The following is a 60948-nucleotide window of genomic DNA, read 5'->3' as shown; positions in this document are numbered from 1 at the left end:
TAAATCTTAAAACCATGATCAACTTAAATAATTGTAGTAGATACACTGAGATATTTATTCTTTAATTTCCTTCAGGACTTAGATATTTTTAAGCTGAATCATTTTTCTGTTTTGAAGCTAAACTCTATATATTGACGTTTGAGGAGTGTGAAATCACAATACTTCAGAATGTTACCAACTTTTCAGAAGAACGCGACCTGGGTTTGACCCTATGTGCTTAGTAGCCCATTAGGCCCTCTGTGCTTTGATATACTCTCATGGCAAAAGTTTCCTGGTCTTACTCAGAGATCAGAAAAATTCTTTTCTGTGTCAAACTTTACAATGAAGTGAAAGTAGAGAAAGCAATGGTTCACTCAGAACTTTCTATTCAGGGCTTTTTCTTTTCTTAAAAACTGAAAGCTGAGAATGAAAAATTTCAAATATAGGTAACAGCAAGTAACATAAAGTATACCTATGTACTCACCAATAAGGTCTAACAAATGTGAATATTTTTGCCTAAAAAATAAAAATATTGTAGAGACATTGAAAATATTCCTATGTATCTCCCTCCATCTCATTTCTCTCTCTCTCCCTATACCACAGGGTAACCTCTGTCCTCAAGTTGATACATAGCCTTTCTTCCATCTGTGGTTTTTCGTATAGCTCTACAAACAATATGTGTTTTGCGTTGAGTGCTTTAGAACTGTACAGAAATAGTATCACTTTACATGAACATTCTGCAACTTGCTTTTTTTAATTGGGGTAAAATTTAATGAAAAGCACAGATCTTAACTGTACAGTTGATGTCCTTTGATAAATGTGTATACCCACATAACCACTCCTCCAATGGGAACACAAAACATTTCCAGCACCCCCAGAAAATTCCCTTCCAGTCTATCCCCACCTCTAGAGATGACTATTTGATTTCTGGCACCACAGATTAATACGACTGTCCTTCAACAGTCACATGATGTCTTTGTCAAACATCAATTGACCACAGTGTGTGAGTCTGTTTTTGGACTCTATTTTGTTTCCTTGCTCTGTTTGTCCTAGTGACAATACCACACTAGGTCCATTAATGTAGCTTTATAATAAGTCACGAAATCGCAAACTGTGAGTCTTTCAACACTTTCCATTTCAAGAGAGTGTTAGCTATTTTTAGGTCCCTTGCATTTCGATAAAATTTAAAATCAACTTGCTAATTTTGATAAGAAGAAACTTCTGGGGTTTTGATTAAGACTACATCGAATCCATGGAGCAATTTGGGAGAGTACTGACATTAACAACATTTATTTCAAATCTTTTGAATAAATGTCCAGAAGTGGGATTTCTGGATCATCTGGTAGTTCTATTTTTAATTTTTTTTGAGGAGCCCCATACAGTTTCCCATAGCGGCTGCACCATTTTGCACTCCTGCCAGCAGTGTGCAAGGGTCCCAGTTTCTCCACGTCCTCACCAGCACTTGTTGCCTTTTTTTCTGTAAAGACCATCCTAATAGGTGTGAGGTGATATTTCACTGTGATTTTGGTTTACTTTTTCCTGATGAATAGGGACATTCAGTCATTAGTCTTGAATTCAATGATCTTTTTTCATATACTGATCGGACATAGGTATGTCTTCTTTGGAGAAATGTCTATTCAAGTCCTTAGCCCATTTTAAAATGAGACTATTTTTTTTTTCCTGTCAAGTTGTAGGAGTTTCTTATATATTTTAAAGATTAACCCTTTACCAGATAAATGGTTTGCAAATATTTTCCCCCTTTCCATAGGTTGTCTTTTTACTCGGTTGATTGTTTCCTTTGCTGTGCAGGTTTTTAGTTTGATGTAATCTCAGTTGTTTATTTTGTCTTTTGCTGCCTGTGCTTCTGATGTCATTGCCAAAATCAATGTCCTGATGTTTCTCCCCTTTGTTTCCTTCTAGGAGTTTTACAGCTTCAGATCTGGGTATTTATCCAAAAGACTTGAAACTGGGGTCCTGAGGAGATACAAACACTTCCCAGTTCATTACAGCACTATTCACAGTATCCAAGGTAAGGAAACAGCCTAAATGTCCTTTGTCAGATGAATGGATAAAGAAAATGTGGTATATATATACAACAAAATATTACCTCATCTTAATAAAGAAGGAAATTCTGATATACGTGACAATATGAATGAAACTTGACATTTTGCTAAGTGAAAGAGGCCTGTCACAGAAAGACAAATACTCCATGGTTCCATCTATATGAGGTATCTAAAATAGTGAATCTCATAGAATCAAAGAGTGGAACGATGGTTACTAGTGGTGAGGGTTTGGGGGATGTGAGTTACTAACCAGTAAGCATAAAGTTTTGATGTATAAATGTATAACATTATATCTAGTCAAAAATAATGTATTGTACACTTAAAAATTTGTTGAGAGAGTAGATCTCCTTTTAAGTGTTGTTAACACATTAAAATAAAATCTAAAAAAAGAAGAATATGGAAAGAAAATGATAACAACACAAATGAGTCTCCCAATCCATGAACAAGATCCTCCTCCATTTATTTTATTTTTCTGTAATTTCCCTCGGGACTATTTTTGTTGTTTTCAGTGTAGAGGTCATGACTGTTGTTTGTTAAATCTATTCCTATGAATTTTATGTGTTTCAAGGTGACATACACAAACACAATTGACTTTTTTTTTGAAACGGAGTCTCATTCTGTCATCCAGGCTGGAGTGCAGTGGCGTGACCTCCACCTCCTGGGTTCAAACAATTCTCCTGCCTCAGCCTCCTGAGTAGCTGGGATTACAGGTGCATGCCACCATGCCTGGCTAATTTTTGTATTTATAGTAGAGATGGGGTTTCACCATGTTGGCCAGGCTGGTCTCTAACTTCTGATCTCAGGTGATCCACCCACCTAGGCCTCCCAAAGTGCTGGGATTACAGGTGTGAGCCACCGTACCCGGCCACACAATTGACGTTTGTATACTGAGTTTGTATTCTTTGGCTTTTCTAAATTGACTTATTAGTTCTTGAAGTTGTTTTGTACACTTATCAGGATTTTCTGCAAAAATAATCCTGTCAACTGATAATAAAAGTTGCTTTACGTCATTCTTTCCAATCCATATGGCTTTTATTTCTTTTCTTCTTCCTTTTGCATTAGCTAGAGCTTCTAGTACACTGTTGAAGGGAAATGGTGAAAATGAATGTCCTTGCTTTGTTCTCAATTTTAGAAGTGAAGTATTCAACCATTGAGTATGATGTTGGCTCTAAGTATTCATAGGAGGCCTACGTCAAATTCATACACATCAAATATCAAATTGGGGAAGTAAGTCAAATCAAAATCATTCTATTTTTAGTGTACTTCAAGTTGTTACCATGAATTGATTTTGAATTTTGTCAAATGCTTTATTTTAATAATTTAGCAAGTTATACTATTTTCAAATGTTAAACTTATTTTTCATTTCAGGTATAAATTCCACTTAGTCACAGTATATCATACATATTGTTGGATTTGCTTTGCTTTTTTATTTTTAAAGGGTTTTTATATCTATCTTTATGAAGGATATTGGTCTATAATGTTTTCTAGTAATGTTCAGTTATTTTCAGTTTGGGTCTCTCATAAATAGTCCTGCTGTAAACATTTTTGAGTATTTCTTGTGGTGCAATGTGTACAGCTTGAAGTTGGGCATGTACCTTGCAGTGAAGTTTCTGGGTCACAGGGTATGAGCATGTTCAACTTTAGTGACTACTGCCAAAGTGGATGTGCCAATTCACATTCCTACCTTCAGGGACAGCTGTGCCCCTCAGAGTGTGGACTGTGAGCTATTTGCTATTAGATTGCAATGAGGTAAGTCCAGAAATTAAGCGTGAGCATTTAGAAACTTTTATAGAAATCTGATGTTGCTTTGACATCAAATATTGCTTTGACATGGGCTCTTCTCGTCCAGCAGTGCATTGGCCAGTTTAGATGCTGTCACACTTGCATTATGAGGTGGGTGTGGGAGGAGCTTCACATGCAATGGGGACCATGTGTTTTGGTCTGCAATGGAAATTTAAAAGGAAAGAAAGGCTGGTCTCTCACCATGTAGCACTGGAGAAGCCTTCGTGCATGAGAATTCTGGTGGTTCCACATCCTTGCTCACATTCAGTAATTTTCATGTTAGCCCTTCTGGTTGGTGTGCAGCTGGATGGCATTGTGACTACAGTTTGTAGTTCCCCAATGACTAAGGAAGTTGCCCGCCTTTTCATATGTGTATTGGTTTCAAATGTGTATCTGCATATTTCTAGGTGTGAAGTACTTCCAATTTTCAAAGTATATGTGTTAAGTTTTCCTAAAACATTTACCCTGGATACTGTTCCCCCGCCCTCCTCCCATATTTCCATGATGAAGCAGGTGGGCAAAATATGGAGACGACAAAAACCTGATTCACAAGTGTCATTCACCTGACTTTATTCATGTAGTCAATATTTATGAGCGTCTGGCACGCGCCAAGCACAGTGTGTGGAAACAGGGATGCAGAAATGAATAGAATAGAAATGTTCTTGTCCACTAGGGATTTATACTCCAGTTGTGGAGAAGATAGATAGTGCGCTGATACCTTTGGATGGTAGTAAGTGCCATGAAAAAATAGGATAACAAGAGAGTAACTAGGATGGGAACATTCTTTGGTTAGAATGGCGAAAGAAGGTTTTCTGAAGTCATTATATTTAAGCCTGCATCAAAAAAATGAGAAGCAGGTGGCCATATAACAGGTCAGAAAGAGAATTCCAGGAAGCAGGAATGTCAAGTGCAAAGGCCCTGAGGTAGAAGCAAAGTGGTCTGAGGATTAATTAGAGAACACTCCTTTACTTTGGTGAAAACTGACACAATGGACGCCATAGACACCTAGTGCGGTGGATACTGGTGGTGCTGCTCCCAGATGCAGGGACCCCCTTAGGTTCTGATGCACCCCTCCTTCACCGTTAATGTGGGTTGACTGCCCAGGCTTGTGACTAGAACTAACCCTTGAGAGACTGTCTGTAGGTGGGTTACTGGATCCACTGTGCCCACACAGGCTGTGATCAGGAAGTACCTGAGGGGCTGCACTCTCTCTCCTACCACCCAGCAGCCCTAATCTGGTAGATGGAGGATGTAGGGGTATGAAACCCCAGCCCCTGTGACAGCAGCTGGGGTGAGGCAGAAGGATAGGGGCTGGAGACAGGCAGCCTAAGACCCACCAGCCTCTGACTTCTTGGAATTGGACTGAAAAGAAAACTCCACCTCTCCGTGCCCGTGTGACAGGGGGCCAGAGGCCCCTCCCTCTACAAAAATCCCCTCTCGGGAAATGCCTCTGATTGGTCAGAGGCCAAGCCTTCACTTCAGCCTGATTGGTCACAGGCCAACCCTTCATTTGCAGAAGGTGTAACCAGTTGGAGGCCTCCATTGGAGGCCTCTAAAGGGTACCTAGGGGTGTTACCAAATTCTTCTAGTTTAATAAAAACCCTAAAGAACATTGCAGTTGGGGCTCTGGAGCCGCCTGATGGATCCTGCTCCCACTTTGTGGAGTGTACTTTCGCTCAATACATTTGTGATTTTGTTGCTTCATTCTTTTGCTGCTTTGTGCATTTTGTTTAATTATTTGTTCAGTGTGCTGAGAACCTGAATGACTCAGTCAAGACCTTCTATCTGGTAACAGGGGCAAACTCAGGGTGTCATTCAGGTTCAGAGAGCCATGGGGATCACACTGAGGCTGAGATTTAGCCAGAAATCATACCCTTGGTTGTCCTTTTCTATTTTCCTTCCGAGTTTTTTTTTTTTTTCTGAAAGCACTTCCTTAATAAATCAGTTGTCCCTGAACTCTTAACTTACGGTCTGCTTTTAAGACTTAAAAAAGTCTGCAGTCTTAGGACTTAACAGCCCTGCTATAGGTTTCTACAATTGTTTTTCTTTTTCTTTTAATGATTTAGTTTTTTCTGTGGTACTAGGTAAGAGCATCAGGCACACTTGGGTTGGAATGCCAACTGCCATTCAGTCACAGCCACCCTTAGGAAGGTCACCTACTCTCTCTGGGCCTCAGTTTCCTCAATTACAAAAGTGGGACAGAAGACACATAATTGCCAGATTCACCAAAGTTGAAAAAAAAGAAAAAAAAAAAAAGTGGGACAAAGACAGTGCCACCTTTATGGCTGCTCTGAAGATTAAATGAAAGAAGATAGGCAACATACTTAACAGAAAGATGGGAAACCAGTGAACACTCGGATTTACCTATGACTATTAAACCTTTCTAAACTTCATCAGAGAGTTCAAAAAAATGTTGTCAAGTCTTGGGATATATATCTGTTGCATTCCTTTAAAAATGTATGGTATCACTGGAATTTGGCTGGGGGCAGAGGAGAGAGGAGGAAGAGAAACAGCCATTCTAGGTAGTTGCAAGGTACCATTCATGTGCACCTTCTCATTTAATCCTGACAAGCACCCAGTTAGAATAGAAGGTTCCATTATAATTATTAAAGATAAGAACCTAACACTCAAAGAGGCTGTTATCTGAGGAGACATGGTGTTGAAGAGGTTAAAATATGCCATTCCAGCGTATTGACTAAGTTCGACACTTTAAAAACAGCAGGTGCAACAAGATGACTTTGACCTTCCTGCTGTTTCTTAAAAGCAGAGGGTGGAATTCCTATATGAAAGATGCCCTCCCTAGATGATGCAACATTTTTATATAGTCAAAGTTGAAACTGGGAGAATTCTGTACAGATCTGGTTAAAAATAACTCTCATCTTTTAAGCCTCTCCACATACTTCAGTGGCTTCTTCACAACGAACTCTTCTCTGTCCAATCCACTACATAAGTAACTGACTTCAGCTACTTCTTTGGGGCCTTCATTTCTTTATGAGGCTCCTGTGCTGCGTGAAGTTTGTATTAAGTTTTTCTTCTCTTAATCTATCTTATGTGGATTAAATTCTTGGACCCAGATGGGACGCTAAGAGGATGGAGGCAGACTTTTCCCACCCCTACCGTGTGTATGTATCAGGGTTCCAAGCCAGGTTGTCTGGACAGAGGAACCCAGTTCCCTTGAGCTGAGGGACGGTCTTTGCTTTTAGGCCCTTGCCCTGCAGAAGCGGCTCGGTGTTGCTCTTATTCTGGGGGAAGGTCCAGTCCCAGCTGAAATGACTCCCGCCACACCCAGCTACCAGATAATGAAGCTCCTTCCCAGGGTCACAACTCCAAGAATGAGGAACGCCTTGTCCTCAGGCCAGTGGCGCAATTGAGCCTCTCTGGGGTCATATCACAGTCACCATAACTGCACTGTCTCCACTCTAATGGGGCTCCCAGAGCAGAGACCTTACCTGCCGCCGCTCTGGCCCACCAGGATCCTCTCACTTTTAAGTCAGGTGCCGTTTCAGGAAGAAGCTTGGTGGTCCCACATCTATAGGCAAAGCAGATCCCAGAGCAGAGAGAGCTGACCGCCTGCCCTGTGGGGTGTACAACCCCAGGTGCAGATAACAGACAGGGAAGGAGGGAGGAGCTTAGCTGAAAACCCCTCCTGACCCTTTTCCAATAGGCACTCAGGGGTAGCAAAACATCCAGGAACTTTGAGTTCTGGGTCAGCTGGGACAGCTGTAGGAACAGCGTTCTGTTCGTGCCTTCTCTGAGTTTTCTATTAGGTGCCACCAAACACATTCCTACCCAAAGGAACCATTATGTAGGACCTTACTAAAAAGGTTAAAATATGCATTCTGGCATGGTAACTGTTTAAGTGAAAGGCACTTGAAAAACAGCAGGTGCAAGATCACTCTCCCCATGCCAGAAGGAAAGACAGCATCCTTATCCTTAGGACTAGAAGCTGCCACCTGAAGAATACTGCACAGACCTTGTTAGAGTCACTCTAATCTTTTTAGTCACATTTTCAAAGTTTATTCTTATCTGTTCAATCCAGTATTTAAGTAGTGGACGCCAACTGCTTGCTCGGGTCTGCCCGCCCTCCCTCCCTCCCTTCTTCCCTTCCTTCCTTCCTTCTTTGCTCGGGCATGCAATTTCTTTCTTTCTTTTTCTTTCTTTCTTGCTTGCTTGCTTGCTTTCTTTGCTCAGGTCTTTCTTTCTTTCTTTCTTTCTTTCTTTCTTTTTTTTTTTTTTGACGGAGTCTCGTTTCTTTTTCTTTTTCTTTTTCTTTTTGACAGAGTCTTGCTCTGTAGCCCAGGCTGGAGTGCAATGGAGCAATCTCGGCTCACTACCACCTCCGCCTCCCGGGTTCAAGCGATTCTTCTGCCTCCCGAGTAGGTGGGATTACAGGCGCGCGCTACCACGCCCGGCTAATTTTTTGTATTTTTTGGTAGAGATGGGGTTTCACCATGTTGACCCGGCTGGTCTCGAACTCCTGACCTCGCGATCCGCCCGCCTCGGCCTCCCAAAGTGCTGGGATTACAGGCGTGAGCCACCGCGCCTGGCCGGTTTCTTTATGAGGGCTCCCATGCCGCGTGAAACTTGCAGTGTGCTTTCCTCCTATTCATCTATCTTGTGTCAATTTAATTCTCGGACCCAGCCGGGACCCCTAGAGGATGGAGGTGGAGTTCTGCCCTTACACTGAAAACACAAATTTCCAAAACAGGGACACTCTTCAAAACTTTGAAAGAGACCTTTTAGGTCCTAGGGCAATTGAATCTCGTTTTCTTTTTTTTTTTTTTTTTTTTTTTGAGGCGGAGTCTCGCTCTGTCGCCAGGACTGGAGTGCAGTGGCCGGATCTCAGCTCACTGCAAGCTCCGTCTCCCAGGTTTACGCCATTCTCCTGCCTCAGCCTCCCGAGTAGCTGGGACTACAGGCGCCCGCCACCTCGCCCGGCTAGTTTTTGTATTTTTAGTAGAGACGGGGTTTCACCGTGTTAGCCAGGATGGTCTCGATCTCCTGACCTCGTGATCCGCCCGTCTCGGCCTCCCAAAGTGCTGGCCCTGCTTGCTTACCCTCTCGTTTTCCCCCAGGACTGTTTTCTGACACAGAGTGGGAGGCCCAAGGAGACAGCAAAGTTCAGGCCCCAAGCACCCAGCTCCTCCTCCCAGGGTGCGAGCCTGCCCAGGGTTCCCGACCCTCCCCATTCCTCGCCGGCGCTTGGTCCGCCCCTCCCCGTCTGGAAGCCTCCTGCAGCCCCGCCCGGCGGAACTAGGGGACGGGTGGGGAACGTCGAAGGGCAAGGGCGGTGACCCCGGGGCCCGAATCCTCTCAGGCTCCTGGGTCGGGTGCCCGGCCGTGCGTGAGTGCGGAACAAGTATGGGCGCGGGGCCGTGCGTGGGTGCGGGGCTGGGTGCGGGCCCTGGGTGGGCGCGGGGCCGGGGCTGGCGGGGCAGGGCGTGGGGCTGTAGCAGGGCACGGGGCCGTGTGTGGCTGCAGGGCTGGGTTCAGACCGTGGGTAGGCGCGGGGCCGGCGCTGGCGGGGCAGGGCGCAGGCTGCTGCAAGGCGGCCTTGTGGATTCTGGCCCCGGAGCGAGGGCGGGCCCCGGACGCACGAAGTGGGTTCTCCTTTTAAAAAAAAAACTGCGTTGCGTTTTCCTTCCTCCACGTTAGCAACTGCATCCTGTCAGGGGCCCCCCGTCCATGTGGCCTTTCTTCCAGCGACAGCACACTTAGCTCAGAACAGAGTCACACCCACTCTGTGTTTCCACCGGGCGCGCCGGCTCTGCAATGCGGAGCGCGTTCTTTGAAGGACAGGCCCTGGAGTCACCGCCACAGCCACAGAAAGCGGAAACCGAGCCTCTGTCCAGAGGGGATCCCAGTACATTTCCAGCAGGTTCAGACACAGGGTCCCCCACAAGAATGAAACAGGACGGAAAAAGTCAGGACACGTATGCTGTGGAGGGTCGAGGTCTCGCCTAGATCTTGGGTGTGGGTAGTCGTAGCCGCTCGCAGTTTTCCTTTCCAGCATCTCTGGGAAGCCTGGAGATGTGCTTGGGGCTGATGTGACACGAAGAGTGATTGCGACGCTCTGCAGAGGCGGTGGCGGGACGCTGCGCTCGGGCTGGGAAAGGCCGGCCCCAGGGCGACCCCTCCGGAGGCCCCCGGAGAGCAGGTGTGCGCCTCGCCTCCCTCTGGGCAGCCAGTTCAGGAGAAAAATGTGAAGCTTTTATCTAAACAAAATATTTCTTTTGTTAAGGGCTTTCTCCACAATGCGACTTTCTAGCCACGTGAGACTTTGACCTCCCAGTCCCCCAGATTCAGCGCTGGGACCGAGCGTCTGCTGTTATTTTTAGTAGAAGTATAAAAAGAATCTCTAGAAGTTTTAGCTCTGGAGAAGGCGTGAATACAGCTGGTGCCTTCACACACTCCACTTGAGCCGCTCTTAAAGAACCCCAGGAGATGAGAAAGCAATACGAAAGCCAAAGCATTGCACATGAGGACGGGCTGGCGGGTGGCCTTTGGGTCCCTGTCTTATGGGTGATTTTTGTAAATGGGGCATTAGAGATGAGTGTCGCCTGGATTACATTTTTAGGTTGAATTCCTCCCATGGGTGGAACTTTAGGAATACGCTTCCAAATAAGAATGTAGATTTCAATAATTGTAGTAAAGTGTTTGCCAAACTCATCTCAGAAAAAGATATTATCGAAAGGCATTTATTATCTCCTTAATGCGTGTCTGGCACTGGGCAGACACTGTAGAATACTATCTTGATTAGAGTCTCAAGGATTTTGTGCCTGAAGTTCTTTACAAATAAAAATATTCAAGTATAATCTATTATAAAGACTCTTTTTCCCCACTTTGGGGATATACGGTGTGGTATCGACTCATTGGGCATACCAAAACTGTTACTTCTGTTTTGGAGGAATTAGCAAAGAAAACCCAGGCTTAGCAAATCAACACTGAAGTTCAGAAGTTCAGAGTAATTTGTCTTGGGAACAAAGTCTTCCCTAGAGCGAAGAGGCATTCACAGGAACTCTTGGTGTTAATGGGATTGTTCAAGATATACCTGAGACCAGATAAATATTTGATGATTTTGCCAAGCACTAGAGTTTCTTTACAGTTTTTCTTTGGCTGACGTTTTCCCCCATGGGGTTCGGACTTTGTGGCTTCATCAGATTTTGCAAATGAAAGAAGGCTGGGGTTTCCCAAGAGTGCGCTTGTGCAGGAAACAACAGACTAGTGAGGTTTACAAGAGGGGTGTGTTCTGTGTATGTGTGTGTGTGTGTCTGCCTGTGGGATGGGGGTGGCACGGGGGAGAGAGAGATGTGGGTTACAAAGCTGCCATCTAGAGGCTAGAGGCTCTTTTCTGCAGTGTATATAATGCAAGTCTGCAGCCAGCAGAGCTCACAGTTGTTGCAAACTGCTCAGCACTAAGGGAGCCAGCGCACAGCACAGCCAGGAAGGCGAGCGAGCTCAGCCAGCCGAGCCAGCCCAGAGGTAAGGAAACAGTGCTCGGGCAGCAGCTCTGCTTGGAAAGAAGGCATGGCTTCTGCTTTTAAGCCAAGGGGTCTTTTTCAAAGGACTTCTTTAAAATCGCTGAGATAGGTGCTTTTGAGTCTGCGGGTCTGGTTCTAAAAACCCAGGCTACACGTAGCTGCATTGCAAAGTGCTTTTGCTAATTCGGAGGGCTTCACCTTTCGCTTCAGAAAGCAAAGGGCAGTTTTCTTAAGTCACTTGCAGAAGGAAATTTCCTTGTGTATTTAGGAATCTGGTATTTATTTGCTGTGTGGCTATTTAAGCTCCACTAAGCAGGGGAACTTTGCAAGAACACAGACTATCCATTCTTCCTGACCAATTTGGCATGGGGATTAGCTTGGCACCCACTGTTTACCTGTTTTGCTTCTAGTATATCAGTTTGGAAACAGATAAAATTGGCAGTAAATACGTAATTCCAGAACGATGAACACTTTATGAAGAGGCATCCTTAATGGAGCAGAAAACTGCTGAGAATCTTTCTGAGTCCAAGATGTATTTGAATTCAGTACTTTGGGGGATTTACCAGAGTCTGTAAGTCCGGAAGCTATAAACGTGAATGTTACATACAGCCTGGTCTTCTCTTCTCTTGATGGCATGCTTGCTAATCTAATTTGAGTACTGTTCTCTTAGAAGGTGTTAAGTCCAACTTCAATTGTTGGGAGTGGGGTGGGGGGGGGAAGCACACACACAAATCTACTATTTTGCAATTTAAATGTACTCTTCAGGTAAAATGTGGATTTTGTTCAATTTTGTTGGCATGTGCAAAGATTTAAGGAGTGACTGGAGAACTTTGGAGTGAGGTCAGGAATGGGTGGTTAGCCAAGGCTTGTAACTTCCGGGGAGAATGAGAAGTTGTAAAAATCAGACTGGCTGTCTCTCTTTCTCTCTTCCTCTTTCTGTCTTTCTTTCTTTCCTTTTGCTCACAACAGGATTACTTAGTTTTTCAAAAGTGGGAGAGAGCTTCCTTAACTGGTTTACAGCCCTTTGAAGGTATTTGGTGCAGTGACATCCCCTGAAATTTCAGTCTGCAACGCCTCAACATGGTCACTTTGTTCTTTTCTTTTTTAAAGGCAGATGCTGCCTTTAGTGTCCCTTTATTTATTCCAGGAAAAATGTGGACATCAGCTAGGCACGCCTAGCAAAGAAAGTGGAGGCTGCTGGTTTCTGTGCTTTAACTTTCCATAGATTTTAAATGAATAAACTGCTCGTCCTTCTTTCATCAGAATATGAGCTTTCCCCAGATGGAAAGCCTTTTTCTAAAGCAAAGTTGCACATGGGAGCTCTAGCTTGGAAACAATTTGCTCTTTTTTCCCCAGTCTCTGCCATAAACACTTGAATGTGCATACAACTGCAGAGCTTAATGCCACAACCTCCAGGAGATTGGGGGGAGGGGGAAGCTGCCCAGGATGGGGGTGGGAAAGCAAAGGAAAATGGAGAAATGGCTGTAGTTTGCTGCCCATCAGCCTTTTTCTTGTAAGGGGCAGACATTGCAGTCGTCGTTTTAAAAAAGTTCCATAAAGTATGGCCAAGGCGGCATGCCTGTGCAACACACACAGGGTTTTGGGGGTGAGTTTCCTCCGTATTAACAGCGAGTCGTTGAAGCGTTGAGAAGGTATTATGATTTTTAATCAGGCCCAGAACAGGCCAAGTATAGGCTTTCTGAATGAAAAAAAACAAAAAACAAAAAAAAAAACCCCGAAAACAAAAAACCCTACTTAATCAGGGACAGTGGCTTTTTGTGTGATCATTTTAGGGAGACAGCTCCTGTTTTCAAGTCGATGTGAGGGAAATTGGTTGAAGTTACTCAAACCTGAGGCTGAAGGGCAGTCACTTTATAAACCTTAAGAGTAACCGAGGGGAAAGAAAAATACCTCAAAGATTGCAAAACTTTAGATTTCTCTCAGTGATTTTGTACAACATGAGGGGAATTTGGGGCCAGAAGGCATTTGTACCTTTAAACCAGGCAACCAAAGAACTTAGTTTTACTCTTAGAAGCAAGAATAGTATTAAAATGCCTTCAATTGCATTGCCTGTGTGTAGGCATAATTTAGAAAGAAACTAAAGATTGTGTCATGTCAAGTGTTATTAAAGTCCAGGAAAGAAAAGACAAAGCTCCAGGACACCTATTTTCCGTTGAAATAAAAGCGAGCAAGCCAGAAATAGACAGAGCAGGACAGGGAGGGGTGCGGGGGCTGTCCTTGATTTTGAATACTTGATGGTTTCCTGCAGGGAATATTTGATGCTTTTATCTACTAATTTGGAAGTGGGAAAAAAAGGCATTATTGCTTCGATATTAAAGTGATCAGGGAATTGCATAATTTTATGGTGATAATTTTAAAGAGCCGCAAGTAGTTTTGGAAGCAGACTGTGTTTTGTTCCAGGCACTGAAAAAGTGGAGGGGTGCTGAGACTATCTCAGGTGGCCTTGAACCGCTGTTGGCAAAAGGACAGATAACGAGCCCAGGGCAGCGTGGGGGACTTTGCGTTTTGAAGGCTGGGTCAGCCAGATAGGAAGCATATTTTGCTTTTCCTGCTATAACAGATATGTGGGCATCCTCCCTCAGTTGTATATGCAGAGCCTAAGTTTGCACAGCATCCTCCTTGGAAAGCCATTGTGTCTGGCTGAGGGCGGGGGGGTGAGGAGGCTCTCCTAGCCTGGCTGACCTCCCACTGCCTGGTCCTTGTCCTAAGCTGGGTGGGAATCAGGGCTCTGATTACAGTGGGCCAGCCCAGACGGCAGCCTTTGTGACGTGGGAATCTCTGGACCTGCTCTTGTGGGGATAGTTTTGCTTCCTTGTCGGGCAGCTGAGCACAATAGACCAGATCAGGTTTCTGGATGTGGGATTTATTTGATCCACCAAATCCTTAAAGTGGACGAGGATGCCCCACGTGTTCATGTGAAGTATGTCTAAGGACCCTGAGAAGAGGTGGACTGTATCTGAATCAGGGTATAGAGTTTTCTGTAGTTACTGTTGTTGTTGAGTTCTCAAGCCATTCAAAGCAGGTATGTACTTGCATAAAATAAGATCACTCAGGTCACTGGTGAATGTGCAGTTGAGACTGTTTTCCATTTGCTGGCAGCAGAGGTGCCAGACAGCTCTCCATTCTGCTGTCAGCCCTAGCGGATAGTCACAGAGAGTCCACCTGGGCCGAAGCTTCCGTGGGTTTCTCCCCTAGGTTACTTGGTTGGTTTCCCCATAGATTTGATGTAGCGTTGGTTAAAAACACACAGAGACACACACACGCCCACGCACACCCCACTCAGTGATGCGCAGTTGCCTGATGCTTCTTCAGAGGTAGTGTGGATTCTCCTGATCTAACTTTCAGGCTCAGCGTAAGCCGGGGCTGGCCTGGTGGAAGAGGTATCTGCTCAAAGAGACCAGAGCATTTGCTTTTGTAGCATGACTCCCGCTGGAAAGTCCCTGGAGATATTGGAAAGGGGAAGAGAACTCTGTTCTTAGCCACAAGCCTGCCATAACCCAGTCTTTTCACCTGGCCTGGCCTCAGTTGCTAGGTGTGCAAACAGTGAGGGCCACTGTCCCAGCTCTTGTCTGGGACAATACCAAGTTTCTTCATGAAATTCCTTTGTACGACACAGGTCTCACACTGCAGAAAGCCAGTGAAGGAGGAGAGGTCCTGCAGGGCCTAGAGGGCCAGAGGGCCCCTCGTTTGGGAGCTGGTCCTGGGGCCCCAGGCCTGGCCTGAGTTATCTTATCTGAGCCACTGTAGAGGAGTGACGTGTGTGTAGCAGCCTGGTCTGCACCCAGCTACCAGAGCACCCCACTGCAAAGCCGCCTGTGGGGTTCGTATCACCTCCATTCTCAAAGCTTCCTCTGCCCCAAAGCCATGGCCTTGCTCTAGACCTTCCTGGTTCCTGCATGGACAAGCCCAGGCCACATTCCTTGCCCACCCTTTAAGGCCCAACCCTTACCTCCATCTGCTCTTTGTGGAGAGTCCTTGCCTCAGCCAGGCTGGGTGACTTTACCCATGGCTGTGCCTTCCTGGAACATCCTTGATCACCACTACCTCCTTGAAGGCCCCATAAGCCACCAGAGTAGAAACCCCTCATCTTCCTGCTGCAGGGGCATGCACCACCTTGCTCATGCCTGGGAGCTGACGGGCCTGTGTGCCTTCCCAGCTAGCCGGTGGGGTCTCGGGGATTGCGGGGAGATGTTTCTAATCTGTTGTTCTCACATGCCCCAGAGCAGTGCCCCCTCGAACAAGAGGCTCAGTCCGCCAACACCAGCTCGGTGACAATTTCAGAAAAGTCTCTCCTGGACGCCCGTCTCCACTGCTGGCCATGGTCGCTGGTCTCGGTGGACCATGATTAACTGCTGGCTCATTGAGCACCGACTGTGTACAGCTGTAGCTGTATAGCTGTATAGCTGTAGCTACATAAAGTTACAGAAGACTTGGTGGGGGGTGCGGGGCTTGGTAGGAATGAGGTGGAGGGGCAAGAAACGTGAACAACGTCATGGTACAAAAGACATTTCAGAATAGAGATGTGTGGTGTGGGGCCAGGAGAAGGTGGGAGAATCGGAAGGGCAGAGAGCATCAGTGGGGAAGAGTCTGTGGTTGGAGACTGCAAACATATGTAAGGGAGTTTGGGGGAACACTGGTTGGGTGCCTGAACACATGGCATTCTCTGGAAGGAACTAACCAGCATGAGGACATGCTGATTGCATACTTAGCCACCACCCATGGAGGCTCTAAACCTGAGTGCCTCTAATTCTGGCTTCACCCTCAGCTTGCAGAGTTAGCCCAGGGAGACCATTTGGATGCAGCTGAATACCCCAGGCTGCTTGCTGCAGCACGGTCGTTGTCAAGGATACTTGGTTGATGAATAAAAAATCCCAGAAACGAGAGGTGAATCTCCGGGAAAAGTCCTGCAATTGACAAGAGGAACCCCATCTGGGCTGTGAGTGACAGAGGAGTCCCTTTGCAGGCCATAGGCTGGGAGGGATGGAGAGCTGGACAGGTGCTCGCCATCGCTGGCCATAGGAAAGTTCTCTCCCTGTCACTGCAACGTGCGACAGGGCCGCTGAAAAGGTGACCCCTGTACGAAGGAATGAATGAGATAAAACAGAGCAGGCGCTGGGAAAAAGGGAATGAAAGCTGACGTTCACTGCTTTTCGTTCTCCCTTGGGTCTCTGTGGTCCAGGAAAATGGAACATGAGCCTCGACTGTTTGCGGACCATTCCTCCCTTTATGAACATTTACATAATTCTTGATGTCAAATTTCAAATAACACAGGAGTTTATAGAGCAAAAACTACAAGTCTCCTTTTGTTCCCTCCTCCTACCCTCCCGGCCCCAAGTTTGATACTTACTACAGGTCTTTTTCTATGCCTTCGTGCACATATATTTACATATAAAAATACATAAATGTAATTTTTGTGTGTCTTTCTGCATAGCTGGGATTGTGCTGTGTGTGTGTGTGTCTGCGCATTGTCTTTCACTGAACAGCGTGCCGTAAACTCTCCCTGTGGATGAAGGGAGGCCTCCCTCTCACAGCTGTATTGTATTCCAGATGGAGACACCAGGCTTTACTGAGTCATGCCTCTGCTGAAAGACATTTATGTTGTCTCCAGTGTTTGCTCGTAAATAAATACTGCTTTAAAAGCATCTTGTGTACATTTGGAGACACATGAATATTTTGATGAGAGAAATGTGTGAATTTGTCTCATCACAGAACTGGAAAGAAACGTCTTTGTTCTGCACTCCCTCCCCTTCCTTCCGCCTGGAATCTTTTATGCAGAAACCTTAGAACCTGAGTGTCAGAAGTGGGTCTCCTTCCCCTGCCTGCCCTGGCGTGGGCACTGAGGCCATAGAAACCCAGTCAGTGGGCAGGTTTCATTCACACCCAGAAATGTTTCTTAGACCCTGGCCTCAAGCGGGAATAGAATTGCTGGTTGATTCCAGCAGAGGGTGACTGGTCTAAGTGGAATGTCTCCTTCAGACCCTGTGGCTATCGGCTGTCCCAGCTTCCCAGCGTAAACAGACCCGGCACAGGCTGAGAGGCATTCAGAATGTATACAAGGGCCCACGGGCTGGCCCATCTAGATCTGTGCGGAATGCAATCAGCGCCTTCTGTATGGGATGAGGTAATCCCCTGCTTTTGCTTGAGGGGACCTGTGATTTCTGTGTAGGGCCCTCTGGGGTTCATTAGAGGCCTCCCTCCCTCTCTCCACTTTCAGATTTTGCAGGGAGCTTTGTCACCAGGCCTTTGGGAACCAGGGGCCCTGGGTACACATTTCATAGTTTGCCCTATGAAGCTTTTGTTCCTATCAGGGATTCTGAGAGTGTCACTTGTTAAGGTCTAAGCAGGTAATTTAGGAAGATTCTTTGCTCCAGTGGCAGACGCACACCATCAGTGAATGGTGTTCAATGCAAGTGGGCCCTGCCCACCCTAAACGTCCTGCACGCAGGCTGGGGCGGCCAGAGCCTTTGTCGCAGACTACATTCCATGTTACATGGCAGTTCCCTGTTTTGAATAAGGGGATTGATTGTCTTTGTCAAATAATAATCTGTTTTCTGGAGACAGCCCTTTTTTCTGAAACCTAATGCATGAAAAATACCGAAATGACGAAAGGCTGAGCTATTGTATGACACTTTTTTGTTGTTGTTGTTTGTTTTATTTAGCTCCCATTTAAATTTGCAGAGGACTTGATGGCTGCACTGTCTGCTTAATCTCCCTTTTCGCTATACTTTCCTTTATCTGACCACTGGAGCCTTTGGTGGTGGGAAGGAAGAGGCTGGTCCAGGCCCCTAGAGGAAAGCAGGTGATCAGGGTGCGGGCCTCTGACTTCGTTTCCCGGCCAGTCCCAGTGTGGGCTGCTGTTCCTTGGACTGACTGGTGGTTAGTGATTGAGGATCAGTGATCGGTGATCAGTGACTGATGATTGGTGGCCGGTGATCGGTGGGGCAGTGAGGAGCTCCAGCCTCTGCTCTCTCATTCAGCCCTTGGGCAGCAATAGCCACACCCTTGTTGGAAGTTTCCCACTGTGCCACCCAGGAGGGGAGAAGCAAGGAAAGAGGGGAGGATGGCGGAGCGGGGAAGTGCCTATCTCAGAAATATTATTTTTGACTCAGAGGACCAGTGGTCAGTGGTCCCTAAATCAAATTTTCTTTGCCCAAAGAGGCAGAGGTAGAAAGCCAAGGACTGGATGGGGGTCTCTGAGCCCTTTTCCACCTCTCAGTCCCACTCTGGGCTCTGAGAATACTGAAGACTGCTGGTAGCTCAAAGCGGGTGAGTGTCTGTTTTGTGCCAAGAATGGAGGCACTGGAAGGAAGGACACACTGGAGATGTGGGAACCAGGCGCCTTCTCACTGAGTGACCTGGCCTCCTGCAGGGGCCGTCCATGCCGAGCAGTGGCCAGGCACCTGGCCAGCCGGCACCTGACATGTCTCTACACTGGAGGGCGAGTAAGACCTGAGCCAGAGGACTGTCACCATGGTGGGGGAGAGAGGTGGGGTGGATTCAGGATCCAAGTTCTGGCGAACAAAGACTGAGGGTCGTTTCTTTCTGGCCCCTGTGAATGGCCCAAACCCCAGGATTCATGGCACCTCCTGCTGAGTGGCTGTGCCAGTGGGGACAGAGCAGGGAGCCCAAGCCAGGTGCCAGCCGAGCTGCCCTCTGGACCCAGCTGCTGTCCCTGCTGCTGCCCAGCTGTGGGGCCGTCCTCCATTCAAGCTTTTCTGCTCCCCGGGACTCTGGGGTCAGATAAGATCATGGGTGAAAGTGTTTTGGAAACCAAGCCATGATGCAAATGTGTTTTGTGTTAAGGAAATGGGACAAAGGAAAAGGTAGTTGCAGTAGAGCCATGTGGGAGAGCAAAGGTGAAATCCTTGTCTGCTGGAATCACAGGGTGGAGAGTGGAACGTCAGCTCTGGGTGGTGGCCAAGGGAAGGTGGAGATAGCAGCTTCAAGGCACAGCCTGGGGCTGGCTGTCTGCCCTGGGGCTGGCTGTCCGTCTGGCAGGCCAGGGTTTCCTCGGCTCCCTGCTGGGCTTACATCCTTTTGGAGTTCTAGAGCTGCGTCTTAGGACAGGTGTGCCGAGCCTCCTACTTTGAGTTTCTGTCCTGACCTTGACCTTGCTCACCTCCACGGGCACCCTCCCATGCTTGGGCATCAGGGCTTGTCATAAGTCAATGGTCACAGGGCTTGATTCCTCCTAGTGGGTGACTCTGAGGACAGCCAGGCCTCCCGCTGCAGGACCAGCGTGGTTCCCTCCATGGAGGGCTTTCAGAGTGGGGAGGGGATGCGGCTGTCATGGGAGGTCCAGCACTTTCTGTCAGCCATGGAGGACACTGAGTCAGGTTAGGTCACCAGGAGGGGACCCCACGGTGATTCCCATCCTGCAGAGGGAAGTGCCCAGAAGCCTGCAGCAGTCTCTGCTAAGTGAGGTTTAAGCGAGATCCTCTGCTGTGAACGATGGGGCTGTGGAGCCGAGGCCGCGCAATTTCTCACTTTTCAGGGAATCTGTTCATGTTGTCCCAAAGGAGAAACCCATCAAACAACCCAGTCTCTGTGTGAGCCTGTGAGTCTCCCTCCACCGGGGATATTTATTACTCAGCCAGTAAAGCCAGTTTTCAAGGGGAGTAGAATTAAACCAGGTTCTGCTTTTTGCTAAAGGGAAAAACCACTCGCCTTAGGTGGGGGAATCACCAGGGTTCTTTCTTCTTGGCCAGGGAGGGAGAAGGGGGAGACGTTTTACTGAGCATCGTTTTACTGAGCATCGTTTTACTGAGCATCGTTTCACTGAGCACCGGCTAGGGCCAAGCTCTGAATTAGGCCTTTTCTTCTTAGGCTATCTGTGAGGTAGGTGCTGCTGTCCTGGGGAGGCAGATGCAGACAGATTAACTCTTAAGGTAAATACTAATGAGTAGAGGAGCCAGAATTCCAAGCCAGGAATGTCTGATCTCGGAGTGGGCGGCTTCCCAGCTGTGGCTTTGCGTCCTGCTAGTGTAGCTACCTGGACATTGATCCCCTGACCGTTGTCCCTGATCTTCCAGGAAATTCTCAAAGGTAACCTGGAGTCCACTTTAAATGAACTTGGTAAATAATGACTTGACCCTAGGCCAGTCATTACCTGGGACAAGTGAGGGGGAAGGGCATCCACCCGACTATGTCACTGTCAACTGCATCCTTGGGCTGAGGTTTTGATTTTACAGTGGGGTTCAGGCAGGGCCAATTGCTGACCCAGGACCATGGCCTGGAGGGATGTCAGGGCCTTCCCATGGGCGGAATGACAGTAGAAGACAGCCCCTGTCAGTCTATCTGGAGAAATCACTGCCAGATAACAATGGTACCCTGTGGCTGAATTCTGGCTGGCAGTGAAATGGTGATGGAGTGTTGGTCTCACCTCAGGTCAGCAGGGAAAACAGTTGGGAAAATCGTCAGCCCTCCTGAAATGCAGCAGGTGGTGGTTTTTGCGCTTTGAGTCTTGGCACACTTTGCTCTTGAAGCAGTTGAACAGATAAAGGAATGGACAAACAGGTGCTGACGCAGAGCTTGAGACAGCTGGTTGGTTGCCCTTCATTGAAAACCACACTGTGAACCCAGAGTCTTCAGGTTTGGGGCGCAGTGAAGCTGTGGGCCACCTCGCGTAGGCTCGCTATGTTTCCAGAGGCTCTGTGACTGCACACTGGGGCTGCCTGAGAGCCAGGTTTACATGTGAATTTAGCAGAAAAGTAGAGTGCTGAGTCACATTTTAAATGCAGATTTGGAGGAGGATTTGAAATGCTTTCATTAAGACACCAAAGCAGGACACTTGTAATACAGCAGTGCCAGGAGCAGACAACCCTGCCATTCTTTGGGGACGTAGATAAAATGGCTCCACTGTCCCCTGCTGAGAGCGAGCAGGCCATCAGCATCGCGGTGGCTGGGGCTCCGCTGCCTGACATTTCTTTGGCCCTGTACTGTGTTGATTTCACACCCTGGGCACAGCCAGCCTGGCGGTGTCTTGAGAACATAGCCATGAAAAGATGGAGAAAGCAAACACAGTTTCTGTCTTGGAGCACCACATGGATTTAGATTCGAAGTATGTTTTATTTTGTTTTGGAGAGTTTTATTATGGATGTTTTTTTTCTCCCTTTGTTGCAAAGACATTACAGAGCTAAACCCAAACAGCTGAGCCTATCAGGGCCCTGGAAAAGCATTTTGCCTGAAACTGGAGTTTTTCCTAATGAAGTGACTTTTCTCTTCCATCTTTTTTGTTTGCTTGGTTTTCTCGTAGGTCATTAGATTGCCCGCCCTCAGAACGATGGATCTGCATGTCTTCGACTACTCGGAGCCAGGGAACTTCTCGGACATCAGCTGGCCATGCAACAGCAGCGACTGCATCGTGGTGGACACGGTGATGTGCCCCAACATGCCCAACAAAAGTGTCCTGCTCTACATGCTCGCCTTCATTTACATTTTCATCTTCGTCATCGGCATGATTGCCAACTCCGTGGTGGTCTGGGTGAACATCCAGGCCAAGACCACAGGCTACGACACGCACTGCTACATCCTGAACCTGGCCATCGCTGACCTGTGGGTTGTCCTAACCATCCCAGTCTGGGTGGTCAGCCTCGTGCAGCACAACCAGTGGCCCATGGGGGAGCTCACGTGCAAGGTCACACACCTCATCTTCTCCATCAACCTCTTCGGCAGCATCTTCTTCCTCACGTGCATGAGCGTGGACCGCTACCTCTCCATCACCTACTTCACCAACACCTCCAGCAGCAGGAAGAAGATGGTACGCCGTGTCGTCTGCGTCCTGGTGTGGCTGCTGGCCTTTTGCGTGTCTCTGCCAGACACCTACTACCTGAAGACCGTCACATCTGCGTCCAACAATGAAACCTACTGCCGGTCCTTCTACCCTGAGCACAGCATCAAGGAGTGGCTGATCGGCATGGAGCTGGTCTCTGTGGTCTTGGGCTTCGCCGTTCCCTTTTCCATCATCGCCGTCTTCTACTTCCTGCTGGCCAGAGCCATCTCGGCGTCAGGTGACCAGGAGAAGCACAGCAGCCGGAAGATCATCTTCTCCTACGTGGTGGTCTTCCTCGTCTGCTGGCTGCCCTACCACGTGGCGGTGCTGCTGGACATCTTCTCGATCCTGCACTACATCCCTTTCACCTGCCGGCTGGAGCACGCCCTCTTCACAGCCCTGCACGTCACACAGTGCCTGTCGCTGGTGCACTGCTGCGTTAACCCTGTCCTCTACAGCTTCATCAATCGCAACTACAGGTACGAGCTGATGAAGGCCTTCATCTTCAAATACTCGGCCAAAACAGGGCTCACCAAGCTCATCGATGCCTCCAGAGTCTCAGAAACGGAGTACTCTGCCTTGGAGCAGAGCACCAAATGATCCGCCCTGGAGAGGCTCTGCGACGGGGTTGCTTGTTTTTGAACAGGGTGATGGGCCCTGTGGTGTTCTAGAGCAAAGCAAAGTAGCTTCGGGTCTTGATGCTTGAGCAGTGTGAAGAGGGCAGCACGTGCCCCCTGCATCCATTCTCTCTTTCTCTTGACGACGCAGCTGTCGTGTGGCTGTACGTGCCGACAGTTTTGCAACAGGCAGAGCTGTGTCGTGCAGCAGTGCTGTGCATCAGAGCCAGCTGAGGATGGGCTTGCCTGGACTTCTGTAAGATAGGATTTTCTGTGTTTCCTGAATTTTTTATATGGTGATTTGTATTTAAATTTTAAGACTTTATTTTCTCACTATTGGTGTACCTTATAAATGTATTTGAAAGTTAAATATATTTTAAATATTGTTTGGGAGGCATAGTGCTGACATATATCCAGAGTGTTGTAGTTTTAAGGTTAGCTTGACTTCAGTTTTGACTAAGGATGACACTAATTGTTAGCTGTTTTGAAATTATATATATATATATATATAAATATATATAAATATATAAATATATGCCAGTCTTGGCTGAAATGTTTTATTTACCATAGTTTTATATCTGTGTGGTGTTTTGTACCGGCACGGGATATGGAACGAAAACTGCTCTGTAATGCAGTTTGTGACGTTAATAGTATTGTAAAGTTACATTTAAAAAAAACAAAAAACTGTTCCGGACTGCAAATCTGCGCACACAACGAACAGTCGCATTTCAGAGAGTTCTCTCAATTTGTAAGTTATTTTTTTTAATAAAGATTTTTGTTTCCTAAAAACGCATCAAGTCTCAGTTTTAAAAGTGTGTTTTGGCACTTGAGTAGCATGCGTGGTAGTAATACATGGATAGATGCGGCACACACAGGCCAACTGAATGAAGACTTTAGAAAAAGAGTGCTACCGTAAAGCAAAAGCCACCAGGTTAACTTGTTTGAAATGATATAAAAAGAGAAACACTTGAGCATACTGCATAGTTTTTATTTATTTATTTATTTATTTTATTTTCAGGCAATAACGTGTTTGGTGGGGGGATGATTGCTAGGGTCCAGCGAGATGGTCATGGAGAGAAGGCTGGCACAGAGAAGGTGCCACTTGCTGTCCAGAAAGGAGAGTTTCAGGTTGCGGGACTGGTGTCCTCATCTCTACCACCTGTGTGCTTCCAGGGCCTGTGCAAAGCCCTTTAAATCTCCTCTGCTAAGGTAAACACCTCCAGGGGCAACACTTCCTATTCAAAGCCTTCATTTAAACTGTGCCAATCAGCTGCCCTCTTGAGGCCACACAAAGAGTGAATCCCCAGCTTGTGCGTGTCCTTACTAGTGGTTGGAAAGAGTGCTCTCAGAATGGCCAGTCAGTGCTCTGACTCTACCTGGAGCCACAAGAACGGCGGAGACTTCAACAGACAAGTCAGCTGGGCAGGGGCTCAGAGAGGGGCTGGGCTCCCAGCACTGCCCTCACCACCTCTACCTCTGCCAAGACCTCTCTGCACAAAGAACTGTTTGCCAACACAAAGGCAGACCCAGATGCTCATCTGACCTGTGAGGTGGGGGGCTGCTGCTAGGTTGGAAACCACCCTGTGAAAGTCCTTGCCCCACAGACCCACAATGGACAGCTCTGCAGTCCCCAGGGGCCCACAGACCGAGTCCACTGCAGGGGGCTCCTATTTCCTGCAAAGGGCTTCACAGCTTAGAGATTTGAAACTAGGGCTGTAACTTACTGGAAATATGTTCTTGATACACACGTACATCCTCAGGTGCACATACACGTGGTCTTACTTCAGTGGGATTCTGATTCAATGGCATGCAAAGAGGCAAACATACCAAGAAGAAGGGAAAATAAGAGTAGGTAGGATGGCAACATGAAATTGCAAAAGTTCTCTACCTAAATGTGTTCCTTGACAATAAAAATGGATTACATGTTTGCTGTGAGCCTTCTAGGGGTCAAGTTCAGGCAGAAATACATTTTTTCCCTAGTAAATTCAAAGTGGGGAGGGGGAGAGGGGCATCGATTGCAATCCACACGCTCAGCTGTGCAACAGATGGAACTGTAAAAAGGCATTCAACTGAATTGCTGCGCTGAATTGCCATCGCAGTCCATCCAGCGGTCTCTCCCACCCCCTTACCCTGGAATTTCAGTAGGCTCCCAGGGGCTAACAGTGCTGGGGTGGGTGGGGGTCTTTCAGGCTTCTCTGTCTACCTGGATGTCTGAGAGGGCCACTGCCTGTGCCTTCTGCAGGGCTCCTCTGCCACCCCTGTTCCTGTGGCTCTGGCTGCTGTTTTTGCCTCGCTGGACGGTGAGACTGGTTTGGCCCTTTTCTGTTTTTCTGCTGCTCTGCTGCCTGGGGCTGCCCCAGCTGCCTCCTCCCACACTGCAGTGGAGGGGCAGGGAGGGAGGGTGACACTGAACCAGACCCGGACTCACCAGGCGGCACCCTCTGCTTTGGGGGGATTTTCCGTCTCCCACAGGGCCCAGGGCACCATGGCCTGCTGTCCCAGACCCTCCGACGTCCCTGGGGTCTGCTGTCTGCAGGGGCAGGCTCCATCTCGGAAATGCTCCAGTGACTGTGTTCTCTCTCTTCCTTCTAGAAATCCCCTTCTTTGTCCTGCCTGGGGCTGGAAGATTTGCTGGTTTATTCCCAGTTATCTGAACTCAAAATCTCTTTCCTTTGATTTCCACTGCAGGGTCCTTCCCTGGAGCCAGGAGGGATAACAGAGGCTGGGTCAAGGGGTAGAGTGTCCTGAGGGGAGGGGAGTTAATACTGAAAAAAAGAAATTCAGCCCCACCCTATGACTGTGGTGCAGAGGAGGCAGAGAGAATAGTGAGCCGTGTTTGGATATGGGGTGGGCCTTGAGGGGAGGAGGGATGGACAGGAGACCCCTGGCTCTCCTCAAATCCAGGACTAGAGGGCCTGCAGTGCTGCCGTGGGAGGGTCGTTCTTTGGTGTCCTTTTCTCTGGACAGATCTTCCAAGACACCCGCCTCCTGACGTGGTAAGAAAGTTGTTAGCACCATGACCTTGGACCCCAGGAAGGATGTCTGGAGCTCCAGCCAGAGTGGGACCTCAGAGCTGGGAGAAAAGCAGTTTTGGTTTTCCTGATGGTGCTTCCTGGATCCTTCTCCCACCCCAGGGAGAGGGGGACATTTTCTTCTCCATTCCAGTCTAATACTCTGCTCCTGTTTCATGGTTGAAATGCCCAAGGCATGGCAGGCGGTGGGCAGCGGAAGGCCACCCCCAGCAGCCCGGATGGCAGCCCATCATCGGTGAGCCATTATTAAATGCTTTCCATCTGGTTCAACGTACGAGCTGCTAACCTTGATTGTACCCTGGGTTCCGTGCAAGTGAGGAAGAAAAATAACGCCGCTCAAAAGGCCCGATGGAAAATCACCTGGGCACACAGGAATACACTCCATTTGCTGGCCGCGGCTTTTAGTCCTTCCAAGAGTCTCGCAGCAACCTGGGATGGGACCCGAGTGATACCTGTGGTCAGATCTGGCAGAGCAGCAATACATTTAAATCTGCTTTAAAGCATCTGTATCTGGATGCTTCCTGGGGCCTCTCCAGGAGGCAGCAGCTCCAGGGCATGGTCTATTTTACTAGGAATGTGGAAATCCTGCCTTACTGGGCTTCTACTCTGAGGACATTGGCTATACATACATAATGGATCTGGGGGATGTCACATCTAGGCTAAGCACAGGTATCTCAGAACTCTGGGGAAACATGGGGTGCTGTGGATCTGCCCTGATGGGATGGGTGGCTGAGGAAGACAGCAGAGAAAGTTCCCAGAGCTTCCTGCTGGAGGTATGGGTCTTCGCCCCTAAATGCCAGGGATACCTCTGCATGGGTTTATGCCACTGAGATTTTAGTCCTTCAGGGGTGGTGGTTTCAGGTGGGTTAAATGCTTTAAAAGATCGACCCACTGCTATAGAACATTTCTCACTTCCTGTTTCTCAGTCTTGGATTTCCCAAGAAAAGCTCCCTGGTGGTTTGCATTTATGCAGGGCCTGCTAAGATCCCACAATCTCGATATCACTGACATTTGATATGGAACAAGATTAGTTTGAATGAGATTTGATAGGACGTTAAATCACTCGAACGCAGTTGAGATTTACAGTGGTTCGTTTGCCCTGAGGATGGCTGAGGACGGCCTGACTCTTCCATAAACTCTTCTGGTAGAGTAGCTGAGTTTGCTTACCTCATGCAGTCTCTGATGTGCACACACACCCGTGCATACACCTGGACTTGCTACCATCTGTGTGACCAACACGTGCTCTTGGACACAGTTTTCATATGCGTGTTTAGGACCATCTTAGCGAGAGCCTGGGCCACAGGGTCGAGATCCACCTTCTCAAAGTCTCAGGCCTCTGCCAAGTGTGTAGCCCGAAGAGCCATCACTGTTTTCTATCCTGGGAAATGTGGGCCAGGTTTTAGCTTTGCTAAACTTAGCCTCCTTATTTATAATGTTGGATGATGCTAGTACTCGATTCATAGGGCAATCGTGATGATCAGCTCGCACAGTCTCTGCAAAATGCATGTCACGGTCCCTGGGCATAGTGCATGATCAGAGAATAACAGCCATTCTGACCACATTCTCTGGGCATAATATGCATTTTTCTTGAGAAGAAACAATGCATTTCAGAGAAATGGGGCAAGAGAATATCTGCCCGTGGGTGGTGAGTGAAAAGAGGAGGCACATCTGTCTCACACTCATTCTAACCAGGGCAATTTGCACTTTCAGGAGATATTTGCCAATGTCCAGAGACATTTTAGTTGTCCCAACTTGGGGTGGGGAATGCTCATGTCATCTTGTGGGTCAAGGCCAAGAATGCTGCTGAACAGCCAGTGGTGCACAGGACGGCCCCCAAACCGAGAATTACTGCTACGGCTTGCCTGTGTCCCCACCCAAATTTTACTGCTACGGCTTGGCTGTGTCCCCACCCAAATCTTATCTTGACCTGTAGCTCCCATAATTCCCATGTGTTGTAGGAGGGACCTGGTGGGAGACAACTTGAGGCAGCTGGGAGAAAAGCAGCTTTGGCTTTCTTGATGGCGTTGCCTGGAGCCTCCTCCCAATCATGGGGGCAGTTTCCACCATCCTGTTCTCATGGTAGTGAATACGTCTCATGAGCTCTGATGGTTTTATACGGGGTTTCCCTTTTCGCTTGGCTCTCCACCTCTCTTGCCTGCTGTCATGTAAGACTTGCCTTTCACCTTCCACCAGGATTGTGAGGCCTCCCCTGACACGTGGAGCTGTGCGTTCATGAAACCGGTTTTTCTTTATAAATTACTCAGTCTCAGGTACGTCTTTATCTGCAGTGTGAAAACAGACTAACACAATTACTGAGTCCCGAATGTCAACTGAGTGGAGGTGGAGAGACCCTGACCTAGGATAAAACCAGCCATGACGACACAAGCCTTCTGGATGCCACTCACTGCCTGGGGAATTCACTGAGGGTACAAAGAGCACCTGGGGAAAAGCATCTGAGTCCTTAGAGCCGTGGCTTCTCCATTTCCTGCCCCTCAACTCAGCAGAACCCTAACAGGCCAGGGCAGCGCAGACAATCATGCTATGTGGATTCGTGCCAGCGTCTCCACTGTGCTCGAGTATGTTTCAGCTACAGGAATGTGGGGCATTTGCCATTTACATAAAAGATGTACTCCTGAAATAGGAGCACACAAATTAAACATTAGTAGACATTTTAAGTACCCTTGGGAGGTTTTAAATTTTAATTTGTGATTTAAAGTATTTTGCCTTAAAAGCTCCAGAAAGAACACGGTTAGCGGGACAGAGCTGGGGACAGGACTGCATGAGAGCAGGGTGATAGATTCGGTTCTGCTTCTTATTAGCTCCATGGCGTTAGAAATATTTCTTCTCAGTTTCCTCACCCTCAAAATTACTTCTCCACTTTCATTAAAGGATTGTCGTAGAGATCAAAAGAGAGCATATATGCGAATCAATGCAGTTGAGTGAATGCAAAAAAGAATGAGTGAAGTGTTTGAAACCAGCACAGGACCACACAAATGTTCCTAACCATTTTCTAAGCCTTTTTTGGTTTTGTTATCTGCATGATTCATTTTTATACTGCCCAATGCTTAATCCACGTGCTGTCTGGTTATGTCACAGTATTGAAATCTATCACGCCTCTAGCGTGCCTCATTCGTTCCGGGTTTGTCTGAAGTCTACGAGGGGTTCATGTTCACCTGTCTGTTGCTGTAGGGCACGGTGCTCATGGCCTTTACGTAGGTTTCACGGGGCTGGGCTTCTCCAGCTCTGAGATCAGTGGCCCTGGGGGCAGGAGCCCTGTGAAGGGGGATGTGGTGATCTTGATGGCATGGGGAGAGGAATACCCAATTTGAGAGTTTTTCTTATTTTTCAAAAGCTTCATTTTTGTTGGCCTTTCATATGCTTATGCACTCAGACCTTTCCATGTGGGATTCGGAACGGCTGGCAATCATGTCATTTCTCCCGACGGGTTGGGGGAAAAAAGTGGTGGCTTCATCAGCCATTTGTTACCCTGTAATGTTCAGAAGCAGCAGAATGAAAAAATCTGAATTTCCATAGTTATTTCCGGAACTAAACTGATTAAAATCATTTCCTAGGTAGGTCGGCATCTTCCCTTTAACAATTTTCAGAAGAAAAGGCAAAGAGAAAGTCATTGTGGCGATGGCATTAAATCTGCTTGGGTGACTCAGAATGTATGTTGGCACGGCAACATGTCATGGGGCGAGCAGCAAACATGTCCTGTCGGTGGCGGTGGCGTGTCTGAAAGGGCCTCGGGCTTCGCCGTGCCATGCTGGATTTGCTTCCTTTTAGCTTTTCACATGAAAGTGTTTGAAGCTAATCTTTTCATTCCTTTGCGAGGGGCTCATCAATAGGACGAACGCATTAAAGGTTTCCCCACCGTTGCGTTTCTCAGGGCCGTTGTTAAAAGTGTGAATTGTGTTTCGAGCCACAGTGTAATGAGAATTTGAATTTCGTGCAGAGCCCAAAGTGTAACTGAAAAATCGTCCGTTGCCCAGCTGTGCAGACGGTGAACGTCTTTCCCTGCGATGTATTCCACACTCGTTCTTGTTAATTTATTCATCCATCCACACGTTCGTTCACTCACTGATGGACAAGCTTTAGTGTGTGACCACTGTGTGCCCTGCTCTGGGCTTGTCTTAAAATGTCACAGATGGCCAGAGGGTAATTTTTTTTTCCGTTAAAATGCTCCCAGCCTGGAAAGGGAGAGGGGGAATGAGATGTAGAGAAATCGTAAAGGGACAACATGGTGAGAAGGATTCTGGAAAGATCCCTTAGACTGGGGGAATTGGGAAGGCTTGAAAAGAAAGAGTCCTCCTATCCTGGCCCAAGGATGGCCAGGACCTGGGAGGGCAAGCCCCGGGAATGAGGTATGGGATGGCAGGCCTCAGTTCCTGGGATGCCGTCACTTTTGGGGGTAGACACTTTAAGGAAAAGTGGAGGTGTCTGAGAGGTGTTCAGAAGTTGACAAACATTGATGTTGTCATCATTGTGCCGTAAGAGCTATTGATGGTGGGAATCAAAGGTCGTCATGGCCACTCCCAGTGAAGACAGAAAAGGAGGCTCAGGGCCAGGAAGTCGGGAAAGTGGACAGAGAGGCCTCTGGGCCCTGCAGGTCAATGGCTGTAGCCTCCTTCTGCTTTTGCTGTGCAGCCTGGGACCTTGTCTTCCCCGCTCTCACAACCAAACAAGCAGCTCAAAGTTCATGACTATCTGGGAATCCTGCTTAGCCAAAAATGACATCTGTCAGATGGGTTTCCCTTTTTCCCTGGAGGTTTTCGAAAGCTCTGGTTGTTCTTGAAGACCCCTTGATCCCAGGCAGACCCTGCAGGCGGTGCCCATAGACTGTGTGATGGGTGGTGGGTGACCCTCTGGAGCACCATTCACGAGCACAAGCCTGGGCTGAGACCTGGATGCCAAAGGCAGCAAGCAATTTCCACCCCCACACCAAAGGCGGGGATGCCTCTTGAGACAATCACAGGATTAGTATAAATAGAATTTGTGGGGAAGCAAAATTTTAAGCCTAACATGGCACTCAGCTCTTCCCTGCTGTAGAATGTACCACTGGACGTGTGTTTCCAGAAGGAAGGGGTAACTCTGTAAGCCTGAGCTCCTCTCCTCGTCCCTGCCTGGTGGCACACACTGCAGTGGCCTGTGCTGGTCTCTGAGGCAGTTCACAGAGGAGGCGGAGTGCACATTTTCACACTGGGCTCAGGGTCTCACCTGGCCAACCCTGACCCTGTGTCTCCATTGCTCACGGTCTCACCTGGCCAGCGAGACACAGTGTCTCCATCGCTCACAGTCTTACATGGCCAGCCCAGACCCAGCATCTCCATCACTCACGGTCTCACTTGGCCAGCGAGATGCAGTGTCTCTATCGTATTGTCCCCTCCCCTATACCAAATTTTTTAAGCCAAGAAATTAGAGTCATCTCTACATGCAAAACCCAATCCAGGCACTGGCAGAGGTGCCTGGTGTCCAGGGCTCTCTATCCCCTGCCCTGTGCCCAGCCCTTCCCCATATGGCCTGTGCACTGAGCTACTGAAGACTTGACCTGCACCCCTCAAGTTGTTGCCCTTGGGTACTAGGACCCCTCATCATAAGGAGGGCTGGACATGCCTTGAAGTCCCACAGTCAGTGCCTGGCAGTATGGCTGTGTAAGAACCCAGCTCCTGTGCCACAAGGCAGGACCAGCTTCAGGGTGCACGTTGTGCTCTGAGTCTCCCCGTGATCACACCTTCCATCTGATTTCTCCCCTCCCCTCTCCTGCCTCACCCACTCCCTGGTTGGGACACTTACTCCCAAATCCTCAGCTTAGGGCCAAAGGAGGCCCCAGGAGAACAGAGCTCAGATGGTGTATCCGTCACCTCAGCTGCTGCAACAAGGCATCGAGGACTGGGAGGCCTAAACACCAGAAATCTGTCAGCATTCCAGAGGCTGGGAAGTCCAAGGTCAAGCTGCCAGCGACATAGGTTTCATTCTGAGGCCTCCTGTCTTGGCTTTGAGGTGGCCGCCATCTCACTGTGTATGCACATGGTCTCTTTGTGCAGGGTGAGATAGAATGAGTTCTCTGGTGTCTCTCTTAGAAGGACACGAATCCTATTGGGTCAGGGCCCCATCCTTATGTCCTCAATTAACTTCAATTACTTCCATAGAGGCCCTACTTCAAATATAGCCACACTGGGGATGAGGGCTTCAACATACGGATTTTGGGGGAACACAAGCATAACAGAGATAAAGTAATGAATGAAATAGGAGCATTTACTGAGCACTTGCTCTGTGCCTGGCCCCTCATGTACAGCCTAAAATTCAACCTGGAGACAGAAAGAGCCACTGTGTGCTACAGTAACCCATCCCAGTCAGGTAGGTGGTGCTAGTGCAAAGGATGAGGCCACTCATTTCAGAGAGAAGGGAAGCAGGGGTGGGGGTGAGGGGCCACAGGGCACTGGCCTGTGAGCAGTAGAGCTGGCGTCTGAGTGCCACCGGTCATGGTTACAGCCTGTACCCAGGCACGCTGCCTGCTGCCTCCTGCCTCCTGCTCAGACAGTGTGAGAACTCTATTAGCTTCCTAAAGCCGCCGTGACCAATTGCCACAAACTGGCTGGATTACAACCGAGATTCATGCTCTCGCACTTCTGGGGGCCAGAAGTCAAGGTGTGGTCAGGGTTGGTTCTTCTGGAAGGACTGCAGGGTGGTGAGTTCCTTGCCTCCTCCAGCTTCTGGTGTGGCTGGCAAGCCTGGGTTGGAAGATGCATCACTCCCGTCTCTGCCTCTGTCTTCACTCGGCCACCGCCTGTCTCATTTCACCTCCCCTTCTCATCTAAGATCACTTGTCATTGGATTTAGGGCCCATCCTAATTCCAGGATGGTCTTATCTCGAGATACTTAAGTTAATTATATCTGCAAGGACTCTTTCCAGTGAAGGCCCCATCCACAGGTTCCAGGGGACATATTGTTTTGGGGGACACTGTTCAACCCACTTCAAGGATGTTTCTATCCATTACCAGGTGGACGCATAGGTGTGGGCACTGTCAACCCTACACACAGGTATGTGCATTGTCAGCCCTACACACAGGTGTGTGCATTGTCAGCCCTACACACAGGTGTGTGCGTTGTTAGCCCTACACACAGGTGTGCGCATTGTCAGTCCTACACATAGGTGTACGCACTGTCAACCCTATGCACAGGTATGTGCATTGTCAGCCCTACACACAGGTGTGTGCACTGTCAGCCTTACAAACAGGTGTGCATATTGTCAGCCCTCCACACAGGTGTGCACACTGTCAGCTCTACACACAGATGTGCACACTGTCAGCCTTATACACAGGTGTGCATGCTGTCACCCCAAAGCATAGGTGTGCACACTGTCACCACTACAAGTAGGTGTGTGTGCTGTCAGCCCTACACATAGGAGTGCACATTGTCAGCCCTACACACAAGTGTGTGCACTGTTAGCCCTACACACAGGTGTGTGCATTGTTAGCCTGCCTCCTCCCATGCAGGGCCTTCCTTCATGTGGGGCCACCCAGGCTTTCCCTCTTCCTCTCTTTTCCTATTTCCTCCTTCTGGTTTCTGCATTTCACATTAGGGCTTTTCTCAAACAGCTACTGATCTTTGGTGATGGAGTCACATTTTACAATGAGGAGTAGAAGCCTGGCTGGAAGCTCTGTGCTGAGCTTGGTGACCAGTGAATTTCACTGAGGTCTCCAGATGTTCCCCTGTGGTCTCCCTGGATGTTAGTGGCTGAGGGCCCTTCTTCTCAGATTGGTCTATTTTTGCCGAGAAAAATCGTTCAATGTCCCTGGAAGTGTCACCCTGACTCTCAGCATTCTGAGAAGGGGCCTGGAGGAGCCGCAGCATCCAGTGTGTAACCCTCACATAGTTCCCCTATGTTTAGGCTTTGCTGTGTGTCCCCCATCGCCTGTGCCTGGTGTCCTGAAGCCCAGAGCCTCCAGTCTGCTTTCCTCATGGGCTGAACTTAGGTCTTCTGCCCAGGCAGGTGGGGCGAGCTTCTGACTGTTTGAAGTGAGGATGGGATGTAGGGTCTCGTATCCGACCAGGGTTTTTGAGATCACAATGCTTTTAATCTCACCCAGTAGGGTGTTGGTAGGTGTTTACATCTTGGGTTTTGTGGCACAAATAGGTTTGTTTCTTGTTGGTTTCTCCCTCTCTGGCCTTCTGATTTCATTATGGGTTTGGAAGATGACGGAAAGCAAAAGGTGAGAGGACAAGACAAATACACACGCACATCTCTGTACGTGTATTTCGAGTTGCTGATTGTTATTTTCTCTGCTGCTGCGATTGTGAGGTTTTGGAAAGGGAAGCCGGTTATTTGTTGTTAACGGTCATATTCTGAGTGGGAAACTTTCGTTGCTCAAATGGGGTCTCCTGAGTAGACCCCGACTAAGGGGGGATGGGAGCTAAGCAATGCAGTCGGTCTGTGTTTACCAGGAAGCTGGAGCCATTTCCTCATGGGTTCACCTTCTCTACGCAGGCCAGTTCTCCTTGTCATTGACCACTGGGGCTGCCACCTTCATCCTGTCCCTCTCATGTCTCCTCGTCAGTTTGTGTCCGACCTCATCTTGTCCATCCAAGTCACCACACGACACTGGAGTAGTTCTCCGGAAAGTGCAGCGCTGATGGCTTCAGTGTGCCCCTGCCCTGCCAGCCGGCACAAGGTCAACACTCCTCTCATGCTTCGTCGACTTTGTGAAGCGAGCTGTTAAGCCTCAGTCAACACCCCAGAGTGTGGCCAGTAGTGCACACGTGACATCTTTAAACATAAAGATCAGGTTTCTGACCCACAGTGGAGAAAGCGAGAAAAGATAAGGAAACACTTCCTTTAGTAATAGCAACTATGCAATGGCAAAAATGACCTAGGCTCTAGAGAGGACAGTGTGACATATTGGGCGATTTTATGGTTGTGTATCTGTGTGCGTGGTGTGTTGTATGTTATGTTGGATGTGGAGTGTGTATATGTGCATGTGTGTGTTGTGTTATGTGCATGTGGTGTGTTGTGTGTGGGGTGTATGCATATGTGTGTGTATGGGGTGTGTGTCCATAGTGTGTACATGTTGTGTTGTGTGTGTAGTGTGTGTTTAGGTGTGTGAATGGGGTGTGTGTCTATAGTGTGTGTGTTGTGTGTGGGGTGTGTGTAAAGTGTGTTATGTGTGGGTGTGTGTATTGTGTGTGGCATGTATGTGTGTGTGTGCGCATGCAGTGTATTGTGGTGAGTGTATGTATTTTGTGTGTGTGGTGTGTATGTGTGTGTGTGCAGTGTATTATGTGTGGGTGTGTGTATTGTGTATATATAAATATGTGTGTGTATGTAGTGTGTTGTGTTGGGTGTGTGCATTGTGTGTGTGATGTGTATGTGTGTGTGGGTGTGTGTATTGTGTGTGCAGTGTGCATATGTATGTGTGTGTGTGCAGTGTGTTGTGGGGGTATATGTTTTGTGTTGTATGTGTTGTGTATGTGTGTGTGCAGTGTGTTGTGTGTGGGTGTGTGTATTGTGTTGTGTGTGTATATGTATGTGTGTGTGCAGTGTGGTGTGGCGGGTGTGTATATTGTGTGTGGTGTGTATGTGTGTGCAGGGCGTTGTGTAGGGGTCTGTGAATTGTGTGTGTGGTGTGTATATGTATGTGTGTGTGCTCAGTATGTTTTTATTGTGTGTGTGTTTGCATGTGCATGTGCACACACGTGTGTCAAGCGGTCGACACTCAACTTTTTGGAGGTAGCACACTGTTGAGTTGCGAGGCTAACTGCTGCAATTTTGCCAATGATATGTGGAGTGCTGCTGTGTCCTGATGTCCTGGCTCTGATGCTGAGAGCCGGCATAGCATCTGTGACACGATCTCGGCTCACTGCAACCTCCGTCTCCTGGGTTCAAGTGATTCTCCTGCCTCAGCCTGCCTGAGTAGCTGGGATTACAGGTGCGTGCCACCATGCCCAGCTAATTTTTGTATTTTTAATAGAGACGGGGTTTTGACATGTTGACCAGGCTGGTCTTGAACTCCTGACCTCAGGTGATCCACCTGCCTTGGCCTCCCAAAGTTGTGGGATTACAGGCATCAGCCACCACACTCGGACCAGTAACAGGTGTTTAAAGTTGCTTTTCAGGAACTAGGGGGCAGCTCTTGTCCAGTTCAAGCCAGTTGAGTCCACCAGCCCTTCGGCTGGGCCTGCTAGGATGCTGGAAGAGTGACCTTTTGATATCAGAGGGCCAAGAACTCCACCCTCAGATCATGTGCCCGTGGCCATTTTCTGCACAGCTGGTATGAAGAACCACGTGGCATGTTTCCACTTGTGCAGATGCCCCAATTGCCTCACCTTTCCTACCTGCCAGCCACCTTTCCCCACACTTTAACCACCTGCTTTCTATCCCATATATCCCATAAATATCCCCAAACTCTATTTTCCTGGAGGCAGATTTGAGATTTGTTCTCCCATCTCCTTGCACGGTAGCCTTGTGAATAAAATCTTTTCTGTCTTGCAAAACCTGTCACCAGAGCGATTGGCTTGCTGTGCGCAGGCATAACACACCTAGCCAGTAACAGGTGCAGGTCAACATTATTTTACAGAGAAAAAACAGATGTGGCAGGGCAGGTGACTTGCTTGCAGTCTGCTGGTGATAGTGTTAGGATTGTTCTTGGGGTAAGAGGTTTCAGGTGAGTTAAACTTCTAGCAGCACTCCCTGAGAAAGAGTGCTTTGTAGACAAATACGTGTGAGAAATGCTGCATTGCATTGTGGGAAATTCCCAAGCACCCTGGGCACATCTCAACCTCTGAGGAGTCCTGGAATAAAGCCTTTTAGCTTCCTTGACCGTGGAGCCCTTTCCTTGTAGAACATTCCAACTGGCCCACAGAGCTCGTTTAGCCTGTTGTGCTAATATTGAAAATGGCAGGGTTTCCAAGGCAGCAAGGAGACCCAACTGGGAAGGTTTTGAAACAAAAGAGGTTCCTCAGGGTCTATCCGTGGAGGGTTTGGTGTAGGAGCTCCGGGGTGGGTCCCACGATGCACACTTTTTGAATTTTTCCAGGCGACTCTGATTATCATTCAGGTTAGAATGAGGACTCAGGTTCCACAAAGTCTCAGAGTTGAGTTTGGTTTTTCTTTTTAAGTCTGAGCTTCCCAGAGGCAAACCAAATAGAGAGGTCAGTAATGGCGCAAATCCATCTTAGGCTTACCCTGTGGGTGAACATCTTGGGAAACACGATCTCCAGACAGACCCTGATGGAGGCTGCCTTTCAAAGGCTGTGAAAGATGGCTGTAGGGAAAGTCGTATGACAACAGTGGCTTCATGAGTGCAACAGAAAACATTTGCTCCAGAGGCACCTTACCTGCACTGTTAAATAAGTGAGTCTTTTTTGTGGCGGGGAGAGGGGGCAGGAAATGGTTTCTTCTGTGAATGTGTATTTATCCCTGGCTTGGGTGGTATCCAGGCAAATGATTATAGTGCATGTCCACCCATCCCAAGAAATGTGTTCAACATAACATGGAAAAATTAAGTCATAGGAGACATATGAGATGTGTGTGAACCAATTTAAAACCACTTTAGGAAGAGCCTGAGGTCATGGATTACAACTGATCCACGAGGTACCTTTTTGTAATGGAGAGGCAATTAGGCCTGTACAACTGGCTCCACTAAGGCGAGCCAGAGCAGGAGGAAATTCCATGTGAACTGTGGAGCTCGGCTGCCTCCAACCTCATGCGATGAAGCCATTACGTAGGACAGAGGGACCCGCAAAAAATGGAGGTGCCCAACACTTGTGGAGCCTGATTGCAATGAGTGACTGTCAATAGCATCTTCGAGAGATGGTTTCTAACAAGCACCCTGGAGAGGTAGACCCTGCCGTGAATGCCCAGGAGGTGAGCCAGGTTGGCATTCTAAGGTCTTAGGAATCTTGCGGCAGTTAAGCTTGGCTACAGAAAAGAATCTGAAAATCAGTTGAATAAGTTACCTTTAAGGTAACCATGTCTCATCTTCAAGTTAAGTTGCAAGGTTGTCAAAAGGTCTCAAAATCTTTCTTAGTTCACTGAGCATTTCCTTGTATGGAAGACTCAGGAATTTCCTAAGAATGCTTTGCATATGCGCATTATTTTTTACCTGTCCGCTCCACTACCAAGGTACCTGCAGGAGGCAGAGAGAAAGCTCCGGTCTTGGAGGTCTTAAGCGAAACAAATAATGTGCAAAAAAATGGTAAAGAGCTCGAGCTTTGGGTTCAAGTCAACTGGGTTTTAGTTCTGGCTCCCGCCCGTGTGAGTTTGGAAAAGTTATTTCACACATCAGAGCTTCGGTTTCCATATCTGAAATAATTTGGGGATAGTCAGGTATCTTCTTCATGGGATGGCTTTGAGGATGAAATCAGATAGCGTGTGTAAAGCATATGGCACAGTGCCTGGTAACCTTGTGCACTCAAGGTAGGGTAATTCTTACCAGCAGATGCTTAGAAGTTATTTGTCTCTCTGGGCTGTGTAGCACTTTGACTTGCCTTCTTTTACCACACCTCTCTCCAACTAGAGTGAGCCTGAACTGGGAACCAGATTGTCCCTGTACACCCAGTTTTCAGCAGCGCACCGGCTCTGCCAAGTACTCAATGCATAGTTGTTGAATGAATCAGTGAATGAATGAGGAAAATCAGAGCTTCTAACTCTAAGCCCTAAGCTCTTTGCATTGCCTTGTGCTGCCTTTAGAGTTAATGCAGTGATAACAAACACTGTGAAACATGATTGATTTAAACTGATTAAACAATTGTCTCACACTCCATCGTCGATATATACATTCCGAAATTATTACAGAGAGAGAGCTAGAGTCCACCAACACTCATCAGGAGACATCCTTGGATTCGGTCCTCCCACGATGTCAAATGGTTTCCTGCTCAGTGCCCTGAAAACTGAGCTAGTAAATAGTGTATGGATTTCTTTCTTTTTTTTTTTTCTGTGAAAGAAAAAGAATGATCTCTATGGGCTTTTACTTATAAAGTAGTATCAGACCCACAAAGTGGAAAGAAAAAAAAAGAAAAGGTGACTATGTTCTTGGTACAAAAGCAGGCGCTCCTGGCAGTCTTGGCTTGAGCTCTGGGTATTTTGAAGCTCCAGGAATACCACCAGACTGGCCCACTGGACACAGCTGATTGGGAGCCTCTTATGTGAACCTCAGACTGGCTGCTTCTGAAGTCACTGCCCCCATCCGGGCTGACTCCAGATAAAGAAAGTGGTCTATGCAGACTCCACGTCAGAAAATCAGTGGATATTCTGAGACAGTCAGCCCAGCTGCCAAGAGTAAAACATAGCCCTGCCAGAAATCCAAATCCAATTTACTAAATAATTTTCTTCTTTCTTCCCCCTTTTTCAAGTTACAGGTTTGGGCATCAGTCCTTGAGTTGTTGGTTTCAAGAGCAGATATACCTGATGAAATATAGATTTATTTTACGGAATCCTCCAAAGCCAAAAGTCATCCAAAGGCCAAATAAGATTGCATGCCAGGAGCGATATCTGAAAGTAGGAAATAGAACCTTTGACGTTCCACTCAAAATGACGGAAAGATGAGAAGATAGGTTTAATATCAAGCAAGTTACACCAGCTTTTCAACTTTGAGACTAACTTTTCCCCTCCTTTCTTTCTGATAGCTAGATTTGGTCTTAAAAGATTACCGTAGATTGTTAAACTGGCAATTCATTCTTTTTTCCTGACTGTGCATAAAAATAGTATGGATTGCCTTATGGGTAGAAAATTATTCTTAGAAGCTAGATCCCTGGGATAAAGATAGAGTCGTCTAGAAAGGCTGGAAAAACCAAACCATGTGGCTCGTTTTTGGTGTTAAGTCCTGAAATATCTGAAATGAGGGACTGTTTTTAGGGGAGGCCAGAGGGACTTTGTGAAGATCCTTTACTGGGGAGGCCAAGCTTCCTGCTGTAGTTGTAATCTCAAAGCACTGCTTTGCTTTAAAAGATGGTCATTTCTGTAATAAGCTCTTCTCTTTTATTTAGCACCTACTTTTGGTTACTTGATCCAGCAAATGCCCATATATTGCATACTCAGCAGTGTTTTGTTAGGTTCTCTATGGTTAGTGCCTCATTCCATCATATTCCAAGGAAAGTCTTCCTTGGGGAGGTACCTTCAGTCCCGCTGTATCTCCAGGTTCTAGTACAGGGCCTATGTCTTTCAACATAGTAGGATTAATAGAGGCTCTTTCACCTAATAAGCAATCGAATGGATGCAGGGAGATGACGGCTGTTTTTGTTAACACCTCCCTTAATTAGGAAACATACAGACAGAGTGGACCCATTTCGATTTTAATTCAGTTCCAAGAAACTGCCCAGCCTGAGAAGATAAGGACCACTGGGGTCCGTCCTGGCTTTGAGCTCCCAATGAAGTGTGTGTCATTCCATTTTGGGAGCTGTTTCTCAGATGTCCCTGGCTGCAGGGTGGACCCCGGGACACATCCTCAGTGGATCCCGCCATCTTGGATCTGCACTGCCAGGATCTCGCTAAGCCCAGACTCTCATTCTGGACTTCCCTGGAATGGACTTCCCAGTGTACCGACTGGTTCTGGAAGCAAGGACTGCTGGCCCCAGGAAGCTAGCTCCTCTGTCTGCTGACTGCAGCCTGCTTCTCTCTCTAGCACATTCTGGTGCAGAGATGGGGACAGGGTTTGGGAACCAGACATATCTAGATTAAAATTCTTGCCCTGCACAAGTGACTCGGCTTCTCAGAGACTTGATTCTCTCTGCTAGAACTTGGACCCCATACAAGTACCTGTCTCCAAGGGTGCTCTGCAAATTCATGGAGATGGTCCTATAAGCCCTTCCTAAACTGCATGGTGTACTTCTCCCATTAACTGGGGTTACCCTGGCTCCTTGCTGGTCTGCCTTTTTTGTTTTTAGCCTTGCTCTACTGTTTGACATTATGGTGCAAGGAGGATTGAGAACGTGTGTGAGAAAGCTTTTGACACACAGGTGAATGCCTGGTGCCCCTCACAGGCCCCTACATACCGGAGGGACTGGAAGAATGGTTATCAGATGAGCCAATTGATAAGCTCAATTTCACCATTGGCAAAGGTGGCAGATTTAACTTTATCCACACAGCACATTGCATTGCAATCTTCTTGGTTATCTTAAAGAATCCTTTCTGTGTCGCTACTCTTCAATTTTTAATTTTTTTGTTTTCTTAATTAATTTTTATTTTTAAGTGTCAGGATCCATGTGCAGGATGTGCAGGTTTGTCCCATAGGTAAACATGTGCCATGGTGGTTTGCTGCACCTGTCAACTCGTCACTTAGGTAGTAAGCCCAGCATTCATTGGCTATTCATCTTGCTGTTCTCCCTCCCCTCACTCCCCACCCTGGCAGGCCCCAGTGTGTGTTGTTCCCCTCCCCATGTCCCTGTGTTCTAATTGTTCAGCTCCCACTTACAAGCGAGAACATGCGGGTTGTCACTCTTTTAATATAGTTTTTTCAGAGGTCTTTGTTCTCACATTCCAAAAGTGAAGTTCTTTTCTATTTTAATAGTCCTCTGCAATTTGTTTCTAAAACCAAACCCTGTGGTTACATGCATACTGTTTGAGGAATTCACATGTTTCCAAAAATTAGTAAAAGTGGGGAAAATAAATAGCAAGTTTACAGCCCCACCTGCAGTGACAAGTTGCATAACCCTCTGTCTGAGCCAGGGCCTGTGTAAGTGGCGGTCACATACTGTTCCCTAAAGTCGCTTAACTCAGGATTGTTGGAATAGCATGATGGCATAAAGATGGGGTTCCAGTTTGTTTTATTGGTCCCTTAGGGCTACCTGAAGGAGGTGGAATTCCTCCAGGACCAGAATCAGAATCTACTCCATATGCTTACCTGGGCGACTTTTTGATCTAACTGTCTCTGGACACCAGCCTGTCCACTGCTTGTCCAGCAACCTCGGGGATGGCTGAGAAGAGATGGGAAGAATGGGAACCAAGTTGCTTTGGGAACACCAGAACCGGGAAGGATGTGGATCTTCTTCATCTGTGGGTTCTCCAGCCTCTACTATACTTTTAACGTAAAAGGAGATGGAGGAAGGCAGTGGAAGCAACAAACGGGAGACTGTGTCCTCCTCCTCTTATGTTTTCGGGTCCTCATGTAGTGCCCAGGACGCAGGAGGACCCACGTACATTTGCTGAACTCAGGAAGGAATGAGTGAGTCCTGTGCCCTTTGCGGTAACAAAGAGACTTCACTAGTTCAGACCCAGCTGATTGTTTTATGCATGTTCATGAAACTCCCATAAATTTGGCCAAGACTTACCATGTCTCTCCTTAGGGCAGGCTGGGTTTTTGAAAGCAACTATCTGTGGATTCCTTTAATGAAAACCAAACAACATAAATCGTGCCAAGACACACAAGTGACAGCCCCAGGGAAGCGAGGCTCTTCTCTAATTACCTGCAGGAGCAGGGGGTGGTGGTGAGTGCTGAGTGTGGATAGATATGTAAACAGTATCAGTCATCACAACAAAACCTGTGTCCTTGCGGCGCGCCCTCCTACGTCCCAGGAGTGATGTGTGATGAGGACATTGCTTTCAATGGGCGATGGGAAAGCTTCCCACCCAGCCTCTGCCTGGTTCTCCCGACTCTCACCTCCACTTCCAGTACCTGGCATGTAACTTTCAGAAGAAGAGATAAACATGAAATATTATTTTGAATGATTTTTTTCCCACTGAGAACGAAACTCACAAACCAAAGCTCCTTTTGTTTGTCTAGCTTCACAGCTCATGAAGGACTTTAGCTATGCTACTAAATACTCTGTGTAGAATGACTCCATTAATCATGAAACCCCGCTCTTCATGCTGATGTTGTAATTGATTTTTACCCGCAGGAGCCAAAGCGGGCTTTGGATGTTGCTTTAGTAAGAGAAACCTCACGTGATGTTTGGCTAGAGAGAGCTATTGCTGTTTTGGTCACCTGTGTACGGGCTGACCAGCTTGTTCGCCTCTGAAAGCACCGTCTGGGAATACTCATTTTACTGAGATAACACTCAGACTTCAAGAGGTAAGGCCAACTTCGTCGATTTTGAAACAAAGTTGTTTTTCAAAATTCCCAAGTGACATCATAACCACTCCTTTAAAATAAAAACTCTTACTTCTGAAATGGCAATATTTAATAAAGTTTCTCTGAAAGACTTTGTCAATTAGGTTTGAGTAAATGGAAAAAAATAGAGCACTAAGGGATCATAGATGACAAATTCACAGATCAGTAGTTGGCCTGGATGGATTTCCCCTATGACATAGCTGCTGAACTGGAATGGTAAGGACATAGAACCATGAGAGCACGGAACCACCAGGGCGTGGAACCATAAGGGCAGGGACCCACCAGGGCGTGGAACCATAAGGGCAGGGAACCACCAGGGCGTGGAACCATAAGGGCAGGGACCCACCAGGGCGTGGAACCATGAGAGCAGGGACCCACCAGGGCGTGGAACCATAAGGGCAGGGACCCACCAGGGCGTGGAACCATGAGAGCAGGGACCCACCAGAGCGTGGAACCATAAGGGTAGGGACCCACCAGGGCGTGGAACCAGTAGGGCCCAGGCCCTATGGCCCTTGTGACTGGCAGCCCCAAGCTGACACTGGCAGAGTACACAGCCAGCCTAAACAAGGAGTTAGCACAGATTTTTTTGGTCAATCCAAGAAGAATATTCTACAAGGTAGGTTTTTATGAATTCTGTTAATTTTACTGAGAAACACATGCCAGGCCACCGGGTCTCCTGGCCGCTAGAGATTTACAACGACTGGCGATTGGCATTGGAAGGCAGAGCCGCCTTTTTGCATGGTGTAAACCACAGTTCAGACCCGGTGGCTGGGTTTCTAGTACTTTCTTAAAGGGATGGTCTACCACTTGATCTAATTTGTACCAGAGTGTGGGTCTTTCCATTGCTGGCACAAATGCAGGTAGGCCAACATTTGTTTTTCCTCTCTACTTAGAATTCTTTTGTGTGGCTGTTTACAAGACAATTCTCTTTGCCTTTCTTCTTGCATCTGCATGTATACTGATGGTGCAAATTTTATGGAACTTTGAAGAGTTCAAAATATTTTTGTTTTGTTCTTGGCCTAAGGTGTTCAAGAGATGGCATTGCACAGTGTCACAGAGAGGACTGAATTGAGAGTTGGGAGGTCTGGGCTGGGCACCTCTGCCTAGACCCTGGGGAAGCACATCCCAAGTTGCTATTCTATCACGTGTGTGAGTAACACAGCTCCCCATCCATGAATCTCCAGAATTCATAAGAAGGAGCCTCATGGGCATGGAGGCAGGGCAGACTACCAAGTTTCCAAAAATGCATTTGTCATCAATAAAACGAACGAAGAATTTAGTGGATGATGCAAGTGTGACTGAGTATTTGTCTCCAGACATGCAATTCCTTTAGGGGCTCCTTTATGGAATATCTGTACCTTAGTAAGCCCCAGGAGAGAGCAAATGGCTTGTTACTGAGTTTAATTAGTCAACAGGCATCTTATCCCCCCAAGGGATTTCTTTAAAACGTTGGAAGACGGATTCGGTGATACTTTAAAACACCAGGAAAATATCACGCCTGCAACATCTCTAGGACAGATCTCTTCAGCACATCTGGAAAGGTGTTAAAAATTTCAGAAAGCTGCTCCCTCTTCATAGGAGCACAAGATACTTGGAGGGCGCTGTGACCTCTGTCAATGGAGAAAAGAGCTGTCATGTTAGAAAATAGCCACACATTGCAGAGCTCACACCTCAGCATCACTTGCACCCCTAAAAATGCCCATGAAGTTCGTTACCCAGCAACTCCAAGGCAAGCGGCCAATTACACCCCTTGCATCATTGAGTTTCTAATGACTTCAGACTGTTCCTTTGCCTGGATAAACCTTATGTTTTCCTGCCTCCAGCCTTGCTGGTCCCAGCTACCTGAGGTGCTCCCTGGTGCACACTGACCTCACTTTCCCTTGTCGTCTGTATTGTATGCCGTGTCCAATATGGTAGCCAAGCACCACCTGAGATTACTTAAATTTAAATTCTTTTTAAAAATTCAGTTTCCCAGTTGCACCAGCCAGGATTAAAGTGTAACCAGGGCCGTCCCGTTGGGCAGTACAGATGATGGTACATTTCCTTCCTTGCAGAAGGTCTAGTGGACGGCATTGTGAAGCCCCAGCCCTGGGTTTACACAAGCAGCTCCTCACTCCCACTGATTCCAGGCTGGCTGCTGCTGGAGAAAAATCAGATGACTGTGTAGACTGGTGCCAATCAAGTGGGTGGATTTTCATCTGGGCAGAGCCCTTAGGCACTTGGCAACTGCACCCTTCTTCAGAAAGCTCCTCCCTTCCCTGCCAGATGTCCCCAGATCTCCCCTGGCTCCTCAAGCTCCCACTCTAGCCCCCACCCGCTAGCTCAAACCCTACCTCTGAAGGCAGATGACCTTGGAGAAAGCAGGGAGGAAGGATGGGCTCACCCTGGGCTTTCTTCCAGCACCCCCACCACACACCTCATCTCCCCTTCTCTTCCCAGGAAGCCTTCCCCTCCTGCCACTCCCACCCAGTCAGGCACCTTGTCTTCCCCTGTTCTGTCTAAACATACTGGTCAGCCTGTGTACCCCACCCCTCTCCTTAATTTCCTGCTGTAACAAAGTGCCCCAAACTGGTCCTTTGATTGTCTCAAAGTTCTAGAGGCTGGAATCCAAGGTCAAGGAGCCAGCAGAGCAGTGCTCATGCTGAAGGCACTGGGAGCATCTGTTGCAGGCCTTTCTCTGGGTGCCTGGTGTCACTGGTCATCCTTGGCGCTCCTTTGCTGGCCAAGGATGCATCACTGTGACCCTCGTCTTTACAGGGCTTCACACTGTGTGTCTGTCCATGCACGGAGGTCGTCTTCTAAGGACACCAGTCGTGCTGATGAGAGGCCACCTTCCTCTACTTTGACCTCATCTTAACTAATTACATCTGCAACAGTCCTATTTCCAAATAAGGTCATGTTCTAGGGTACCAGAGATTGGGACTTCAACACAGCTCTTTTTGAGGGAAGACGCAATTAAACCCACAGCTCCCCCAGATGCGTTATTCACTCTGTTCTGTGTCCTGCAGTGACCCTACGGTCTGCCCTCTTTGCTGTGCTCTGGTGTTTTAGCCTCGGTTAGAATTCCTGCAGGAGTTCCCAGGAGATTAGAAGGTGAGATGAGACAGTACTGGGCCATTTCTCCCCAGCCCTCCCTGCACGGTGCTGTGGTTCTGGCAGGCAGCACCAGCGCCCCGCACAGCTTCTGTGAGGCACCTCCCCTTCCACGGCTCCAATTCTCTCCAGACGTGGGTGTCACCTTTTCCCCCTCATCCCCCAGGCCTGGATGTTTAATGACATTGTCCTTAGGTGTCTCAGGGCCCCTTCTGCTTCCCTAGGGCTGCCCACCATCCTCTCCATCACCCCCGCATTGAATTCTCTCCACAATCCCAGCTGAGTGTGCCTTTTGTTTTACACTGGGATCTTCTTGGTGACAACACTTTCCAGCCACAGACGAGCTACTTGCCCTGTTCCATAGCCAGAGGGCTGAGGCTTCTCGTATAACACACACGCTGTTTACCAAACGCAAAGCGAAACAACATCTAAAACTCTTCCCTGGATCCTTTGCCCCTTGACCCCGCCAGCACGGCTGCCTCCCCCACTCCTGTCCTTTGTCCACGCCTCCCGCGGTGCCGTGTGCTCTTGCTGTGTCCACAGGCTGAACTGCCATTTGCTCCTTCCAGCCACATGACCCAGCTTTGTCCTTGTTCTTCTGCGGAAACAGTCCTTGCTTTTGGCTGGTGAGCGGCCACATCACGTACTCTTTGCCATGAGTGTCTATTCCTGGTGCTCCATGGATGTGGCTACCTCTCTCCTGGGTCTCCAGCAGCGGATCCTTCTCTGTAGCCTTTGATTTCCCTTTTGTCCTTGCCCACAACTTCCTCAGTTGTCGTCCCGCGATGCATTCCTCTGCTAGGGCGGCCATAGCTGATTATCATGGCCAGGGCGGCTCACATAGAGGAAATGGATTTTTCTTACAGTTCTGGAGGGTGGACGTGCCAAGATCAAGGAGTTGGCCGACTCAGTTCCTTCTGAGCTCTTTTTCCATGGCTTGCAGATGGCCTTCTCTCTTCTGTGTCCTCACAAGATCTGTGTGCAGTATCTCTCTGTGTGTTCAAATCTCCTCTTCCTATAAAGACAGTAGTCAGATAGAATTAGGGACCTCCCTAACAGCCTCGTTGAAATATAAGATGCAACTTACAGAATGTCAGGGTTCTGTCTCAGCCAGCCCAGGTTGCCAGAGCAAAGCGCCGCAGACCGATGGCTTAAAACAAAGAAATGTGTTTCTTCCAGTTCTGGAGGCTGGGAGGCCCAGCTCGGGGTTTGGTTCCTCCTGAGGCCTTGCTCCTTGTCTTGTAGTTGGGGGCCCCACCCTTGTTTCTTCATTTACCCTTGTTACCTCTTCAAAAGTCCTAGCTCCAAACTCAGCGAAATTCTGAGATACGGGGGTTTGAGGCTTCAACATATGAATTTTGGGGATGGGGGCACAATTCTGCCCATAACATGCCCTTAACATGTGTTGGGCCTCCATGGGCCAGGCGGCTCCCTGCTTGGCGTGTCCAGTCCAGATCCCTTGTCTGAGAACTGATCACTGTTCCCCTCTGCTTTCTGGACGGCTTCATGGCAACTTCTCAGTAGCTCAAGCAAAGTGGCCTGCTCACACCCACCACCTTTTCTCCAGCTGCCCCCATGCGTCCTCCTGTCTTCCCACAATATGAACAGGCTCCATCATTCTCTGTTACCCAAGCCAGGAACCTAGGGAGCTGGGGGCCCTCCTCCCTCTCTGTCCTGTTAGTCCAGCCCAGCCCCAGGAGTTCACAGATGATTTTTGTCCATGTCTCACCCCCACCTGGGTTAGGGCTCACTGTGTGGACTACTGTGCTCACCTTCCTGCTGGCCCCATGCCCTCCAGCTTCACCCTTCTCCACAATGCCACCAGAGTGGCCTTTCCAAAGGACAGATTTGAACATCTCACATCTAGATTTCAATTCCTTGAGGATGTCTCTTCACTTCACTTTCAGGAACAAGTTCAAACTTCGTTGTAGTCTTTTCTGCAACCACCTTTGCTGAGAAGACGTGTTCTCCTCTCTCTCTGCCACGTGCCTGCTCACAATACAACTACTGTTGGCGTACTCCTCTCCAGTGAGACCCCGTTCCCCCTAAGGGTTTCCACTGTGCTCTTGAACTTGTGCTCTCTGGGATCTCCAACAGGTTTAACCAGTCTCCGATGTAGTCGGTTCTCAGTAGAAGTTTGATAAATGCGTGAACGTGCTTTGCCCAGATAGATAGGACCTTCCAGCCTCACCCCAGATCCACTGGTCCTCAGCCTGATCATGGACATCTGCCTTCTGCCAATGGAGCGGAGACACTCCTCTTGGACCCTGCTTCCTGCGCTGGCTGGAAAAGGAGGACCCATAGCCCTGGCACCAAGGGCACCTTTTCTGAGACTGGCTTTCCTGACACAAGGGGCACAGCTCTGCTTTTGTGTCTGCACCCTTCGGAGATGGCCTCTGACCATCCTTGGGCTTCTGGGGTGGTGCCTGACCAGGCTTAGCACAGTGTCCCATGTAAAGCCCAGACCTGCAGCATTCCCCTTCCTGGGGTAAGAGTGGGGTCTGCTCGTTTGACCTGGACGGCACCTCCTTAAACATATCCCAGAGTCCCTCTCAGGGAGCACCTGGGGCTCCGTCTTCACTTATTCATGTCTTTTTAGGTGCTGCAGTGTGTGCCCTACAACATGGTCAGCACAACCCCGTCTCCTGGCCCTGTGGGACTCATGCCCTGGACCCATTGTCTGCTCACGTTCTTGGCATGTGGCCTCAAGCCCTGGCTTCCTGGGCTGTTTTCTAAAGAGGATCCTTCCTTTATCCCTCTTAGATCCTCCCCTCATACTCCTTGGCTTTGGGCTGTCTTATCAGCTGGGGCCGCCATAACAAAGAACTACAGACCAAGGGTTAAGCAACAGGCGTTCATTTTCTCATGGTTCTGGAGGCTGGAAGTGCATGACCAAGGTGATAGCAAATGTGATTTCTGGTAAGTGTTCTCTTCTGGGTGTGCAGACAGCTGCCTTCTCTCTGTGTCCTCACATGGCCTTTCTGCCGTGCGTGTGTGTGTGTGTGTTTGTGTGTAGCGGGGTGGATTTGTGGTTCCTTCCTCTTCCTCTAGGGACACCAGTTCCAAGGACTCCACCTTTAGGACCTCAGCTGACCTTAATTACTTCCCTAATGACTCCATCTCTAAGACACCTTCATACTGGGGTTTAGGGTTTAACACGTGAATCTTGGGAGGACACAATTCAGTCCACAGCAGGGATGGGGTGCTCAGGGATTGTGGAGAGGAGCTCTCAGGGGGTGCACTGGGTGGGGACTCAGCTGTGCCACTTCTCGGCTGTGTGACCTCAACCAAGCCCATGGACCTGCCTGACCTGCTGAACAGCATGCTCCAGCCTCCTGGGGCTGGGGTAGTGAGGGATACAGACAGGCTTTACAGCGAGCAGCAAAGCGCCTTTCCCACGTGAAGAATGGGAGCACAGGCCACTTCATTTGTGAAAGTGAACTTTGATGACAACATGGTGGAAATGGGGTGAAATCACCAGAAAAACAGATTTGTTGCTGCAATAACATTTCTTTCAAGAAAACTTTGTCCCTAGAGGTAGAGCCTGGTTGTTGACATTCAAATACCTTCACATTTCTGAACATGGTTCTTTTTCTCCTATGTGATTAGAAGCTTAATAACATTACTGTCTAATGAATACCAGATGAGAGACCTGGAATGCCAGGGCTGCAGGCTGGTCCTAGATGCTCCTTGCTGTGTTTGTCTCACATGGTACCTGACCTGATATTTCTGCAAGCTAAACAGGAGATAAAAACTCCAGGCTTTAACCATTTCTTTATTATTATTACTATTATACCTTAAGTTCTAGGGTACATGTGCACAATGTGCAGGTCTGTTACATGCATATACATGTGCCATGTTGGTGGGCTGCACCCATTAACTCGTCATTTACATTAGGTATATCTCCTAATGCTTTCCGTCCCCGCTGTCCCCACCCCATGACAGGCCCTGGTGTGTGATGTTCCCCTTCCTGTGTCCAGGTGTTCTCATTGTTCAGTTCCCACCTATGAGTGAGAACATGCGGTGTTTGGTTTTTTGTCCTTGCGATAGTTTGCTGAGAAGGATGGTTTCCAGCTTCATCCATGTCCCTACAAAGGACATGAACTTATCCTTTTTTATGGTTGCATAGTTATTCCATGGTGTATATGTGCCACATTTTCTTAATCCAGTCTGTCATTGATGGACATTTGGGTTGGTTCCAAGTCTTTGCTATTGTTAATAGTGCCGCAATAAACATACGTGTGCATGTGTCTTTATAGTAGAATGATTTATAATCCTTTGGGTATATACCCAGTAGTGGGATGGCTGGGTCAAATGGTATTTCTAGCTTTAACCATTTCTTTAAAAGCTCATAGGCTTCATGAATCAGTGTCATTGCTATTGCTAGTCCTTACCATCATTTACCAAGTCTTCTAGCAGAAACGATAGGCCTCCAAGAAGCTAACCCACATTGAGGGGCTACACCATATCTGTAGGCTGGTTTGTTTTACATTTTCCTTCCTGGAATAATCTCAAAAGATGCAAAAACCTCCCTTTGTCATCAAGTCCTGTTAGAAGAATGTCAGGTCTGCAATGTGTGGTTCTGTCAGGTTGTAATCGTTTTACGTATAGTGTGTGATACAGCATCCAACCATCCAGAATGGTGGGAGACCATTGAACCAGCTCATCTGGAAGACCCAGTCAAAAGATTGCAAAGTATGGCTAAGGTCAAGTATAAAATGATCTGGCTAATAGAAATTACAGGAATGAGGGGGGATTTCAAAACTGTGGTGGCTGCCTGAAATTTTAGAGGATTCCAGGCTGGATCCTGGGCTGGGCTCAATTTTAAGGGAGCAGATCCCATGGTGGGGAGCCTCAGTTTCTTCGTCCGTCAGTAGGGTAGATTGTATCAGCTCAATGGAGCTACAACGTTTTTGAGATACATAATCTTTTCTTTGGGTGCAATTAGACACAGACAAAAGTTGAAGAACACTGAGGCACTGCTCTAGCCATGGTGTAAAAGCATGGAACCAGCTCTTCTGGAAGACCCAGTCAAGTCACCAGGATCTGCATTTGTGTGTGTTAACTTTCGTGGCTCAGGAGGCCTACCTTCTGATTAAGTGTTCTCATGTAAAATCACCCAAACACTCCCTATTAATTTTATTTTGATATATGGATGAATAAGAAAAGATTATATCTCCATGTCATTTAGTTGAATTCATTGATTCACTGAAATAATAATGCAGGCAATGGTTAATGAGTCAATAACACTGTGACAGGTGGCATCTTCGAGGACATTGGCAATCCGCCTTCTGCTCCCCGTGCTCTTCCTCAACATGGCTTTGCCACCCCTCTAATAAGTAGAGTCCTTGTCCCTTCAGCCAGCGTCAGTGGGAGTCCTTGTCAGTTCTTTTTCATGTCTTTGTAGGTGCTGCAGCATGTACCCATGGTGACACCAACAATATGTTCCAACCCAGCTACAGAATTTCCCTTCTCCTTTTGTAAGATAATTCAACACGAAGTCGTAAGGATGGAAGGGGGATGGAGTCCATAGGCCCAAACTGTCTCCTTTAAATGCAACACTCAGCTGAGTTACAACTGATCCCCACCACTCAAATCGCCTATTTACTTTCTCACTTTTGCTTGGTCCTTTTGTTTTTGTTTTTAAATCAGGTTATTGTGTGTATTTTTAAACCACGTTGGATATATTGCAGCAGAGATGGGGAATTAAACAAATAACGAATGACAAAATTGCCCCCCATTTTTGTAGGACTCAATTTTCAACATAAAATAAGGTTTTTAAATGACAGCTCCTTGGTGAAATATCACTAAACAAGAGAGGGACCTTGGAAGCAGGTGGGAAAGGCCTGTGATATGGCAGGCGATGTGGAGATGCTGATATTGAAGAGACTTGGATATTGAGTTGTGCTGTTTTGATCGCCAACAGACCCTACAGAACAGTGGCCTCGATGGAGACAGCCTCAATTCATTGGGTTCGTCCCCTGTGGGGAGGGCTTTCGTCAGTCATCTCTCATGGTCACGGCCACCTTGCGAGACAGGGTACCTGTGGTCTCTCCTACAACGAGGCAGGTGGGTGATGCTGCAACCTCACAGCACGGGTCTCCTCCCATCCCTAGGACTTGTTTTCTTTATGATAGAGTAGGATGGATTTTCTTTTTGATGTCACATGGTAGGAACTAGAAAGAGATGGTTTGTGACTGGCTGATGAAGATAAGGAAATACAGAGTCCTTATTCATAGCTGGCACTCTTCTAAGTGCCTTTTATATTAATGCATGCAAATCATAAAAGAGCAGGAAAGCAATTCTTACGCCATGATGGCACCCCAAGCACCCATGTGGCTTCATGTAGAAAAGTGGAGAGCAACGTGGCTTTTCAGAAATTTAGGGGTTAGCTGTATACCATATATACTTTTAAAAAAACACAAGTCATCAAGCAAACCATATATACTTTTTAAAAAAGAAAATAGTTTCCAGGTCCAGATTCGTGTTCCTGTAAATGGAACACACCCAAAGGTTGCACAAGTGGAATCCATTGGCCACCACGATCTTCAGAGGGGTAAATTTAGGATGGTGAGGCCAAAGGGCTTTCTTCAGGTCACCAGCAGCTGCAGGAGCACTTGGAAAGTGAAGTTCCACAATGTGTTGGTCGTCACAATACAGAAGCAAGGGGGAAAGTCATGCTTTGGACAGAGAGTGGCAGGGACAGCTGCAACCAGAATGCCTCATGGGGGGATGGGGTAGGGAAAAGCAGCCCGTGAAAAATGCACCACCCAGGAGCATATGCTTTCTCTTAGGACCTGGAGTGGGCATTGGGGTTCTTCAAGAAAGAAATCCTCGTGTGTATTTGTTCCATAAATGTTTCATTAAAACAATGTCATGTTAATAGTGAGCCTCTGATGCTGGACTTGGTTCAAAGACAGTGGAGTGTGCATGGAAGTTTACTCATACCTATTAGCCCTTTGAAAGTAATCCTTGCTAATGCTTCAGTCTCGTGATGTAAGCTCAGTGGAATTACAGTTCAACTGTTCAAAATTATATAACTGATTGCATTCAGCTTCAGTAACAATTATTAATCAGCCCAAACCTTCTAGCTTGTTTCTTGCTGGTGGAGGGTTCAAGTGAACTAATCAGATCCAAATTTATTTTGCTAACAATCTCAGATAAGCTGTGCCCTGGGGCCAGGCAGGCTTTGTGTTGCATGCTCAGACCCAGGGCAAGTCATGAGGGGTGGAGGCTGTACTGTGAGGTTATGGAGGTCAATGTGATATTGAGTTAGAGGAGCTCTTAAGAAGTTGGGTCATTCACTTGGGTCAATCTCTTGGAATGAAGCCGGCTAAGCGTAATATTTACAGGTCAGGAATGAAAAAATCATCATTAACATCTTTGATGTGCACAGCAGGTGTAGTTTATCTGTCATTGTTCACTTTGCCATTTTGTCCAGTAGGTTCAGCTCAAAATCCTTTTAACACAGTGCTCACAGAAGCTACTGCCAAATAGCTGGAGTTGGCCCAGAAGGGGAAACTTATTGGCCATCTTAGCTCTCAGGGACCAGCACTTAGGAAGCCTGAAGCTGTGGGGTCTCACATTGGGTCGTCGGGTGGGGTCAGACAACGTGGTCATTGCCTGCTGAGAGGGGTCAGAGCCTGGGCTTGGGAGAACGTGAGGTTGAAGCACATTGCTATTTAACTGTGTGTCTGACCATAAAGGCCACGGGCTGAAGTTCCCTTATTGTTAGCCTGCAAATTCCCCAAGGGCCAGGATTGTACCTGGTTCACCCACACTCAACTGCAGTGCCTTCCACATGGTGAAGGAGTCTCAGAAATGCTTTTGTCTGAATGCACCGGAACAGGATGCTCCAAAGAGAATGGGTGAACAGCTTACTCCTTGGAAAGCAACAAATGATTGATCTTTACCTGCTAATGTTTAGGTTCTCTTTTATGAGAAGGTTAATTTGGGAAAAACAATTTGTTTCTGCTGTGAACAGCCCTGTGCACGGAAGCTAAGGAACTACTTACCCACTGTCTTTCAAAGTGGCCCTCCCTACAGAGGGCCTGGCCAGCACCAGGGGAAAGTCTGCTGCTCAGTTTTTCGAGAATCCTGGAAACGCCCAGGCCCCTGAAAGCACCCCCAGGGCTTCCGTCTTGTGGATCAATTACACACATTGGAGAAAAACCCTCTAACTGCTACCTATTTGAGTCTTTATTCCCCCGAGGTTAAGTAGAGGTTAGTACCGAAACCACCCTGACTTACACAGGGAGTCCCGTGAAACCTTGGGGGTTACTCGCCCGGGATTTCCTACCTGACTTTCAGGCGGGGCTTATTCAGCCTGCCTGGCAAGACCAGCTGGCTTGGGCTTGCCCTCCTGCCCATTTTCCGCTTTGTCCAGCACCTGGCTCATGGCTACTACTTACCTCACGGTCTCCGAAACAACTGTTCTGACTTTAAAGCTTTTTGGAATCCCGCCCCAGCCCTCTGGACTCTCCCGCCCTCCTCCCTCCCCTCTATATGTGCACGGCAGAAAGCTGACCTTCTGCCGGGCAAGAGTCTGTTCTGCTCTCTGAAGGGACAGCTGTCCCTAGAGGCTTTTTGGTGGAGATTGCAGGCCTCATGGGTTATTGAACCCTGGGCCGGTCCCGTGCAGCCTCACCTGGCTTGAGGCAGAACCCATCAGCTGCTGTGTCTTGGGGTCCCTTTGCAGCTCCAGTGTGTGTCAGCTTCCTCCCTGCCACCTTTGCGTGCATCTACGGAAGAGTGGGCATTAAGGAAAAGCAGGAAGGCTTGTGGTGACGTTTACCAATTGGTCAAGTTCCTCGCTAGTACTAAGTCTTCCTTTGAGCTAAGATTACCAAGACCCACGGAGCAGCAGCCACTCCTTCCTAGGGATGGAAGAGATTACCCAGGAGTCAGGCAACTCCGGGCTGCCGGGCCCTCCCTGGCCAGAAGAGCTCTCTATTACAGGTTACCTTCCCCCACAGGACCCAGAACACCACCCTTATTGTAGGGTGTGCATGGGCTCATGCAGGGGTGGTGGGCAAGCTGAGCTGGATGGAGGAGGGACTCGATGCCTGGGAGGGCCTGTCTCCAGCTCTGTGTCCAGTACTTGATGTTTGCTTATTTAGCCTTTCTTTCCATGATTGCCTGTGTATGGATGAGGAGGCTGAGCTGGTCTGAGCATGGCCAATCCATGGTGAGCTAGGCTGGAAGGCGGCCCTCCCCTTCCACCTTGGGGCTCTCCTCGGCTGACCCCAAGCCCTGGGAGTCTCCCATCTGGCTGTGGCCGCCTTGCCCCTTCTCCACGCTGACTGCAAGCTCTCTGATTCTGTCATTCCATCTGCTGGGTTGTGATTTCTCTTGAAGTCCTTCCAAGGTTGGCGTTTACTGAGGCCACCAAATGAACATCTCCCTGCCAGAGGCACATTTTACATGGCAGCCAAAGTCAGGCTGTTGGAAACACATGCTTCTTTTTTAAATGAAAACAAAAATCACCACCTTTTAAAAAAGAGGATAGTGTGTTGGCTACTTTAACCTTTTGTTTTACTCAAAACAGAGTTTTAGTGTATGGAAGCCGTGTGTGCAGCAGCTTGTCAGGGCCGGTGGGGACTGCTGCTGACTCCTGCCCAAGTCCTTCCGAAAGTCAGCTCAGTCCACAGGGCTCCAGATGTGAGCACCAGGCCTGGGTGAAACTGATCATGTATGGTACTTAGCCACTCTTCCTTGGCTCCACAGTCACCTAAATGTGATGCCCGCGGGGTGTATCCAAAGCACCATTATATGGAATGGCCGGGTTTGGAGCATCTGCCTATTTTTGCAAAACTGCAACCCAAAACTCTCGAAGTCTGTCATTGCTGTCTGCATCATCCAAGTCACGGGGGATGCAGGCTTTCTGCAGCGCAGCCTTATAAGAAAGATCCCTCTGGCAGCTGCTTCCCTTCACTAGAGGACAGGAACTGTGGAGTCATGAAGTCCTCACTGCGCCACCGCTGCCAGAGAGCTTGGAGCTAAGTTCTGTGCTTTGACCAGGTTGTTTATCTCGCCTTAGGTTTTCTGGTAAAAATATTTGCCACCCCCACCTTATTCTTTGAGTCTTGTCTTTGTATTCCTGCTTCCGTGGTTTTCAGATTTATTACAACTTTCTTAGTGTAAATTGCCCCAAACTTTCTCTGGAAATCGGCCACTTTGTTCCGCATCTGCTGTGCAGGCCGGCGGATGGCTGAGGCTGACCTGCCGTGGGGGCATGGAGTGTGTAAGGAGAGACAGGCCAGGCCTGGAAGAGCAGACCTGGGCTTACCTGACTTCACCTCTGTGAGCCTCAGTTTTCTCATCTGAGAAAAAGGAATAACCACACCAGGGCCTGGTGGAAGTGGGAGACGAGGCTTTAAATTGCCAAGCCCTGGCACGCAATAGACTTCAATAATGTTTGTGTCCTTCTTCTGTGCGGCCTTGGGGGTGGTACACTCAGGGTTGCCCTCCTGGGTGGCTGAGCAGCCCAGTCATGGGCTTCTACTCGGAAGGGCCTACACTTGGGGTTCAGTGCTCTGCAGTCACTGTCTGGAAGTTCTTCACAGTTTTATCTTCGCGTTTGTGTTTAGTAAGGGAAGTCGATGGGCCATTCAAGCATGTGCTGGGAACTGAGGTCCCTGCTGCTTCCCTGCAGCTGCCTGTGCCCCACCCGTGTGCAACACCCACTGCAGGCCACCTCTGACTCTAGGAGGGCCAAGATGGGCACAGGTGCCTTTGGAGGTCTATAGTTGCCTTGCATCCTGTGCCCGAGGGAGAGTGACTTCAATAGCAAATCACCACCATGGCAGGTTGGGAGAAAGGTTGCGGAAGAGAGGAGGAAGTGTTTTCAACAAGACAGCTCACATCTCCATTTTGCACTGGGTTCTGCAAATTAAGGAGCCCACTTTGGGTCTGCTGGTCTCTCTGAGGGTACCAGAGCCTGTGTGTGGATCAGTCTTGGGAAGGTTTCATGTAGCCAGGGTCCCTGACTTCGTTCTCTAATGAGGGAGGAAAGGAACGGTGGTGTATAGGGCACATTTGTGACGGCTGCTATAACCAAGTGTTACAATCCGGATGGCTTAAAATGACAAAATGTGTCCTGTCACCACTCTGGAGAGACTAGAAGCTTGAAGTCAAGAGCCTGCCCCCCATTGGAAGTGTGGAAGAAAGAGACCCTCCTTGACTCTTTCTGGCTTCTGGTGGTTGCCGGGAATCCTTCAGGTCCCTCGGACTGAAGGACTTGGACTGCCGAGCTCAGTCTCTGTCTCCGTTGTCACCTGACATCCTCCGCTTGCTTGTCTCTGTTTCTTCTCTTCTCCTTTGAAGACGTTGATCATATTGGATTCAGGGCCTACCCTGATCCTATAGGATCTCAACTTAACTTGATTACATCTGTTGAGACCCTGTTTCCAAATAAGGTCACACTTGTAGGTTCTGGGTGCACGCAGAACTTTTGGGAACACTGTTCAATCCAGTACAGATGGTCTTGGCAGGAATTACCCTGCACGGTTCCCGAGGAAGACCCAGCAAGACGCTGTTGGAGGGGCTCCGCTTCAGTGTCTCGGACAGGCTGTGCTCAGTGACCTCCACCAACCACTTCCCTGGGATGGAATTTAGAAAGCACGTGTTGGTTAAAGGTGACTGACAGTGACTCAGGAAATGCAAATGAGTAGCTCTAAAGAGGCCTAGAGCAGTGAGCTGGACACTGCCTGCAGGCACCCACGACTGCAGGAGGCACCCACATGTGCCAAATTTTGCATGGGTTTCATTCATTCTTGTTTCCATTCAACACATACGCATTGGATGCCTACAGTGTTCCAGGCACTGTGCTAGGTACTGGAACGTGAGATGAGTCTGACACAGGGAGGAGTGTTCTGCAGACAGAAAGACCCATGAAGGCCTCAGGAGCAGTGTCCTTGGAGCTGAGCGTGGGAGGAGGAGCCACATCTGTCGGACAGGCAAGGGGCTGTGCAGAGCGCATTCCAAAGAGGCCACTGTGTGGCCCACGCCAAAGCAGTGGAACCTCGCGTACCTCAGGGTGTCGCACATGGGTCTGCATGTGGATGAGCAGTGGCAGACACATCCTGGAAAGGAACCAGGGAGACCGATTTCAGCAAATGATTATAGAGACTTCAGGGAAGCCCCATTAGTTATGGAAGATGTTCAGAAACAACCACGATGTTCATCATGAAGAGAAAAACTAGACAAACAGAAGCACATCCAGACAACAAAATGCTCTGCCGCCAGGAAAATGAGCTCAGTAAGTTGATGTACACAGATAAGACAGGAAGGAAAGCCCACACCATCTGTTGACTGGAATGACCGAATTGCAAAACATTATGCAGCACGTGAGCATGTGTATGGAAAAAGACCCAACCAAACATGTGTTTTGAAGGTATTTCCATGCAGGTATTTTCCATAATAGCTTCATGTGTGTACACGCTTAAGAAGAGACCCAGGAAGATAGACCGTAAATTGTTATTTGTGGTTATTTCTGGGTAGTAGGAGGATGATGACAGAGATAAATGTGGGAAATGTACTTATGTTTCACATAAAGACTGTAGTCATTTCTTTATTCCTTAAGCTGTAACCAAAGTGTGAGCAAACTATGACACCAGCCAAAAAGAGGGAGAATGTGCTTCTGAGGATGGAGGCGGAGGCTGGGAGGTTTCACAGGGGGTTTGTGAATACCAGGCCCTCTTCCAGATCAACACCCCCTAATTATATATTGGTTGTTTGCTTCCAGTCCTCCCAAACTTATCTTTCTAGTTATACTGTCTTTTGTCTCCAATAAACGGCATGTTCCTAATTACTGATATATGTTTTCTGTGGGGAGGATTAGCATGTGCTTTGGGTATCTGGCTACAGTTCCTAGAACCAATAAGGAAGACTTCACCAATCTTTGTCGGAGGCCAGCATCCTGATTACCATGCCCTTTGCCTCCGTGCCTCTTCGTGGGATCCCTCTGGGAGGGTTTTGCCTGGTACCCTAATGCTAGTGGAATTTCACATCAAGGGCCAGGGTCTGGGTCTCTAGATAGGTGAGGGGGAGGAATGCCTTAACCACTGCTTTCTTAGGGAGAAGCCGGCGCTGTCTTGAATAGAAAGGCGATGAGGGTAGTGGCAGGCTCCAGATTGCAGGACCTCAGAATGTGTGTCTAGTGGCCCCTAGAAGAGCAGACCTGGAATCAGGAGACATGGGCTAGAAGTGATCTGCGTAGAGATCACCGATGAGGTTTTCACTTCAACGAAGAAATAGAAGAAATACTTTCCTGATGACATAAAGCTGAGAGATCTGTAAACAGGTTGCACGACATTATTGGTGGATAGTACTAGATCCTATCTAAAGGATGGAGTTTTGTAAGCAAAATGTACTTGCCCTCCAAAAACCAATTGCACGGGCACAAGGAAAGTGTGTTTGCGTGTGGCAGGTGTGGAGGAGGCTGGGGATTCCGGAGGACGATGGGGCAGGTTCATCTGTGGGGCGAGGGACTTAGCTGCAGGCGGTGCTCACAAAGGCAAAGGATGTGGGATGAGCTGTAGAGGAAGCCCCTGGACTCCTGCAGTCCTCAAGGGGCAGATCACTTTCTCAGAAGTGGTTGGAAGGAGAAATTTCCAAGGAGTCCTATTCAAAGACTAGACAACCAGAGCTGTCTAGGGATAAAACGGGCTTCCTTGGAACACAGTGAGCTCCCTGTTGCTGGATGTGTGCAAGCAAATCTCAAAACAGGGAGGTGAGCCCCACGGGGCAGGAGCTGTGTGTTGTTCTCGCCTCCGGTCCCAGCAGTGGCACGAGGCAGGACTCTGACAGGTGCTCCGTAATGATTGCCTAATCAATGAATCAATGAATATTATTAATCTGGAGAAGTATTAGACACCCTGGAGTGTTCCTTCCAGGCCTGATGTCTGCAGCACCATGAAAACCCCACTTGAGGGAAGAGGCCTGAGTAAGTTTCCTGCGCCTGCTCCAACACCTTACTGCACACTCCATGGGTTAAAGGCACACGCGTGTTCTCTCACGGTGCTGGAGGCCGCAAGTCTGAAATCAGTTTCACTGGGCTGAAGTTAAGGTGCTGGCAGGGCTGGTTCCCTCTGGAGGCTTCTAGGGGAGAATCCTCTTTCTTACCTCTTTTGGCTTCAAGAGGCCACCGCATTCGTCAGCTTCTGCCCCTTCCTCCGTCTCCACAGGACATTGCTCCAATCTCTGCACTCTTCAACACATTGCTTTCTCTTTTTCTGTGCCGTAGCTGCCACTCTTCATTCTTAGAAGGACACTCGTGATTACATTTAGTGCCTATGTAAATAATCTAGGATAATCTCTTCATTTTAACACCCTTAACCACATCCACAAAGTTCCCCTTTACAAAGAAACATTCCCATTCTGGGGATGAGGACGTGAGCATCTTTTTCTTGAGGAGCAGATGGGACATTATTTAGCTTAACCATGGGCAGAAGAGAATAAGATTGGAAATGGGTTATTGAAGGCACCTCCATGTCTAGGGAAAAAGGTGGAGCTAGAAAAGGAAGAAGCCACAGTATTGAGAGGCTCCATGACCACATGGGGACCAGCCATCCAGGGAGGAGAGTTGAAAGGAGAGGGGGTGACCAGCATGGAGACAGATCGGGGAGTGGCTGCCTCTTCCAGTGCAGTATCCTCAGTGCTGAAGATGGTGCCTGGCATACAGTAGGTGCTCAATAAGTGTTGTTGAGTGAATGAATGAATGAATGAACAGTAATGAGGATGTTGCCACCTGCTGTAGAGACTCTATGTTAGTAGTGCTCGATCAGCAGCTTCCCAATGCTGGGTTTTCTAAATCCCAGTGGGAAGCTGAGATATGGGGAGTGTGTGACTGTGAAACAGAGGAGAACTGGACCTGAACAAGACTGGCTCCTCCAGTTGCTCTGTTTCAGAGGCTTGGGGGCTGCCCTTAGAGTATGAGCTTGTGGGAAGTTGCACTGGACCCACAGAGCAGGTGAATGAGCGCCAACTGGAATTCTGAGGTGGATTTGCCATGCAGAAGAAGTGAGAACACTGTGAGGTTTCACGCCTGTGGGTTTTGTTCCACTTT

The 60948-nt window shown here is 48.1% G+C and overlaps 1 protein-coding gene across 3 annotated transcripts; it reads left to right on the top strand.

Moving 5' to 3' along the window:
* The first annotated feature begins 9048 nt into the window (after positions 1 to 9048).
* On the top strand, positions 9049 to 23507 carry ACKR3 (atypical chemokine receptor 3). 3 transcript variants are annotated; one of them, XM_033229788.1, is made up of 3 exons: positions 11145 to 11306; positions 16092 to 16262; positions 21582 to 23507. In XM_033229788.1, the coding sequence occupies exon 3, from the start codon at positions 21609 to 21611 to the stop codon at positions 22695 to 22697; it is 1089 nt and encodes a 362-aa protein (XP_033085679.1). In that variant the 5' UTR covers positions 11145 to 11306; positions 16092 to 16262; positions 21582 to 21608; the 3' UTR covers positions 22698 to 23507. The 3 variants fall into 3 exon arrangements, with proteins under 3 accessions (XP_033085680.1, XP_033085679.1, XP_033085678.1); XM_033229789.1 differs by lacking the exons at positions 11145 to 11306; positions 16092 to 16262 and adding an exon at positions 9049 to 9183; XM_033229787.1 differs by lacking the exon at positions 16092 to 16262 and having other exon boundaries at positions 11154 to 11306.
* The last annotated feature ends 37441 nt before the right edge of the window (positions 23508 to 60948 follow it).

Source organism: Trachypithecus francoisi, unplaced genomic scaffold, assembly GCF_009764315.1.
Source record: "Trachypithecus francoisi isolate TF-2019V2 unplaced genomic scaffold, Tfra_2.0 Lachesis_group13, whole genome shotgun sequence".
Taxonomy (NCBI): domain Eukaryota; kingdom Metazoa; phylum Chordata; class Mammalia; order Primates; family Cercopithecidae; genus Trachypithecus; species Trachypithecus francoisi.
Note: the sequence above shows the minus strand (reverse complement) of the source record. Positions and strands in the feature narration are given on the sequence as shown.

Bases quoted from the DNA above. Each gene is read 5' to 3' on its own strand.
- ACKR3 (XM_033229789.1), top strand. From the start codon at position 21,609: ATGGATCTGCATGTCTTCGACTACTCGGAGCCAGGGAACTTCTCGGAC.